Consider the following 71,485-nt stretch of genomic DNA (forward strand, 5'->3'; position numbering starts at 1 on the left):
CTTGACGTTTGGTTTCAGCGGCCAAGGAGGAAAAAAAAGGAGGCACAGAGCCGTCAGCCAAACCTGAACCGCGCGGCCCCGCCCCCTCCGCAGCCATTGGTGGCGGCGCGCAGAAGGCCCGCCCCTCCCGGGGAAGCCGCGGCCGCCGAGTGGCTTCCCGCGACGCCCATCGGACGCTGCCCCGCCCCGGGCCCGGGCGGGTTAGGTTGGCCGCCCCGGCGAGCGGCAGAGCCCTTCTGGACAGCTCCCGTTCGCGCAGACGGAGGACGGCGGCGCCGGAGCGGGCTCGGACATGGCGAGGCAGCGCGCCGGCCCGCGCGGCGGGGCCCGGTGACCCTCCCGCGCCTGCCCGCCTCCCGCACGCGCGCCTCCCCCGCCCCCGCCCCGGGCGCGCCCGCCCGCAGCCCGGGGCGCACACCCGCACGCGCACTCTCCCTGCTCTCACACACACACACACACACACACGCTCTCCCGCGCCCTCCGTCGCCGCCCGCAGCTGAGCTCCGCCACGCGCGCCTCGCCAGCCCGCCGGCCGCCCCCGCCGCCGCCGCCGCCGCTCCCGGGCCCCGATGGACTGAATGAAGGCTGCCTACACCGCCTATCGATGCCTCACCAAAGACCTAGAAGGCTGCGCCATGAACCCAGAGCTGACAATGGAAAGTCTGGGCACTTTGCACGGGCCGGCCGGCGGCGGCAGTGGCGGGGGCGGCGGCGGCGGGGGCGGCGGGGGCGGCGGCGGAGGCCCGGGCCATGAGCCGGAGCTGCTGGCCAGCCCCAGCCCCCACCACGCGGGCCGCGGCGCCGCCGGCTCGCTGCGGGGCCCGCCGCCGCCGCCCCCGCCGCCGCCGCCAACGGCGCACCAGGAGCTGGGCACGGCGGCCGCGGCCGCGGCGGCGGCAGCGTCGCGCTCGGCCATGGTCACTAGCATGGCCTCGATCCTGGACGGCGGCGACTACCGGCCCGAGCTGTCCATCCCGCTCCACCACGCCATGAGCATGTCCTGCGACTCGTCCCCGCCCGGCATGGGCATGAGCAACACCTACACCACGCTGACGCCGCTGCAGCCGCTGCCGCCCATCTCCACCGTGTCGGACAAGTTCCACCACCCGCACCCGCACCACCACCCGCACCACCACCACCACCATCACCACCACCAGCAGCGCCTCTCGGGCAACGTCAGCGGCAGCTTCACGCTCCTGCGCGACGAGCGCGGGCTCCCGACCATGAACAACCTCTACAGCCCCTACAAGGAGATGCCGGGCATGGGCCAGAGCCTGTCCCCGCTGGCCGCCACACCGCTGGGCAACGGGCTGGGCGGCCTCCACAACGCGCAGCAGAGCCTGCCCAACTACGGGCCCCCGGGCCCCGACAAGATGCTCAGCCCCAACTTCGACGCGCACCACACTGCCATGCTGACCCGCGGCGACCAGCACCTGTCCCGCGGCCTGGGCACCCCGCCCGCGGCCATGATGTCGCACCTCAACGGCCTGCACCACCCGGGCCACGCTCAGTCCCACGGGCCGGTGCTGGCGCCCAGCCGCGAGAGGCCACCCTCGTCGTCTTCGGGGTCGCAGGTGGCCACCTCCGGCCAACTGGAGGAGATCAACACCAAAGAGGTGGCCCAGCGCATCACCGCCGAGCTGAAGCGCTACAGCATCCCACAGGCGATCTTCGCGCAGAGGGTGTTGTGCCGGTCTCAGGGGACTCTCTCCGACCTGCTCCGGAACCCCAAACCGTGGAGTAAACTCAAATCTGGCAGGGAGACCTTCCGCAGGATGTGGAAGTGGCTGCAGGAGCCCGAGTTCCAGCGCATGTCCGCCTTACGCCTGGCAGGTAAGCCCAGAGGGTCGTCTGGAGTCGGGCTGCCGGCTGCCCTGGCCCCGGGTGCGGGCACTGAGCCTCCCCTCCGGGTCCCCTGCCCCTCTTCCTCCACGCTTGCCATTTGTTCTCTACTTCAGTCCTTCTCCTTTTACTCTTTCTCTGCTCTTTTCTCTGTTCTCCCTTGCTCTTTCTCTCCCTTCTCACCTCCCTGTCTCCCGAGCTTCTTGAGCGACCCGCGTCCCAGTTTTGTTCGCACTCTGCTCACCGTGCCAACAACTCTGCCCTCTCTTTCGGACCTTCTCCAGTTGTGGGAGGCACGAGGAGGGTGTGCGGTGTCCACTAGGAGCCCTGTCTTTCCCAGACTCCCGGGGACGGCGGGGTTGCCTTTATTCAGAACCCTGTGCACTTGAACTCTTGTTCAGACAATACATTTCACTTCTCCCAGCTGCCCGGTCTCCCTATATAGAGGCAATTGGTGGCGAGAGGTAGTGGGCTTTAGAGGGGGAAGAGCTCTCTCTGCTGTCTTTCTCCCCACCGTGTTGGGCAAACTTATTCGGTCACTGACAGGAAGCACAGCCTTGCCTACGCGGAGAACCGGGGGGGCCGGGATACAACCACGCTTCCGGAGCCGGTCTCCGGCCTTGACATTGGCGCGGGGACTTTGTGATGGAAAGAGCGGGCTGGGGCCAGCGCCGTGTCCCTGCGCACAGTGAGGTTGGGGCTGCCACATTCACCGCTCAGGGAGGATAGGAGAGAGGAAACTCGGAGCGGGAAGCGTCCTGCCTTACTGGCCGGCCGCCCTTTGCCCGGCTCCCAGCGTTGGCCGCGATGTGCCGAGGTGTGGCTGGACCCCGGGGACGAGGCTGGGAGCTCGCGGAAGAGGATGCTGAGAAATTAAGATGCAGGTTAGTTAACGCCTCTTGGGCGCTGGGCTCCTGGCTTCGCCTTTGCATTAAGCGGACGCGGATGGAGCGCCGGGCTCGGCGACGGGGAGGGCCGGCGGCAGGCAGGAGGGGACGGGTCGGCGCGCCGGTTACATTGTTCTGGAGCCGGCTTGGGCTCTTTGTGCCTCCTCTAGCGGCCGAGCCGCGAGGTACAGCCCTCTATTGTTCTAGGAGCGCAGAAACCTCCCGTGTGGGCGGCGGGAGCCAAGAGAAAGGCGCAGCCCGGGCTGCGGCTGGCACCCGGGTGCGCGCTTTTGTGCCCCGGCGCGGTATGCGTGGCGGGTGCGCTGCGCCCCCGGGGACCCTGCCACAGGTCAGGAGGGGCGAAGTGTCCAGGCGCCCCTCCGGGGAGGACGCACGGCTCCCGACTGCAGGCCGGGATTGGGCGGCTTCTTTTGGACTGAGACACCTCTCCCGATAGTCAGATTGTCTGGGGGACAATTCGCGGTGGCGGTGATTTACATACAGGAGCGGGGAGCCCGAAGTTCCGGGCTTCCGGAGCTAGAGCACAAGCTTCCTCTCCGGCTCCCTGGGGCTTTCCTCGCACCAATGAGTCTGGCTTATGGGGTGCACTCTACCGACGCTGGACAGGGTTGGGGGATGTGACAGGCGGTGGGGAGGGGGCGTTTCCACTCTGACAGCCGCCGTCCGCCTTCGCTTGTTGGAGAATTCCAGTCTTTAGTCCGTAACCGCCCTCAGTGTCGATCTGAAAAGGTCATGAAAACTAGGTCCGCCACCCCCAGAGCTTCCCCAAGTCGGTGAACTCCAAATAGTTCTGCATGGAACTCGAAATCTACTTTATCTTTCCCCTAGCTTACTCTTCATCCTCTCCTACCGTTTTCTCTGATTGCTCTTGGCCCCTTGAAAAGATTAAGCAGGAAATAAAGAGTATCCGTGAAAAATGGACTGGAAGCCTACTGACAATTCCAAACGGTGTGGTCCCCCTTTGTCTTAGGCCCCCGAACATGCCTTTAGTCCCTCTCTGAGAGTTCTAGCGAGGACGGGCTTCCTGGGCACAGGCAGCAGAAGAAACTTGGTGGTGGGTCTCGGGGAAGGGAGGCCAGGGTAGGGTGAAGACGGGGTGACAGCGATCTACTCCGGCTCATTTCAGAGCACTGCCGCCCCCTCATGCCTGTCCCGAAAAGGACAGAGCTTTTTTTTTTTTTTTTTAAAAAGCAAGCCTTCCGCCCACATCTGTCTGAAAGTGAGGTAGAAAGAAACACTTTGCTGGTCAGCCGGTTTCAAGCCTTTTTGCAACAGCATCAGGGGGTTAGGGAGAGTGTGGCATCTGTGGGAGACAGCAGTCCCATCACCCAACGCCAAAGAGTCCTGGGGCCAGTCCTGGGGGCTTTTCTGAGCAGGAGCCAGAAAGCCCCCTCAGTGGGAGACCAAGAGCCTCCTTCGGCAAGTGGAAATCTCCTGCCAGGGACCCCACTTTGCTCAAGCATTCAAATGCGTGTCTGTTTTATTACCCCGAGTTGAAAAGGGACAAGAGCTTTAGCCTTTTTATCTGGCCATTTTATCAGCAACTACAAGTGTGTCGAGTGGTTATTATTACACAGGAGTCTTTTCAGCTTGGGGTCAGTAGATCAGTCTCTTCAGACACTGACGCAGAAGCTGGGCCTGGTAAGTAGGTATTATGTGCTTAGGAGCGCTAGCGAATGGGAGCGAATGGAAAAGAAACTCCGAGGCCTTCTCTACCAGGAGTATCGATCCCACTCTTGCAGTGGACTCACAGGGCGGCGGAGGGCTCCGGGGGGCTTTCAGCAAACCGGGTGACTCCACAGGGCAACTCTGCAGACCCCGGTGCTGGAATCTGGCAGAGAGCGCCCGGCCCCCATCTCACAAAGACCAAGTCTCTCTCAGTCTCGTCTTAATTTCTCTATGTCCTCTTAACTTCTCTGTCTCTTCTTAATTTCCCTTTCTCGTTCTCATTTTGGGTCTTGCCAGAGGCCTAAGCAGACAGGGGTTTGAGGGAACCCTGAATTAAGAATTAAGATGTCTGGTTCGGGCCAGCGCTGGCCCCCTCTTCCGGAGGTGGAGTGCACCCCATCACAGCAGAAGGGGGCCTGGCTCTCCTCCTTTCCCACCACTGGGGTATTGGATCCACAGCCCCAGGTAGTATTTTAAAGGGGAAGGGAGAAGATGTCGGGGAAACTCAGGTTAGATTTCAGAGAAAGGGGTTCCAAGTGCAGGACTCCTTTCATAAAGGGTGGCCACAGTGGAAACTGTTTGGGACCACACCAGGTTGGGCCTCCTCGGCTGTGTCCAGGGTTGACTCCTGCAGGGCAGTTTTTATTAACCGGGGAAGAGATTTAAGAACGCGGGGACCAACTCCCCAGGGGCTTCCAGCACAAACTCTCTCTGGCTTTGAGCCTAAGAGGCCTCTGAACCAAGCACAAACACGAACCAGGAGATACGGAGAGAACGCAGGCAAGACAGTGGAGGGGCACCTCCTGGAGGAAAATCGAGGTCCCCATGGCGGGAGTTGGTTTCCTCCGACAGCTGGAAGACAGAGCGAGAGACACAGCAGAGCCCCCAGACGACTCTCCCAGCCGGTTGGCCTCCTGTGAGCTGGACTCCCAAGGCGGCCGGCAGGAATCCTGTCTCCCATCCCCACGTCAGACAGGCACCTAGCCCGCTCCAGGCGGCCGATCTGGAGCCAACTCTGTTCCAGTGGAGAGCCCTCACCCAACCCACCGGAATGTCTCCCGCAGCGGGCCAGTGGGCCGACCGAGGGGTCTTCCTGAGGCCACGCTGAGCCTAGGGGTGAGCTTCGGGGTGGGGACAGGGACCCATTCGCAGAGACCTTCCCCCTCCCTCGCTGACTCCCAGTCGGTCCCAGCGCGTTTTTCCTGACGGTTTTGCCTCCCTTGTCGGTACGCCACATACGGTGTTTCTCTTGTGCCGGCTGGTCGGGTGAATAATTGGAAAGCTCGCTGCCATCCTATCTTGGTCAAGTCCCCGGTGGCCTCGAGAACACCTTCCTAATTTGCTTTGGGGTGGGCGGGAGCGGCGGAGAGCAGTGAACCCACGCGCGCCGCCGCCGCGCGCCCTGGATGCCAGAGGCGGCGCCTTTATTTTCCTTCCAGGCTTTGCGCCGTGCGGGTATGTCACTTTTCTCAAACAAATGTGTATATGGAGGGAGATCGATGCTGATAATGTTTAGAAGATTAAAAGAGCATTAATGCTGGCAACGAGAACGTAAACGTGTGGACCCAGATTTCATTGATCCGGAATCCGATCCGGCGCGTTTCCAGTAAACCCGACGGGCGCCCTCTTCCCAGCAGAGCGCACACCAGCGGCCTGGCTCCCCGGCGCTCCCGCCGCGCCGCCTCGCCAGCTCCATTCGGGCTCTCGGGTCTGGCGGCTGCCCCAGCCAGCGCTTCCTACCCTTGGTCTCGTCTGTCGCCGGGCTGCCGGCCTCTGGCCCCGTCCCCGCGCTCCCCGGGCTGCGGGTGTCCCGGAAGGGCTCGCACGGGACGCGAGGCCTCCCCGTCCCGCGCTTCGGGGGCCTTCGCCTCCGCCCCGCGCAGCCCGCATCGGATCCAGCAGGGCCCAGGCAACTTCTCTCCTCCGTCGAAACCACCCGGGAAATCTGGTCACCCCTCATTACACGGGATACTCCGAGCTGAACGTTAGAAACGAGGTCTCTAAAGCTGCCTGCCAACCTCGCAGCTTCCTGATCCGCCCCCATCCTGATTTGTCTTCCTTAGGGAAGAACGTTCGAGTTAAATGTTCCCAGTCGCACACTTTCCCACCGACGCATTATTTGGACAATTAAACGAGGCCGCAGTGACAGTGGCCTAGGCGTCAGCCCTCGGTATTGTCTGCTCTGCTCTGGGCTAATTGGGTCACCGAGGGAAGAATCTTGTTTCTTCCCTGGCTGGGGGCAGGATGATGAGAAAAAACAGCCCCGGGGGACTGCCAGTCTCCCGGAGACTGGGGCGAGCTTTCCTTCTGGGACCCCGGACTCAGGCCTGGCCCCCTGGTAGGAAAGTTTTCTCTGAGCCATCTACCTTGATGGGGAAACAGAAAGAACTTCAAAGCTGTTCCTCAGGGAGACTTCCACTCTGCCAACCTTTCCCGTCTTGGCCCAGTGGTTGACTTTTCCAGAAGGAACACCAAGGTGGGTGAAGGAAAGAAAGAGAAAGTTGGGGCAGTGGTGCAGGTGAGATCAGAACTAAATCGCTCAGATTTTTTTTTTAATTGTAAGTTCTCCAATTTGAGAAAAACGAAAGCTTTCCCTTCAAGAGAAAGTTTCAGCCTGGAAGAAAGGAGTGTTTTCCTTCCTTCTCCAAGAACGAGATGAGAAGAAGGAGCAAGGAAAGGAGAGAGGACAAAAACAAATCTGGTATTTTTCTGCCTTGAGGGGCGGCCAAGGGGAAGCAGTTCTTTCTTTCTGTTCTCCCCAGAGACGGGGTCATCTTCCCACCAATGGATTTCCTTAAAGAAGAGGGCTTTCAAACGGTTCCTTGATGCCTAGCCCCTCTTCTGAAAATGGATGTGAATCACTTCAGGTGATTGGACACAGAAACCGAAAAGGGTTAGGGTTAGTGGTTCCGCCTGGTGAGGCTGGCCGCTGGCCCCTCCCCATAAGCCCCAGGGGAAGGGCCCTCGGTTTGGAGAGGTGAGCAGGCTTTTGGAGAGTGGACTCTTCATCTCTCGTCACCCCCATCCTAGAATCTTCAATCCACTCCTAGAATCCTCAAACAGGGCTGGATTCCTGGGGAATGGTGAGGGTGGAGCGAAGGGACACGGTGCTCCGTGTCTCCAGGAGGAGAGTGGGCCCACTTCTCCCTAGAGACACGGGTCTGCCCAGACATCACAGGGGGCCCAGGGCAGGGTTTACCTCCTGGAGCTCCAGGCCGGAACCTAGAGGGGAAAATGAGGCTGCCTCTGCCTCCATTCCACAACCTCGCTTTAGGGTGAGCCTTAGTTTTCTGGGCTTTAGAACCTGTTCTTCTAAGGAAAGATCGGGGGAAGGGGGTTGCAGGGTTCTCACTGTTGCGGAGGCTGGTGTTGGCAGAAACTGCCTGGAGGAGAAGTGGCGTCGTGTCGGGCGTCCCTGGAGGAATGGAAACCTCAGAGGAAAAGCAGAGAGATTCCATTTCTGGGTTCCTGCCAGAGGAAGGGAACCGAGGAGGGAATAAATAGCGATTACCGTCTGGATAAAGGGCCCTGGGGAGAAGGGTGAATGGTGAGGAGCCTGGGGCCTGAACCTTCATCTACAGACCCTGGACTGTCCTCACCCCCGGCCTGCTCAGAGGCCCCAGCTTTTCCTGACCTGGGAAAATTGCTTTTCCTGGTTGGGGGAGGCTGTTATGAGGGATTCCAAGAAGGATCTTCATGCTGTCAGGTACGGAGCCTGTACACATGGGCTGGGGACCCCCCAGCACCCCGTCCGTCCCCCTAATGCACGTCAGTGCCTTTGGGGAAAGCTCTATGATCCCCAGATCTCCAGGCTAAGGCTCTGAGAAATGGATGCAGGCAGGGGAGGAGGGGCAGGGGCCCGATTGGGTGACTGAGCCCATCGGATGCACAGCAGGGCGTGGATGGGCCCAGCGTGGGCTGTGCAGACAGGGCTAGTCTCGGTGTGGGGAGGATTCCTCAGAGCTGTGGACATTTGTTAGGAAAGCCGTCCCACGCAAACTGTCCCAGAGGGAGGGGAGGCGCTGTGTTCCACCTTGGTGCCCCTCTCACCATCTGAAGATCCATTACTCTTCTGTAGAAAGCAGACTTTGTTTGGGTTGGAAGCACACCTCCAACGTAATTTAATCAGCATTGGACTTTGGCTCGCGTAATCAAATATACATATACTTTCTCCTGCAGGAAGAAAAATAATTTCTCTGTAACCGGCATTGACTTGAAGTCATGTCATCTCCGGAAAGCATCACATTTTTAAAGGGAAAGGTAAAATTGACGGGGAAGAGAACCCATAGTTTTTCGGTGGTTTGCCTTGTAATAGCTACGAGAGCCAGTTACCACCTGAGAAAGGATGGAAGGAACATTCTAGAAACTGAAATATATGGGCTGCTGCAATTGTAAGTATCCCACTCCAGCTTCTTCTGTGTAGTCAACCTGCCAGATCTGTATTGGTACGACCAGTTAATAGTAGGTTGATGGACTCCTAGGAATTTCGGCTTTGTGTTTGCGTTGAGGCATCTTTGGAAGAATCGGGTGCTCCATTGCTCCATTTCTGTCTGTTTTCTTTGGAGAGACCACGGGCAGTAGCCGCAGGATCCCAGTGAGCAGCAAGCCCACCCCGCCTCCAGGGCCTGGAGCATCCCCCAGAACAAGCCCGGATGCCCCACCCCCCAGAGCGAGGCTCTGGGCTGTACCCAAGTTGGGTCTGTTAGGGAATCTGTTGTAAACACAGATCCATTGATTTGCATTTGTCAGAGAGTAAAGTTAAACCAGTGAAAAGAGAAGCCCTTACCCTTTTATGCAGGGCCAGGGAAACCTTTCATATTGATCCTATTGATCCAACCTTTCCCTTTAAGGAAACCACATAGTTAAAGACCCTCGTTCAATAGATTTACCCTTCGCGCTTGTGATATTCCTTTAAGTGTCCTCATCTAGGCTAGCTGGGCATTAAGCCCACACTCCAAGCCAAACAGAAATGGAAAGGGGGTGGGAGGGGAGGAGTCACGAGGCAGAATGGTGGGAAGTGAAACTGAATCAAACTGAAACACATAATGACTCGGTTGGGGATGCTTTACTCATTCTTCTGAGATGACACGCAGGGATAAGAACAAAATAGATGCATTTAACGCGTCTCCTCTCCCTCTCCCTTCCCTTCCCTCCCCTCCCCTCCCCTCCCCTCCTCTCTCCCCCCAAAACAAAATCTGTTTAGGTGCTAGACTAACATCATGGGAACATCACTTTCTACTGTGAAATTATTTCAATCAAGAAGCTAGCTTGCTTCATTAAAACTGGTTCCCTTAAAGGCAGTAAAACTTTCACAGAAATTCTTTTGGTTCATTTGTAGCAGATTGGGAATAAAATTTGTCCCCAGATATGCAATGTTTTGGACTCTGTATCTGAGCATGAGCACTGAAGTCACTTTCGAAGAGAGGGCTTGGAGCCTTCTGATGGAAGGGGGTAGAAACCAGACCAGGAGTAAGGAACCACTTTTTCTTCTAGAGCAGTGTAGATGGAACAGGAATTGCTTAAGTATTGCTTGGTACCCCTCATGTTTACAGAGATGAAAATGAAAGTCCCCTTTGTTTCCAGAACTGTGGGCATGATCTGTTTTATTTCTTCCTTGACCCTTTTTGTTCTGTAAATAACATCCATTTGTGATTTTTTTTCCAACATGTTCTATGCGGTATACATAATTGGCTCTCTATTGGGTTGAGTTCAGACATTCATGTTTGTTTTATGTGATTGGAAAATATTAATGATTCCTTAGGTGAGCTAATGTATTTATCTGCTGAGTGAGTTCAAAGGGCAGAGTTCAGCTATGGTTCAGGTTAATTGAACAGGAAGCTGTGAGCTCTCCAGCCTGTGTTGAACAAGAGACCAGTTCCTTAAAATATCACACTCGGCAAACACACAGTTTCACTGTCTTCAACCTGGAGTCTGATGTAAGAGGCTCAGATCAACTTGGATTGCTTGTTTAAAAACCCAAAGCAAAAGCACAGCAATGGCAACAAAGCCCCCCCAAGTCCCCCTTAGGGAAGAAGAGTTTTCTCATTGGCTAATTGCTTTATTGGTAGCACTGACCTGCAGAGCAGCTGCAGCGGCCTGGATGAAGGCTCAGGCCTCAGAATAATGCGCTCCATTAGAACAGGGCAAGGCATTTTTTGTTTACTCAATTGGAGCTCCCTGCAAAGTGCCATTAACCCCGGCCCAGCCGCGTGTGTGTCGCAAAAGCCAAAGGTCACGCCAGTCAGGCTGTAGGCACAGCCAGCTCTGCCCTGGTGGGAGGGAGGAGGTGTCCTTGCTGGCATGGCCCTCTTCAAGCTCGGTCCAGCCCTGTGGGCTCCTCCAGGGCCCTGCCCAGAACAAGCACTTGCACAACTTGTTTGCATTTCCCAATTGCTGAATCATGTTACTGATGATTACACAGTTTTGATCTGAGACCCATCAAACACACACGGAAGGAAAAAAATCCTCCCTTGACCTCTTATTTATGTTCCCTTCCTCATTGTGTGTTACAGTAAATAGAATTGTGCAAACGGTGCTTTTTAGCAGGAATATAGTCTGGATAAGTGCTTGAATCAAGAAGACAGAGCTCCAAACCTGGGCGGGGGAGGGGGTTGTTAACAGAAAGAAGGTTTGAGGTGGAGCCAGGAGCACAGTCAAGGCTTCTACCAAGAGCACCTTGAGCTAGAGCGCCACCTGCCGGACGTCTCCTAACTGCAGTAAGCCTTGCGCCCCTAAGGGCCACACTCTTTGCTTCACTTTGTTCCTAGTATCTGTGTCTCCATTCCCCACCCTCCCGACCACTACCCATATTTTCCTAGGAATTTCTTAGAGGGCTTTTTCCTGGTCCCTTGGAACTCTAACCTCTGCCTGTTCTAATAAGTTGCTAAGGAGAAATCGTCAGTTTTGCTGTGATGGGTAAGATGATTCGCCCACCCTGCACATTGAAGTAACAGTCTCCTGCTTAGTTGGAAAGTGCTTGGGAGGAGAAGAGGGGCAGAGAAAGCAAATATATATATATATATATATATATATATATATATATCTGTGGGAGAGAAGAGGAATGTTATGTGTGTAAGAGAAATGGCTCAGTTGATGGTGCCAGTGAGCACTGTGCCAACTATAACGTGCTCTGCAAAGGCAAAATATTGTACCGGGGAGAGGTGGGTGAGAGAGAATCAGTGTGTGCAGAGAGGGCATCAGGAAAGACATGCCAGGTCAATGAGCCAGAAGGTGGGCTCTCGAAAATCCCCTGGGAAGAGAAGAAGTGAACCAGCCATTTTGCAGTTGCAAAGAAGTAAGCCACCGAGCTACACCTGGAACCAGATTGGGGTGCTGGCTGAGGCTCTGTGGGCAGCAGCTGTTTACAGGCTCGCCGCCCCTTGATCCGGCCCGCCGCCCCTGACAGTGGAGCGCCGGTGGGTGGGTTGCCGCCTGCCCGCCCCAGGCTCAGACTTCAGCACCACGAACAGCGCCACGGAGCGCCCCAAGAGCAGCGTGCGCCCACGCTGAGCAGAGCAAACTTACATCTCAGCCCAGAGAAGGGGCACGGGTCCTCTGCAGGGTTAGGTCCGGGTGAGGCCCTCCCTGATCAGCAGCTCCAGCTCTCTGATCTGGGAGCCCGAGTCTGAACAGGGCCTCCGATTGTCCTCTCTAGCCTGCGGCTTCGGTTCTCTGTGTGAGGTCAGGGTAATAAAGGGAGAGAGATGATGGCGTGAGGATCAGAGATGCTGAAGGATGCCTTCCTTTCGGAGAGGAAGAGCGTTACCTCTGTGTGTTGGGGGAGAATTGAACTGGCTTCTGCAGGCACTGACTGCTATTCTCAACATGGTATTTCAGATTTAGAGTTTCCTTTCAAGGCTTATCGTCTGGTTGCCCCAAACACAAGTGCACAAAAACGGATTTCCCCCACCACGTGATTTTTGCAAACACAGTTTTCATTATATTAACCAAGATTTTCACATCATGTCAGCAGTCATGTTGCCTGGCTGCCTCCAGTGAGGCAGGTTGGAGTTCTTGAGATTATTCCTTGATGGGGCAGTCTTTAAGAGGGACCTCTCCACCACTTCCGTCCTCATGGCCCTGGCCACGGTGAGAGCTGACGTTAGGCTTTGACCCCTGCCTCTGGCCGTTTTCAGTCAGTTGCTCCGCTTTATTTGCATCTTTTAGTCCAGAGAAAGGAGGCAGGTGGGTCCTTTTGGTCTGTGATTAGGCACGACCCCATCTCTTTAGAGTTCTAGTAAAATGGCCCTTGACTTCCCAAAGCTAATGAAAATGTAAAACTTTTGCTGCATATCAGGGAACTTGAGTTCAAGCCTAATATATTGCTAAAGTGGTTCTCAGGAAGGTGGTGCATAGGAACAGACAAGTGTATCCCCTTTAAAAGAAACTCAGGGGTATGATAAATGAGATTTTCTTCTCTGTGACAATTCATCTTTAAATTCCAAGTGACTTGGATGAAGGGAAGAAAATCCACCCCAAGCAAAACAAACCTGGTAGAGCATTCAGTCTCAGTGTTGGGAAAAAAATCATTTTCTGCATCTGAAATTTTGCTCTGTAAATGAGCAGGAACACATTTGAATTAGATCTAAGAGCTGGTTGTAAATCTATTTGATAAACAATGATTAAAGCAGTTTCTTCACGTCATGTGGTCCTCAAATCTGCAGACCTGCGTTTCCTAGTAGTTGCTGGGTTACACTACCCAAACCTTTTCCAGTAAAACGTGGATTTGACAGTAAGGAAAGTCATTTTTTTTAGTCTGTTTTATATGCATCACTGCATCTTATTAAAATAAGTCTGTCCACTCCACCCCGGCTTATACTAAATGCATTTCCTTTCTAGTGAACTCAGTGTGGTTTTTAAAAGATATTCTATTTTGATAAGACTGCAGTGTAAACAAGACCTCTCCTGTAGTCTTCTTTGACTCCAAATACTTTAAAAAAAAGTAAAAGAACTTTTTGCTTTTCTGAAAGAGTGATAGATACACAAATCTAAAGGATTTTTTTAAAAAATCTTGGATTCAGATGCCTCCTAACATATATCAGAGTTTATATCAGTTCATGTTCAAGGCATGAAAGTGAATTCTTTAGTCCACTCTTGATGTTTAACCCTTCTGATCCCCTTTTTATTTCCATTCTTCTGAAAAGGAAGAGACATTCTTCCTTTTGAAAGCCAATTTCTCACTGCTGCTGCTGCTGCTAAGTCACTTCAGTCGTGTCCGACTCTGTGCGACCCCATAGACGGCAGCCCACCAGGCTCCCCGTCCCTGGGATTCTCCAGGCAAGAATACTAGAGTGGGTTGCCATTTCCTTCTCCAATGCATGAAACTAAAAAGTGAAAGTGAAGTCGCTCAGTTGTATCCAACTTGTAGTGACCCCGTGGACTGCAGCCCACCAGGCTCCCCTGTCCCTGGGATTCTCCAGGCAGGAGCACTGGGGTGGGGTGCCATTTCCTTCTCCAATACATGAAACTAAAAAGTGAAAGTGAAGTCGCTCAGTCATGTCCGACTCTTAGCGACCCCGTGGACTGCAGCCCACCAGGCTCCTCCGTCCCTGGGATTCTCCAGGCAGGAGCACTGGGGTGGGTGCCATCGCCTTCTCTGGATTTCTCACTACTCAGCCATAAAAAGGAACACATGTGAGTCCACTGTAATGAGGTGGATGAACCTAGAGCCTATTACACAGACTGAAGTGAGTCAGAGAAAAATAAATAGCGTATACTAGCACATGTATATGGACTCTGGAAGGATGGTACTGATGGGTGTATTCACACGGCAGCTGTGGCGACATAGACATGGAGAAGAGACTTACGGACACGGAGGGGGAGGAAGAGGGAGGGTGAGACCCATGGCGAGAGCAGCGGGGATGCGTGTGCACCAGCCTGTGTAAACAGACACCAGTGGGAACGTGCTGTGTGACTCGGGGAGCTCACACAGGGCCTCTGGAGTAGCCTAGAAGGTGGGAATGGGCAGGAGGTGGGAGGTGGGAGGGAGGTTCAGCGGGGAGGGGACGTATGTACACCTGGGGTTAATTCATGTTGATGCATGATGGAAATCAAACCAATATTGTAAACCAATCATCAATCAATTAAAAATAAATATTTTTTAAAAAGACAAAAAAAAGGAAAAAAAAACACTTACTCTGATTCATAGTGCTTCTCAGGTATACAATATCCTTCTACTTCTCTGTATATTGATTCTATTAGTTTTTGAGAGTTTGATATTGAAACTTCCAACTAAAAATCTTAATATTATCTACTTAAAAAATAATTGGAACATATATTGGAACTATATGTAACTTTTTCCTGTCTCTTCTAAGTCTCCTGTGAATGTGTTGTCATAGTTTCATAATTTAAAAAGTGAAGAGGAAAACAAGAAAACCCATTCCTTCCCCTCATTCTGGGCCCCTGCCTCTCTTGCCTTCTCAGGACCCGATCCCTTCCTGTGCATAGAACCTCTTCCTCATTAACTTTATTTATTCACCTTTAATTGAAGGATAATTGGCACAGTATTGGTTTCTGCCACACATCAGCATGAATCAGCCACAGGCTCACCTGTGTCCGCTCCCTCTTGCCCCTCCCCCGCTTCCCTCCCCACCCGGCCCCTCTGGGCTGTTACAGAGCCCGTTGGAGCTCCCGAGTCAGCAGCAGCCTGTCTATTCTTCGTATGGTCCTATGGGTTTCCATGTTACTGTCTTCCTGCATCCCACCCTCTCCTTCCTCCCTGCACCCCACTTCATTAGCTTTTTCCCATCTGAATTTTTGTGCTCCAAACTTGCTTATCTTTTTTTTTAATGCTCCTCTGACCCCTGTTCTAACTCGGGCTCTTCCCTCCCTTCACTTCTGGGAAGAGCTGCTATAGCTCAGCGTGTGCTTCTGACTTGCCCTTCAGTCTGCCCTTCGCTGTCTTGTTCTGGCCACTCCTGTTTACTAAGCCCACTCTTACCGGCGTCGCTGTTGAGGTCTTTGTAGCTAAACCCAGTGTCTACTTCTCAGTTCTTCCCTTGGCCTCTCCGTGGCCTGTGACAGTCTCCTGACCACTCTGCCCTTGACTTCTGAAACACTATACTCTTTTACTTTCCTTTTTGGAGCTCTGGCTCCTCCTTCTCAGCCTCCTTTGTGGACTCTGCCCATCATTCAGGCCTAGGCTATTTTATTTTCACTCAACATACTCACCCCGGAAGAGGGCATCCATCAGGTTGTCTTCTCTCTTTGCTGAGGACTTCTAGGTCTCTTTCCAGCCCTGATATCTCCTCTGAGTTGCAGGTCTCTATTTCCTTTTGCATCTGGACATCTTTGCCTGAGTGTCCTCAAACTCAGTCTATCTCAAAGTAAACTCATTTTTCTTAACCCCTGCCCCTCATCACCAAATATGAGTCTCTCTCTCTCAGTAGCATCATCTTGTACACAGAATCTCAAGCCAGGAACCAGGAAGTTAACTCAAAATTCTTTCCTTTTCCCCCAAGTTAGCAATACTGGCCACGTGGATCATACCTCCTAATATCTGCCTCCATCCCCTCCACTACTGCCCTTGGTGGTGGTTATTCAGTCGCTGAGTTAGGTCTGACTCTTTGAGACCCGTGGACTGCAGCACGTCAGCCTTCCCTGTTCTTCACTATCTCCCAGAGTTTGTTCAGATTCATGTCCATTGAGTCAGTGATGCCATCTAAACATCTCATCCTCTGCCACCTGCTTCTCCTCCTGCCCTTATTCATTCCCAGCATCAGTGTCTTTTCCAACAAGGCGGCTCTTCACATCAGGTGGCTGAAATATTGGAGCTTCAGTGTCAGTCACTGTTGGAGGCATCACCGATTTCAACAACCTCTAAGCTGGTCTCTTCACCTCCAGACTTAACCTTATCCTGTCCATTTTCCAGCCTTAAGCCAGAGTGGTTTTTCTGGAACCCACATCTGACCACAGTACACCGCTGTTTAAGACTCTTTGTTAGCTCCCTTTGCCCATTGGTGAAGGTCCAGATTCCAGGACCAGATAGACTGGTCCTGATTCCAGATAGACTGATTCCAGACAGACTGACCCCTGCCCACCTCCAGTCTCATCTCCCTTCAACGCACCCATTCACTCTGTGCCCCAGACACGCCAGGCCATTCCTTTAGCCTAGAACACTTCTTCCCTCACTCAACTAACTCAACTCAACTTCACATCTTGGCGGCTTAAACGTCCTTGCCTCTAGGAAGTTTCCTCTGGTCTCCTAAATTGAGATCTTCTTGGACCACCCCTCCCGTTTCACATAGAACACAGATAGGTGTGACCTGCTTACTTGTCACTGGCCTCCCCCCCCCCGAGACTGTAAGTTCTACGAGACCGAAGATTGGATATAGCATATGACAGGCAGCTAGTAAACACCTGTGAATAAATTAATGAATGCCTTTATATGATGCTGTTTCTGCCCATTTTACCCTCCCAAGTTAGTAGATGGCATTTGAAAAAGAATCATCAGTATTGGTACATTGTTTGGAAGCAGTATTTCATGTTTCATGGTGTCAAGTTCTCATTAATGACATTTCCTCCTGAGCTCAGTTACTATAGGTGTGTATGAGTTTTAAAGGGAATCTTAAAGTGGGGTTAAATCCTATCGAAAGTTTCAGACTATCGCCACCGAGGGGAGGGATGTGCAGTACTGATCACTAAGCACTATACAGGGACCCGTGTTACGGTGGACGAGTCTGCCAAGGGAACCTGCTGAACAGGTGGTTCTTGCTGCCCTGCCCACACGCTGCCCTCTTCACCGCATCCGTGTCTCCGCACCCTCTCTTCCTCCTTCCTGGGGTGTCACATCTCATCTGTTCCTCTCCAGACCCTCCCCATCCTTCCTGGCCACCTCGGGTCCTCCAACTCCGAACGTTCACAACAAACTCCAGCCCATTGTTTTTTTTCCGTTTGCTCAACTCTGGTTGTAGTCATCTCTTCCAAACTATGAAGCAGCTTCTTAGCTGGAGTCTTACGACACTCTCTATATCTCTCTGTATCCCTTCCCTATGGCTCTGGAGGGGAGAAGCCATATGCCCGTGTCTCCCACAGGTGCTGGCCCATGGCGGAACACACAGTAGTCATTTCTTTTCAAATGAGTCATTTTGATGCATTCCTGCCTATTTTAATGGGTTCTCCTAATTTCGGTCACTCAGTTGGAGGGTGGGGGAAATTGGTTTTGTATCTCTGCTTATATCCGGCATTCTTTTCTAGCCTCTGCTCTTTGAAAAGGAGTATTCTTTTTTGTTAATATTTTAATCCTTGAAATACTTGCTTACATAATTAAAAATAGATTCCTGTGTAGAGGAAACAGTGCTCACGATGTCTTGTAAATAACAAAGGTGGTTCTGCTTCCACACAAAGCTGAAAATGTTACCCATTTGAGAATATTTGAGCCTGCAAACACATCAGCAAATCAGGAGGACTATTTTCCTCTTCCAAGTCATTTTGGTTATCTGTAGGCCAAGTTTGCGTTTAAATGGCCATTACTTAATATACTGTAAATTCTTAGATTGTTATTGACTTAAATTTACCTGTAAAGAAAAAAGCCAGGGACTTGCCCAGTGGTCCGGAGGCTGAGCAATCCCACGCTTCCCACGCAGGGAGCGGGATTCAGTCCCTGGTTGGGGAACTAGGTTCTACAAGCTGCACTGAGAGTTCCCACGTGGCCGCTAAAGGTCCTGCATGCCGCAACTGAGGCCTGGCACAGGCTAAGAAAGGTGGTGATTTTAAAAAGGAAAAAAAGCCAGGGATCAGCACTTTTATAAGTTTATCCTTTTTCTTTCTCATTTCCTGATCTTTGGCAGAGAAGTACATAAAGTTACCTGAGATCTTTGAAACCTAGTTGTTCAGAGGTATTCACGGATATATATAGTTCTACCATCACAATACTGAACTAAGTAATTATGCATGAGGGAAAAACTAGCTTTTTTTCACCTTGATTTTACTGGAATTTTAAGATTTGAGTGGATAAATCCTCACTTCTCTCTGTAATATCCCTACAGAATCGAGTGATTACATTGTGTCAACTTTGGTGATAAACTCAAACTAAGGTAATTTGCTGTGTATCTTCTGTGGAAACTATATGTTGCCTGGAGATATTTTTTTCCTTTTGCAGTTACATTTTGATGTTCATATTACACGAGTAACAAACTATGAAAACTATGCATATGTGAGCAGAAGCTTTAAAACATTCCCGACCTTTGTTTTATGCCTTTGATTGAATGCATTGCTGTGCTGCATGGTGATCCAATTCAGTTCAGTTCAGTCGCTCAGTCGTGTCCAACTCTTTGCGACCCCATGAATCGCAGCACGCCAGGCCTCCCTGTCCATCACCATATCCTGGAGTTCACTCAAACTTATGTCCATCAAGTCGGTGATGCCATCCAGTCATCTCATCCTCTGTCGTCCCCTTCTCCTCCTGCCCCCAATCCCTCCCAGCATCAGAGTCTTTTCCAGTGAGTCAACTCCTCGCATGAGGTGGCCAAAGTACTGGAATTTCAGCTTCAGCATCAGTTCTTCAAATGAACACCCAGGACTGATCTCCTTTAGAATGGACTAGTTGGATCTCCTTGCAGTCCAAGGGACTTGCAAGAGTCATCTCCAACACCACAGTTCAAAAGCATCAATTCTTTGGTGCTCAGCTTTCTTCACAGTCCAACTCTCACATCCATACATGACCACTGGAAAAACCATTGCCTTGACTAGATGGACCTTTGTTGGCAAAGTAATGTCTCTGCTTTTCAATATGCTATCTAGGTTGGTCATAACTTTCCTTCCAAGGAGTAAGCGTCTTTTAATTTCATGGCTGCAGTCACCATCTGCAGTGATTTTGGAGCCCAAAAAAATAAAGTCTGACACTGTTTCCACTGTTTCCCCATCTATTTCCCATGAAGTGATGGGACCAGATGCCATGAACTTCGTTTTCTGAATGTTGAGCTTTAAGCCAACTTTTTCACTCTCCTCTTTCACTTTCATCAAGAGGCTTTTGAGTTCCTCTTCACTTTCTGCCATAAGGGTGGTGTCATCTGCGTATCTGAGGTTATTGAGATTTCTCCCAGCAATCCTGATTCCAGCTTGTGCTTCTTCCAGCCCAGCATTTCTCATGATGTACTCTGCATATAAGTTAAATAAGCAGGTTGACAATATACAGCCTTGACATACTCCTTTTCCTATTTGGAACCAGTCTGTTGTTCCATGTCCAGTTCTAACTGTTGCTTCCTGACCTGCATACAAATTTCTCAAGAGGCAGGTCAGGTGGTCTGGTATTCCCATCTCTTTCAGAATTTTCCACAGTTTATTGTGATCCACACAGCCAAAGGCTTTGGCATAGTCAATAAAGCAGAAATAGATGTTTTTCTGGAACTCTCTTGCTTTTTCCATGATCCAGTGGGTGTTGGCAATTTGATCTCTGGTTCCTCTGCCTTTTCTAAAACCAGCTTGAACATCTGGAAGTTCACAGTTCACGTATTGCTGAAGCCTGGCTTGGAGAATTTTGAGCATAACTTTACTAGCATGTGAGATGAGTGAAATTGTGCGGTAGTTTGAGCATTCTTTGGCATTGCCTTTCTTTGGGATTGGAATGAAAACTGACCTTTTCCAGTCCTGTGGCCACTGATGAGTTTTCCAAATTTGCTGGCATATTGAGTGCAGCACTTTCACAGCATCATCTTTCAGGATTTGAAATAGCTCAACTGCAATTCCATCACCTCCACTAGCTTTGTTCGTAGTGATGCTTTCTAAGGCCCACTTGACTTCACATTCCAGGATGTCTGGCTCTAGGTGAGTGATCACAGCATCGTGATTATCTGGGTCATGAAGATCTTTTTTTGTACAGTTCTTCTGTGTATTCTTGCCACCTCTTCTTAATATCATCTGCTTCTGTTAGGTCCATATCATTTCTGTCCTTTATTGAGCCCATCTTTGCACGAAATGTTCCCTTGGAATCTCTAATTTTCTTGAAGAGATCTCTAGTCTTTCCCATTCTGTTGTTTTCCTCTATTTCTTTGCATTGATCACTGAGGAAGGCTTTCTTATCTCTCCTTGCTATTCTTTGGAACTCTGCATTCAGATGCTTATGTCTTTCCTTTTCTCCTTTGTTTTTCACTTCTCTTCTTTTCACAGCTATTTGTAAGGCCTCCCCAGACAGCCATTTTGCTTTTTTGCATTTCTTTTGTATGGGGATGGACTTGATCCCTGTCCCCTGTACAATGTCAAGAACCTCCATCCATAGTTCATCAGGCAATCTATCAGATCTAGTCCCTTAAATCTATTTCTCACTTCCACTGTATAATCATAAGGGATTTGATTTAGGTCATACCTGAATGGTCTAGTGGTTTTCCCTACTTTCTTCAATTTAAGTCTGAATTTGGCAATAAGGAGTTCATGGTCTGAGCCACAGTCAGTGGTGCGTGGTGATTAGATATGCTTGATAAGCAGTTGGCCTAAGTGACCGTCATTTGTGTGCTTTGGGTGGACAAACCAGCTTTCCACTGACACGGAGGCAGAGACAGGTGGGGTTGGGCAGAGCAGGAGGCAGCTCTGAGGCCTCTCTGAAGCACCTTGAGCCCCGAGTCAGAGGCTGTCCTCTCCTCTGGTTGGGGTACCACGGCCTGGACAACCACTTGTCAGGTAGCAGGCTGATCAGCTGTCTTCAGGACTTTCCACAGAAACCCTTGCCTAAAATGATGACCTAAGGGACAAGATGGCCTTGGATGTTGGGGCGAAGGAGAGAAAAGAAATAAAGTCCATATTTTATTGAACATCTATAATGTGCTACGTGTCAGTTACCCATTGCCATAATAGTAACTAACAAACCACCCCGAAACTCGCGGCGTTGAACAATAAACATTTTCCGTCCCTGCCTTTCCCCTGGGTAACCATGAGTTTGTTTTCTACACCTGTGACTCTATTGCGGTTTTGTATGTAGATTCATTTGTACCTTTTTTCTTTCAGATTCCATGTATAAGCAATATCGTATGATATTTGGGAGAGGAGGAGTAAATTGGAAGATTGAGATTAACATACACATTACTGCGTATAAAATAGATAACTAATAAGAATCTACAGTGTAGCACAGGGAACTCAGTACTCTGTAATGACCTACATGCGAAGAGAATCTAAAAAAGAGTGGATCTGTGTCTATGTATAACTGATCCACTTTGCTGCACAGCAGAAATAAACACATTATAGATCAACTGTACTCCAATAAAAAAATGAATTTAAAAAAAGCACTAAACATTTTTTTCCTCACATATCTGTAGGGCTCAGCTGACCTAGGCTGATCCCGGCTGGGTTTGCAGCTGTGGTTTGGCTGGCTTGATCATGTGTGTGTGTGACTGGCTCTGGTCCATGTTTCCCCTCCGGGGACCTCTGGTGTACCCTGGGTGGATCCTCCCAGCAATGGCGAAGAGGAAGGCACAGCAATGACACACCCCGTGACATTCCCTGGGGAAAAGCAGGTCACGTGACTGAGCCTACAGACAGAGCAGGGGACACTAGACGATGTCACAGCAGGGTGCCTGGGTTCAGGAAAGTGTGGGTTGGAGTTTGAGCGGTTTGGGGTGTGTGTGTGTGTGTGTGTGTGTGTGTGTGTTGCCATCTACCTCTTACCACATATTTTAGCTCACTACCATTCTTGGAGTATGCCATTTCCATGGTTGGGATAAGGACAACAAATGGAAAATAAATGTGGAAATATTTCAAAACCAGTTATTGGGCTTTGCTGGTGTTCCAGCAGTTACGGATCTGCCTTCTGGTGCAGGGGACACAGGTTCGATCCCTGGTCCGGGCAGTCCCGCATGCTGTGGGGCAGCTAGGTCTTGAGCCACATCTGCGGAGCCCAGGAGCACACCTAGATCCTGTGCTCCACAGGAGAAGCCACAGCGAGGAGAAGCCCGTGCCCCCAGGTGGAGTAGCCCCCTGTTCTCTGCACCTGGAGAAAGTCCGCTGGCAGTGGCAAAGACCCAGTGCGGCTGTTAAAGACATTAAAAAGTAGCAAACTTTCATACAAATAGCGAGCTATGCCTAGCTTGTTAGAAGCCATGTTCAAGTCTGTCTGTAGCTGTGCCTGACCTGCCTTCTGGATAGAAGCAGGCAGGACCCAAGCATCCCTCTCCTTCCTCTTCCCTTGAGTGTGGCACGGTGCCTAACACATAGTTGGCACTCAGCAAATCCTGGTGATCCCTAGGGTCACCTCTGCCGTCCTAGCAGGGCATCCCTTCCAGGCTCACTAGATGACCATATGTGGCTCTCCATGTATTTTATAAGATTTCATTTTAAATTTTTCTGTTTTTTTTCCCACTGAAATAATCACCAAACATCTGAGGAACCAAGTCCAAAGCTAATGCCTACAGAAGTTACGCCATCCAGTCAAGAGGTTCATTATTCTGAGTGGACAAAATCCAAAGAATGAAAGCCCTTGATTCATTTTGCCAATGAATATAGGGGCTGTTTGGAGGTGATATCAGAAAGATCGAGAGATTTACTCATTTGTGACTCTCACAATGTCTGAGGCTTGTTGACGGTTTTTTTTTGTTTGTTTGTTTTGTTTTGGGTTTTGTTTTTTTTTTAACCTGAGATTCTACCTCTGGTGTGCTTTTATTTTTTAAAATCAGAAGCAGTGTTAAAAATACTTGACGGGTTTTGCCTTGGTCCTTAATGAGGGTGTTAAGAGATGCCTTCCATTAGTGAGTATGCCTCAGATAATGTGTTTATTTGCATTTTCCTTCTTCCCTGCCTGTCCCCTAATGGTCTGGTGCACAGTGGGCTCCTTGAGCTGATTTATATGGGTCTCAGTTGCTCTCATTTGTGCATACGTAATTCAGAGAGGTGATCACATTGATTTCCCAGGCCCACTTTTCAAGACACGCTACTAACACAGATATCTCAGCAGCTCTAACTACATTGTCTGAAAAGGAAAACATTTTAAACCTTTGGAAGCAATTTTGATGGACATTTCATTGTGTTCTATATTACTCACCTAATTAAATTTCCTTCACATCGAGGTCTGTTTAAAATTCAATTGAGAAATATTTTCGAGTTCCATTGGGCAGATAACTTTGTTTAGCTGGATTTGTTCTGCGTGCATATGAAATGGCATCCTATGAATCAATACCCGGTGCTTCTACTTTCCGTGGAGGTGAAGAAATGACACCCTGTAGGCAAATGTAGTCTCCTGTTATTCATAACAGGCCGTCTCTGGTTACTGAACTTGCTCACCCTGTCATTCCAAAAAGTCCTTGTGTTTTCGTGTCTGTGGTTTTTGCTAGGCTGATTTATTCAGATTCTGAGCATTGTGAACAAAATCTGTAACTCCTTTCATGGATGAGCTGGAATTCTGGTACTCCTATTCACAAGCTCACAGTCCAGCCTAGGCTGCTTCCCTCCTTTAGGGCACGAGTGTGTGCTTCGTCGCTCAGTTGTGTCCAGCTCTTTAGACTGTAGCTCGCCGGGCTCCTCTGTCCATGGGGATTCTCCAGGCAAGAATACTGGACTGGCTTGTCATACCCTTCTCCAGGTATGAGGGGTCCCTCCTGGGATCCTCCTCGAACCCAGGTCTCCCACACTGCAGGCAGATTCTTTACTATCTGAGCCATCAGGGAAGCCCAAGAATCCTGGAGTGGGTAGTCTATCCCTTCTCCAAGGGATCTTCCCAACCCAGGGATTGAACTGGGGTCTTCTGCATTGCAGGTGGATTTTTTACCAGCTGAGCTACGAGGGAAGCCAGGGCATACAAAAGTCTTGTTTGCACAACAGAGGTGGATAGAATTCCAGATGGCGTTTGAAAACAAACAGGGTGAACTGTCTGAGGATGCGTCCAGTGGATGAGGCATGATTCCCAGTGTTTCATCTTTGGACGCAGAACCCAGGAGAAAGTCCTTACCTCTCAACTCCACCCTCTACCACCGAATACAAGAAAAACAGACCCTTGTCATCTTTTATCCTGGCTCTCCCTGACACGGCCATGCCGTTCACATTCCATAGGCACTGCTTTAGTATTAAAAAATAAAATAAAACAGCTCCAAAGATGTACTTTTTGTTGCATTGTTAATTAACCTTTAAACATTTCAGAATTCATTAGGATCGTCAAAGCTTTCAGAGTTTATCTTGTTTATCTCTTAGTCCACAGTACCAAAATACCACAGACTGCATAGCGTATCAGAAGTAGAAATGTATTGCTCATGGTTCTGGAGGCTGGAAGATCAGTATGCCAGCACGGTCTAGTGAGGGCTGTCTTCAAGCTTGCAGACTTAATGGTATCCTCACCTGGGGGAAGGGGTTAGGGAGCTCTGTGGAGCCTCTTTTAGAAGGGCATTAATTCTGACTCGACGGACGTGAGTCTGAGTGAACTCCGGGAGTTGGTGATGGACAGGGAGGCCTGGCGTGCCGCGATTCATGGGGTCGCAAAGAGTCGGACACGACTGAGCGACTGAACTGAACTGAATTCTGTTCATAAGGGCTCCACTCTCATGACGTAAGCACCTCCCAAAGACCCCGCCTACTGCTACCATCATCTTTGGAGGTTAGAATTTCAACAAATGAATTTGGGCAGTGGGGGTGGGGAACACAAGCATTCAGCCTATAGCAGTCTCTGTGCCTCAAATAATAGTGAGTATATCAGAAGATTATTGTGAGCCTTAAATTAGCTCAGGCATATAGATACTTAAAACTGCTGATCCATTGTGAATGCTTGCTAATATAGTTGCTATCATTATTATTATTATTAGTTGATTAATATTACCTTTGTAACTTCTCTGTACATTAGCAGGAGATTTGGCCTGAGTCACCAACTCTTCCATCATTTTTACATATCAGGAGTATTGCTTGGTGTCGTCACTGAGAGCATGAGCTTTGGGGCTAGACAGATCCAGTGCCAGCTATACCATTTAGCTAGCTGTGTGAGCTCACTCAAGTCATTAACCTTGAGGAACCTCAGTTGCTTTCCCTGTAGAATGGGGACAAGGTTGGTGCTGACTTGGTAGTTGGTGTGCTGGTTAAATGAGACGCTGTAGTATTTAGCACTGCCTGCATACCCAGGATCATCACCTGTTTCACAGGGGCAGAACTTACGTCAGTTTCACTGGTGGAACTGTGATGAGAGAGATGGCCAGACACCACACTGGTCTTTGGGTGCTCCCCTTGCAAGCTGGTCAGACACGCAGCAGTGTTACCCTGCCACACTCCCTCTCTCCCCCGCCCCCAGGTCCTTTTAAGACTCTTAACAATTATAAGCATTTTGCTAAGTGTGGGCTTAGAACCCAGGAATCTGCTATGCATGCAGTACGTTCTGATTGGCATCCTTACTGACTGATTTTGGGATAAGGTCCATTCTGTAAGTGTGGTACATGTTGAGCACAAACTCTGCATTTGCTAGAATTGTACAATGGTACGTATAAAAATTGCAGCTCCACCACTGAGGCTCGGCTTGTCTTCATGATCGCAGGTTTGGGAGTCATTTCAGAAAGCTGTTTTCTCCAACATCCAGGTAGTGCTGAGGCTAAAAGTGCCAGGTACTGTTTCTTCTTTTCTGGTTTCGGTATGGCCGAATCTTGCCTTTTTCTCTTGTTCCCCTGATCCTGAAGAGGTCCTCTTCATGGCATCATCTTTATTCCCAAAGCCAGGAGCCTTAACATGAAAAAAAGAAAGAAAGGAAGGAAGAAAACTCACAGACACTTTGCTTTTCCTGAGGTAACAAACTTACCTGCTAATAGAAGATTTTGAAGCCAGGGGCTTCCACTGAGTTCTCAACATGCAAGTCTATTTAAACAGTCTGTAGAATCCTTCCCTGACCCCAAATTACTCCGAAGCATTAATTGTCCTAGCGGTTTCATGGCCACATTATTTCATATTCATTAGTGTTTTCATGAAAAATTATAACACTAATTAGAGCGGCTTCCAGTTAATTCGCTGGGTGATTCATTACTCTCTCCCCTCTTGGTGTTCTGCATGTGGTCATCTTGGAGAAAGCATCCAAGGGGTAATTGCAGCTCTATTCCCTGAGTGATCGCCTAATGCCATTAGTTCTGATCCACAGGCGCGTCTCCGGCGGGCTCTGATGGGGTCTGGCTGCAGCTGCACCCTCGCCCCCGCCCTGTGGATGCACCGAGGTCGGGTCCTCTGGAAGGGATCCAGCGCAGCAGAGGGGCGGAGCTCCCGGTGGGAGGTGAGCATCTCTGTGAGCCTGTCCTGGAATCTGAGATAGGAGAGTGCTCAGAGAAATCTACCCAAAGAACTCGTAGTTGGGAAGTAATAACAAAAACAAGATTTTCCTCCGTTTTAACAGCTATGTGGCTGAGCATGGGCTAGACTCTGGGAGCCTGGTTCACTCTCAGACCTCTGCTGCTCACGTCTTTTCATTAAAAGTTTGCGTGTCCTCATGTCCCTTGGATGGCAGCCTCAAAAACCCAGCGGGGGGCAGGCCAGCCTGTGACAGCATCCGCAACAAGGTGGTCTCTCTAGGAGCAGAATTTCCACATCAGAGCACATGGGCAGATCCTGCCAGACAGTTTTCTAACCTGTTACATAAATTTACACTGCCACCAGCGGTCTGGGAGTGTTCCTATGTTCCTTGCCAGTAGTTGAGATTGAGAGGTTTTCATTTAAGCCATTTTGTAGATATATAAGGGTGTTTTATGTGTATAATTCCTGGATTGCTAGTCATTTTGAGTACATTTTTATATAATTGTTGGAAATCTGGATTTCTTCTTCTGTGAAGTGCTGGTTCAGGTCTCTGCCTGTTTTCCTATTGGGATGTCTGACTTTTTCTGGTTGATTTCCAAAAGACTTTATATCTATATATTCTGGATTCAGGCCTTTTGTCAGTCACATGCGCTGAAAATATCCATGGCTCTCCTTGCACGCTGTCTCCCTCCCTCCCTCTCTGTGTCTGTCTATTTCCTCTCTTATTTGTGGCGTTTATTATACAGAAGCTCTCAATTTTAATGTGCTGTAATACATCAGTCTTTTCCCTTTGTTATAGTATTTTTTAAGTCTTGTTTAAGAAATCTTTCTTGAGATTATTAAGATATTACCCTATATTATTTTATAAAACTTTATCGTTTTGCCATTTACACTGAGTTCTGTGATTCCTACAGAACTTTTTTGTGTGTGCATGACATAAAGCAGGGGATCAGGAATCAAGCCCTGCCCCCATGCCTGTCTAGTTACCCTAGCTTCATTATTAGAAAGACTACCTTTCCTCATGTTCTGCAGTGCCCGTCTTATTAAATCCCATGTCATGTGTATGTGGGGCTTCCCTGGTAGCTCAGCGGGTAAAGAATCTGCCTGCAATGCAGGAGATCCTGGTTCAATTCCCGGGTCAGGAACATCCCCTGGAGAAAGGATAGGCTACCCACTCTAGTATTCGTGGGCTTCCCTGGTGGCTTAGATAGTAATGAACCTGCCTGCAATGCAGGAGACCTGGGTTCAACCCCTGGGTTGGGAAGATCCCCTGGAGGAAGGCATGGCTACCCACTCCAGTATTGTTGCCTGGAGAATCCCCATGAACAGAAGAGCCTGGTGGGCTACAGTCCATGGGGTCGCAAAGAGTCAGATGTGACTGAGGGACTAAGCACAGCACAGCCGTACGGATGTGGATCTGTTTGTAGGCTTTCTGTGCTGTTACGCTGCTCTTGTTGTATATCCTTTCCCGCTATTGCACCATTAGAGTCTTATTAGAGGTCTTGATAGTTAATATAGCAAGTCCTCCCATCTATTCTTATTCATCATCAAGAATAGCTTGACTGTTCTTTGATTTTTTTGTATCCTCCCCTAGATTTTAGAATCAGCTTGTTAAATCCAAAAAGCTGAAAGGAAAGAAAGAAGACAGGAAGGGAACAAGAGAAATCTGCTAAGATTTTTACTAAAAATTTGGTTGGATCTATAGATCAATATGGAGAGAATTACATTTTTTACAGTATTGAGTCTTACAATTCATTTATAGTACGCTTTAATTTCTCTAACAGAGTATATCATTTTCTTTGCTAAACTCTTGCATACTTATTGTTAGATTTATTTCTATGTACTTGATGTTTTAATCCTACTGTAAATGGTGTCTTTTTCATTTTCTGTTTGTTGTGTTTTGTAGAAATACAGTTGATTTTTGTCTGTGGATATTGAGTCTAGGAGCCTTGCTAAATTCTCATATTAATTCTAGTAGTTTACCAGTGTATTATCTTGGATTTTTTATGGATGTATAATCCATATTGATGTTTGTATGTTCATCTGAAAATTGACCACCTTACTCAACTTTCTTATTGGTTCTAATAATTTGGGTGTTGAGGCTCTTATGTTTTGTAGGTTAAAAAAATCATATTAACTTATCATTATGAGTGTTCTCTTTCTGCCGAGAGAAGCAATATAGGGTAGCTGTTCGGGACAAGGAGTCTGGAATCTGACTACCCGAGTTTGAATCCCACCTCTATTACTTTTCTGTGTAACCTTAAATAATTTACCTAATCCTCTGTGACTCAGGATAATTAATTGTAAACCACCTCATAGGTTGATCTTAAAAATTGAGTTCGTGCAACTTCAAAAACACTTGTCAAGTCATGAGCACTCAGTTTATGCTGACTTCTGTTATTTTATCAATTATACTAGCGTCGTTCCTTTCTAAATTCCCCTTGTTTTTTTCTCATTTAATCGCACTGGCTACTTTTCCAGTGTTAATACTGAATCTTACTGGTGCTTTCAGACCTCACCTGAAACTTAACACTTTGAAATATTCCTTCTAGGTTTTTTTAAAGGCATGGTTATTTGGTTTTGGTTTTCATCATTTGACATATATTCAACCCCCTTTAACTGCACTTATGAATCTGCATTAAATTCTGCAAGAGGGAGATAACTTTTTAGAGGAAGGTAATTTTTTAGAGGAATTTCCTTTTGTCAAACTCTGCTATTTCCATAATGATGAAAACCATTAATAATGGAATTATTTCTTTTTAAATATCATTGAAATCTTTCTGTAAAAGGAGGTATTGACCCTTCTATGTTCCTAAAGATTCATTCATATAGTCTTTCCAAAAAGGTGCTGTTTGTTGACATAATGATACTCCTTTCGATGTTGGGGTTGCATGAAGGACTATTTATATTCACGCAGACCTGTTGGCCAGTCCTTTTTAGCAAAATGTCATGTTCTCGAGCTTTTAATTTTGATCATATTCCAAGTATGTCTTCAGTTTCCCTTCATAAAGAGTACACAGATGGAAGCTGTCGCAACATTGTTGATCGGCTGTGCCCAATACAAAATTAAAAGATTTTTAAAACTGTCAAAAAGTGTATACAGATACACGTTTTGAGTCATCATATAACTGAAAATGCTTCCCTGCAGGAAAGACCACCTGAACTGCATAAATTCTAACCTAACAAGTGTGGCATCTGTTTGGCTCTTCATTTCCTCCAATGCTATATATTTCTCATTTTCTTTCAAGAGTTTCTTTCTCACCTCTTTCCTTAACTTTTTTTTTTACATACTACTATTTATAGAGTTCTGTCTCATTTTCTTCTTAATTATTTTCTGATCCTGGTTCAGAGAATCCAGCCCTCTTTTGCATCATCTTGAGATACCAAATAATTCTCTAAAATGTTCTTTTAAGCTTCTATAAGATATTTTCAGATGAATTTTCTCTGATTCCAGGTAGCTTCTGTTTTTCTGTTTTCCAATATTTTCCATCTCTTTCCTTTTGTCCTATTTATTCATTCTCAAAGGAGGAAGACCCAGTCAGGCCTGATGGAATTAAGAAAGGGTGTGTGTTTTCCTCCCAGCCTCCTTCCTGGATGTTGGTGTGCTCAACCTTGTAGACCTACAGTAAATTGCCAATTAATACACCTAACGCAGCTCCTACCATTTAACTAGCTTTCTTGTAATCTGGCTCTGCTGGACTGACATAGATTCATCACCTGTGTCCATTCCTAGGCTGCTGACAAGCTGCTCAAATGATGTGTGTGCATCAGTTCCCCATATGTCATTGTTGTTGAGTCACTAAGTCGTGTCCAACCTTGTGTGACCCTATGGACTGTAGTCCACCAGACTCCTCTGTCCATGGAATTCTCCAAGCCAGAATACTGGAGTGGGTTACCATTTCCTTCTCCAGGGAATCTTCCTGACCCAGGGATCAAACCCACGTCTCCTGCATTGGCAGGCAGGTTCTTTGCCATCTGAGGAACCCCCAGACCCTGGTATGCCATGAGCCCGATCGTCCTCTCGTCCTTATTCTCACCTGGAGCACCCTTGGGAAACTGTACCTCCTGGGGTTTGCTCTGCCACCACTGATGTCCCTCTTCTACCCACCCACCCTCATTTTTTTTCCTGGGTGTTTTCTGAGAATTGCAGTTCTCAACTCTAGTAGGTATTAGTAAAAGGGAGTGGATAGCGCTCTGGCTGTTTCAAAAGGCATCACCCATCATGTTGAGTGATCGCTGCTTAATTTGAGTTTCTGAACAGCTGGAGGACTCAGGTGTTATTTTTCCTACCCAGTTCCATCAGCCTTGTGTTTAGGTGAAAATTCCTCATAAATGTCCCCCATGCAAGTTGATGGCAGTCTTGGTGTTCAGTTTGGTGAGTTCTATGTTTTATTCTATTAATCGGTCTTTAAGATGATTTTAGTGGGAAGTTAGGCGAGGCTGTACTGGATTCTTCTACCAACTTTTAGGGAAGCGTTCTGTCCAGAATTAAATATTTGTTTCAGCAACTCACGACGTCCTGGATAGCTTGCAGGAGCGCAGCCTGCAGCAGTTCTAAAGATCTCTCTTTGCCAGGCTTCTTCGTAGGCAGAATAGATGACCAGAAATCATGATTCCAAAAGCTGAGTGCCCCCTAAAGATTTATTCTAATAGCCAAGGAAAGAATAAAAAGCGCACTGAGGGGCTTCCCTGGTGGCTCAGGGGTGAAGAATCCACCTGCCAATGCAAGAGATGCAGGTTCAATCCCTGGTCTGGGAAGATCCCACAAGCCTCAGAGCAACTAAGCCCGTGCGTCACAACTACTGAGCCTGTGCTCTCAAGCCCAGAGCCCATGGTCTGCTGCAAGGAAGCCACGGCAGAGAGAAGCCCGTGTATCGCAACTGGAGAGCAGCCGCAGCTCGCCGCAACTAGAGAAAAGTCTGCACAGCAATAACCCCAGTACAGCAAAAGTCAGTTAAAAACTAAAAAACAAAAAACACCCCACTGAGTTAGTAGGGAGGTAATCTGGGTTTTCAGGTCTCAGTCATTGACTCCTGTGGTCAATGTTAGGCAAATCATGACACCTCTAAGAGCCCCGAGAGCCCCGGACTCCTTTGTAATTCAGTCACTCAGTCATGCCCGATCCTTTGCGACCCCATGGACTGCAGCACGCCAGGCTTCTCTGTCCTTCACCATCTCCCAGAGCTTGCTCAAACTCACGTCCATTGTGTCAGTGATGTCATCTAACCGTCTCATCTTCTGCTGCCCTCTTCTCCTTTTGCCTTCAGTCTTTCCCAGCATTAGGGTCTTTTCCGATGAATCAGCTCTTCGCATCAGGTGGCCAAAGAATTGGAGCTTCAGCATCAGTCCTTCCAATGAATATTGAGGATCGGTTTCCTTAGGATGGACTGGTTGGATCTCTCTAAAGTAAAGGAGAGGACCAAGTGATCTCTAACGCCCTGCCAGTCTAGGACTCAGTGGTCTTACCAGCTGACCCGGAACCTCTGCTGTTCGAAGCCTGTTCCTTGGGGCTCCCTGTTTTCCTCCAGAGTTTCTGCTGAAAGGGGAGCAGGGGAGGAGAAGGCACGTCCACGCTGGGCAGCTGAGCCACACCCTCGGGCAGAATGTACCTGGAGGGACCATGGGAAGAGCAGGCAGCACGATGCAGAGACGCGGCGCCCCCTCTGGAGACCCCCCCTCTGGGGACCCCCCTCTGAGACCCGCCCTCTGGGGACCTGCCCTCTGGAGACCCCCCTCTGGGGATCCGCCCTCTGGAGACCCCCCCTCTGGAGACCCGCCTCTGGGGCTTTGCGGGCCTCTCTCTGAGCAAGTGGTCAGGCAGCCCAGGACCCCACTGGCTGAGTCCCCTCCAGTGACTTTGTGTTGCAGGGCAAACAGGCAGAGGAGATCAAGCCTGTCGCCCTCCAAGGAGGCCTTCGAGGCGCGGGAGCTCCGGGTGGTGGCTGGCTTGTTGCCACTCATGCGACAGTGAATAGACCTGGGGGAGGTGCTCTGTTACTTGTCACCACCAACCGCTTATACCAGTTTCCTTGGTGAATGAGTTGGTAAAGAGTCTGCCTGCAATGCAGGAGACCCAGGTTCGATGCCTGGGTCGGGAAGATCCCCTGGAGGAGGAAACGGCATCCCACTCCAGTATTCTTGCCTGGAGAATCCCCATGGACAGAGGAGCCTGGCGAGCTAGAGTCCACATGGTCCAAGAGTTGGACACAACTGAGCGAGTAAACCTATCCACGTATCCCGCTTATCCCCCAGCCCGGGTAAAGGCAGGGGCGGGGTTAGGGGAAGCACAGCGAGTTCTCACTTATCACCCATGTTTTCCAGATGGGAGAAAGCAGGCACCGCGGGACTCCCAGGCAGGCAGAGATGTGCCCAGGTCATAGGTGAAGCCCCAGGTGGGGTTCAAACATTCCAGGCAATGGTAGGCTTCCCAGGGCTCCTGGTTTCTCTGCACTTGGGGGCCAGACCCCTTCCAGGGTCTTCAGAATGAAGGGTGCGTGTTCACACACACGTGGTTCCCCCCCCCCCCTTTCCCTCCCTCGTCTCTTTTCTCTCTCCTCTCTCCCTCCTGCTCCAGCATCTCCTGCCAGTAATATTTGCTCAGATAATAAGCCAGGCAGCAGCTTGCTCCCTGGCACGTGGTGTTTGGTTCAGAGTGCCTTGGCTGCTGAGGATGATGTGTCAAATGGTTTAGGAGTTTTTCTCACCAAGGAAGGCCAGTTAGAAGGGAGCAAAAGGAGGGATAAAACCCCAGCGACCAAGAATGACCCCAAGTCGGTTTGGGAAGCGCAACACCCCTTTCTCTGCCCTTGGCCACCGAAGTGGACACTGGCCTGGGTGCCCCTGGGTCTGCTGCCCATGTGGATGGGCAGCCAGTCTGTGAGGAAAGTCAGCTCCCAGCCCGGAGACAAAGCCGGGTTTAAGTTTCCCCCTGACTCTGGCCAGGGACGTTTGGAGAAATGAGAGAGGAGTTGGAATTTAGCTCTTGGGGGTCAAGTTTACCCTACTTGCTCTATGGTCATCTAGACCAAGGTGGCCTTTGATGATAAGGTTCGGAGTCACAGAGAAGCAGGGAAAACTGCAAAGCATTGAACTGCAAAGTATTTATAATTTCCAAATCTTAGCACAAGATAAATGATGAAGAGATCTTGTCCTTGGCAGTCCCTTCCCCTGCATCAAGCCCTCCCGCCTCCCCAGGGACTGATCAGCGCGCCGGGCCACCCTGAGCCCGGGCCTGGGCGTCACACCCCACCTCTGCTGATCCCTGTAGCCATGTGCCAGGACCTATCCCGTTGGCTGGAGGAGCCCGCATTGCTACGGTTTATCAGCATTACGACTTCCCGATCATTAAATATGTACTATCAGAGTGCGTAACTCTTCTATTCTTGCTTCCTTATTTGAATGCAAGGCATGCTGTTATTATTTCAAAAGCTCTTGAGCGTGCAGATTAACTCCTGAGGAACAGGGGCCTTCCTGGACAACCATCCCTCCTCCCATCCTGACAGCAACACAGAGAAGTAAGGGAGTTGATTTCCCTTGCTCTGACCTCAAAACCCCGTAGGTTTCTCGGAATGAGGCTGGAGGTACAGACATGACCTCCCTCTGTAATGGACTTCTGCATCACCCAGTCGATCACCTCGGTTGACAGCCCCTGTGTGTGTGCCCTCCCTGCTGGAGACAGTGAGGCCCCCTCTCTGCACGAGCCCTTGGAGGAGAGCGGCTTCAGGCTCTCCAGATGAAAGCTGGAGACATCTTCCTTGGGCACTATTTTCAAACCCGTATCCTGGGGGGTCAAGTGACTGCTCTGTCAAATGCACACCCTGATGGCTTCCAGCCCCACCCCCACCCAGTGCCCCAGCAAGATCACATTGAACTGTTCAGGGCAAGTATTTACTGAATGCGGGGAGAATAGAGCGCGACTGTGTTATTTATCAGGGGCTCACAATACCCATCACGTGTAGAATGTATTTGGACATAAGTTAGTGATGCTAGGAAACACCAGGGGTCCCAAAGCTATCAGGATCCTGGACACGTATGTAAAAACACGTCACAGTCTTACCTTTCCTAGGAGTCTGGGAGCTGGCTCTGAGGCAACTTCCACCAGGAAGACAAAACTCTTTAACTTTTTATTTGCCATAAGACCTCTGGACAGTTCATCTACAATTGATCAAGTCTTGGCAAATCATTTCAGCCTCTAAATTCTTAACTTCACTTTCTTACCCCGCCCCACCCTTTTTTCTTCTTTCTCTGTGAAGCAAGGAGAGAAGGCAATGGCAACCCACTCCAGTACTCTTACCTGGCAAATCCCATGGACGGAGGAGCCTGGTAGGCTGCAGTCCATGGAGTCGCTAGGAGTCAAACACGACTGAGTGACTTCACTTTCACTTTTCACTTTCACGCATTAGAGAAGGAAATGGCAACCCACTCCAGTATTCTTGCCTGGAGAATCCCAGGGATGGGGGAGCCTGGTGGGCTGCCATCTCTGGGGTCGCACAGAGTCGGACATGACTGAAGCGACTTAGCAGCAGCAGCAGCAGCAGCTGTGAAGCAAGGAAGGATATTTACGGACTGCCGACTGTGCACCAAGCATTGAACTACCCCTTGATGTCTGAAGGGTTTGCACTAGTATCCGTCCCCATTTTACAGATGAGGAAACGGAGGCTCCAGGTCATGCAGCTGATAAGTGGCCAACGTAAAATTGGCGACCAGGTCTTGGACTTCAGGCCGAGGTTTTTTTTCACCCTGCATTCACTCACAGCCTGGGCAGGAAGGCGACAGTTGTTCTTTGCTTCGTTATCAGCTCTGTGTAGCCACAGGGATGCCACCTGCCACAGAACCACAGAACCGGTGGCATACAGCCATGGACGTTTATTTCTGCTCAGGAGTCCATGGGTCAGCTGGGCAGTTCTGCTGTTCAAGGCCATGCTCGGGTGGTCTCTGCTGGGTCCGCTGCAGTCGGCGGCTGGGGTGGGCGGACCCAGGCTGGCCTGGGCTTGTCACGTGACATCCAGCGCTCTGGGAGCGTGAACAAGTCACCCGGCTTCTGGAGGTGTAGGCTGTCCCTTCTGCTGGCCAGAGCAAATCGCCAGACCAGCCCAGATCCAGAAAGAGCAGAGCCACTCCATCTCGTGCGGGGAGGCCCTGCAGAGTGGCGGCAGGAGGCCAGGATGGTGGCGGGGAAGAAGGGGAGCCAGTTTCGCAGTTTGCCTGCCTTGGTCCCGCTGCTGGGCTGCCTTGCTTCCCCCAGGGCCTGCCCCTGCTTCCTAGAAGCCGCAGTTGCCCTGCTCCCTCCTCGCCACACCTGCCCTCAGAGCTGTTTCTTGTTTGTACCGGGGCTGTTGCGCAGGATGACTTTGAAGCAGGATTTCAGTGGCCCTCTTCCCAGGGGGGATGCAGTCAGTCTGGCAGGGGTTAAGCCTTCCACTGACCTGATTAAGCTGAGGCAGGCCGCCTTCAGCATCAGCCAGCCGGGGGCAGAAACCACACCAAGAAGGAGTCTCCTCTGCCTGCATCTGAGGCCAGTGTGTCTTCTGGGTACTGTGCGGGGCAAGGGGTGGCTCTCCACTGACCATCCTTGAGCGTCTCCAGGCATCATGCTATGCCGGTGGGGCCACAGTTCCTCTGCTTTGTGGAGGCATGGCCCCCTCACCACCACCCCTGCCAGCCCAGGCCTCTGCAAGGACCTCTCTTTGTTTTGTGTGTTTGTGGTTTCCAGGGAAGAGGGTTGGAAGGAAAGGTCTACCTCCACAGGACTCCCAGGCCAGCTGGTTGACATGGGAGATGATGCTGGGCAGTGAGGGGAGAGGGGAGTGCAGCCTGGAGGAGGGGGCACGGGGCAGGAGGGGAGGCCGAGCTGGAAAGGGCTGCTGGGTTCCTGGAGGACTGGGATGGGCCAGAGAGCTCATGAGAAGAAGCCAGCATGCGGAGAGGAAGCAGGAAAGATGGGAGTTTAAAATGGGGAGTGGAGAATTGGGAGATTGGGATTGACATATCCACACTGTAGATACTACACATCAAACAGATAACTAATGAGAACAAGCCTTACAGCTCAGGGAACTCTACTCAGTCTCTGTGGTGACTGAATGGGAAGGAAGTCCAAAACAGGATTTTTTGGACACACACACACACACATATATATATACACACACGCATTGCAACCCTTGGACTATAGCCCACCAGCCTCCTCAGTCCATGGGATTTTTCAGACAAGAATACTGGAGTGGGTTGCCATTTCCTCCTCCAGGGGATCTTCCCAACTCAGGGATCAAACCTGCATCTCCTATGTCTCCTGCATTGCAGGTGGATTCTTAACCCACTGAGCCATCAGGGAAGCCCTTAGATGCTAGGTATAAAACAGATAACTAATGAGAACAAGCCTTACAGCTCAGGGAGCTCTGCTCAGTCTCTGTAATGACTGAATGGGGAGGAAGTCCAAAAGGGAGGGGATTTTTTGGACGTGTGCACGCACGCGCACACACACACATTCGTGTGTATATGTATATATATATATATATATGGTTGATTCACTTGGCTGTACAGCAGAAACACAACATTTAAAACAACTCTAATAAAAATTAATTTCAAAAAAAGAAAAAAATAAAAAATCTAAAAGATGTGAGCTAAGAGCACAAGCGTTGGGAGGCTGATGTTTCCGGACCCCAGAGACCGCATGGTACCCACAGTGACCCCACTAACTCCCGTGTGGTGCCTGCTCAGACCGCCTTCGCCAGCAGACAGTTCCTGACCCCTGCGAGGTGGTCCAAAGGGTTAACAAGACTGAAGCTTCTAGACTGGAAGGGAAGAGACATCCCGATTCCATTTCCCACTAGGGCAGGTAGGGTAAGTATCCCCCAAGAGGCACCTGCCCACCACGGGACTCGAGAGGAGGAAAGGGCTGTGTGTGGTAACAGCTTGGAGGGAATGGCTGACGACGTCCTTAATTCTTTGGACCCCTTGAGAAGTCAGGGAGAAAGACCGCGTTTGCATTTGGGAAGATAACGTAAGACAGCACCAGGCGGAGGGAGAGGCAGGCGGAAGGCACATCGTCAGGAGGATGGACAGACGGCAGTTGTTTCGGTCCAGTTCCCGGGAGGGGGAAGGAGGCGCAGTGGCCATGCCCCAGCCACCCGGCTGGGACCGGCAGAGCTCCGGACTCAGGCGGGGCAGGACCTGCCCTGACCGCAGCCGTTTCAGCCTTCTCCCCGTGTCCGTGGCCTCCAGAAAAGCAAACCTACAGCGTCTTTTTGTTTCAAGTCGTAGGCCTGTTATTCATTTCCGTGAAACACTTTCCTTTCTGCCAACGGGGGCAATTAGGCCGGAGTCCACGGGACCCTTCTGGTGCTCATGATTCTGCAGCGGATCGTGGGACGGGTTCCCCAGAAACAGACGGGAGGCTGTCCCGCACTTTTCTCAGCAGGGACCTGCATTCTTGGGGCAGAATCCCCGTGGCGTGGGGCGGGTTGGGGAGTGGGGTGGTCTCAGCTCCAAAGCGAGCAGAACTGGCAGAGCAGGGCCGCTGCTGGCCCCTCGGGACTCAGAGCCGCGGGAAAGGGGCTTCCAGGCCTACGTGTCAGCCCCGACGTTCATTTTGTCATTCAGGTGCTAGGTCATGTCCGACTCTTTGCGACCCCGTGGACTGCAGCCCACCAGGCTTCCCTGTCCATCACCATCTCCCGGAGCTTGCTCAAACCCATGTCTGTTGAGTCGGTGATGCCATCCAACCGCCTCACCCTCTGTCGTCCCCTTCTCCCGCCCTCAGTCTTTCCCGGCATCGGGTCTTTTCAAATGAGTCGGCTCCTCGCATCATGTGCCCTAAAGTCACTGAACTTTCTCACTCACGGCATGCAAATACCAGAGACCTCTGTCCCAGTAAGGAAGATCAGTGATGGGTGAGAATGAGCCTTTTCCGTCAGAGGAACGACATGGTCTCTGCCCTTTGTGGCCGGCGGGGTGGGGGTTAGGGGGAGTGCCCTACCCGGCTGTGCATGAAAGGCAAGCCCATGGCGATGAGTCTCACTTGTCGCGCCTCCTGCATGTTTTGTTGAGTCTCTGATGCTGTCCCTCACCCTATCCCGCCTCCCTTTGAATCCCCTCCTGATGGGAATGACTTCTGGCTGTACAGCCTTGCCACGTGCCTGGCTGCCCGTGTGCAAGTGTTGGACGGCGCTGTGGCCAGCTGCCCTGGCTGCCGGAGGACAGCTGAGCCCCTGAGGATACCCAGGAGTGGCCTGGCCCCGTTGGGGGGACACAGGGAGAAAGGGCCAGTGGTGGAAGTTCTCTCGCTCCTGGTGTAGGAAGATCCGCTCCAGGGAAGTGGCACGGGCTTGGAGATGAACTTTCTTTGTCAGGTTCTGCCCCTCTGAAGGGTGGCCACCAGCCAACAGGTGAATGGGCATCTCAGGGATCTTAGAGGGCTTCAGCCTCAAACCAGCGCTTCCCCTCTTCTTATTTCACCCTGTGAGCCCGGTAGTCTGAAACTTTTGTCCACTTGTCTTAGGCAGTAGCTGTCACCTCTGTTGTTGAACACAGATGCCTCCATCTCTGTAATCTGCTGGTCCCAGGTCGTGGGCCACAAAAGACAGGTAGTGTTATCCATCTGAGCTGATACTGTTCCTGCCCCAGAAGGGGAGGAAAAGCTCTGTAGCCCCAGTAGACAGCCTCGTTGCACGCAAATGACTTCTCCTGTCTTTGCCGTAGACGTGAGCTCTAACTTCCATGGCCCTCTTGGGGACCACTTCCCAAGAGGAAGGAAGATGGGGAATGGCTGGGGAATGACTCCCTCCTCCCATCCGGCAATACACACACACACAGACACAGACACACACACACACACACACACACACACGGCCCCATGGCACGCCCTCCCTTCTCTCCTGGAAGTGGGAGGAGAAGAAGCAGACCCCAGCGCCGGCAGGAGTCCGAGCTAACCTCCCATCCTCTGGGAGCAGAGCTTACCTCGAGTGGGAGGAGCTCAGCTCATCCACACGGCTGATGAGCACCGTCTGTTGGGTTTCCAGCACATGTTCCTGGGCTGTCGGGAGCTACTTGGCATTTCCCGAGCTGTTGTGAGATGGGTATTTGACTGTAGCATGCAATGTTCTCACACCAAAACCGTTGACACTCTTGACTGTGCCCCTGGGCATAGCTGACTGTACATCTTGTCTGAGAAATTCTAAGGTTCCTGCCTTCATGCGAACTCCCAGATGTCGTTTGATCTGTCTGCTTTTTCTTAGACTCGCATAGCAGATGTTTGCCCTCTTTTTGTACCTTCCTTCAGCTCCTGACCAACTGCTTTTGTAGGAATCATGGGGTGGCAGCTGCCAAGTGTCCGGACTTTGGGCATGTTACGTATTTGCTGCCTCATTCTTTTGGGCTTTTGGACTTGCCGTGCATTGTCAAACCACAAGCTGCAGCTTGGCATTCGTTGGTATCAGATCTGTTGGCTTTGGGAAGCTCTTGGGAAGGAATATACAGGATGTGTTGATCTGTTCTTTCTCTGCAGGCTGCTGAACGTTAAACTTTTAACATTTTGTCTCTTAACTCGTATATGGATATATCTTCAAATATAACCTGACAGGCCAACTTGGACCAGCATCAGCACTGCCTAAGTACCCTCTTAAAAGCACAAATACACCCCACACCAGTCAGAATGACCACCATTAGAAAGTCTGTTAATACAAGTAGTAAATGCTAGAGCGGGCGTGGGAAAAAGGGAACCCTACCACACTGTTGGTGGGGGTGTAAATTAGTGCATCTGTGATGGAGAACAGTATAGAGGTTCCTTAAAAAACTAAAAATAGAGTTACCATGTGACCGTGCAATCCCACGCCTGGGCATATACCCAGAGGAACTGTAATTTGAAAAGATAGATGCACCTCCAGTGCTCACAGCAACACTGCTCACCATAGCCGAGATGTGGAGACAATGCAAACGTCCATCAGCTGATTAATGGGTAAAGATGTGAGATGCACGTGTGTGTGTGTGTACATGTGCCACACATAATGTGCATTTACACACACAGTGGAATGCTACTCAGCCATAAAAAAGAACGAAACAGTGTCATTTGCAGCAACATGGGGTGGACCTAGAGATTATCATATTAAGTGAAGTCAGTCAGAGAAAGAGAAATATTTGATGTTACTTATATGTGGAATCTAAAAATCGATACAGGTGAACTTATTTACAAACAAAAATACATTCACAGACACAGAAAGCAAACTTATGGTTGCCAAAGGGGTTAACAGGGAAAGGGGAAGGAGAGTTAAGTTAGGAGTTTGGGATTAACATATACACACTGCTTTATATAAAATAAAGAACAGGGACCTACTGGACAGCATAGGGAACTAGATCCAATATCTTGTAATAGCCTATAATGGACAAATCTGAAAAAGAATGTGTGTGTGTGTGTGTGTGTGTGTGTAACTGAATCACTTTTCTGTATACCTAAAACTGGCACAACATTGTAAATTAACTACACTTCAGTTTCTTAATGGGTTTTTTTAAGGCACCAATAAAGCATTATCTGAAGAATAATCAATACTGGTATGAAGGCTGAGGACTGTGTGATTAACCCAAAGAGAATGAATTGACTGAGGGTCTCAGCCGATGTTGGCAGAATCTATGTGGCCAGATCTTATTATCAGGCGGTTTCCCCACATCACTGTTTACTCAGAATCTTCCAAATGTGGGCTTGGCACCTGTGTCCCGGGAGGCTGGGGTGAGAACAGCAATCTGGGAACCTGAATTGGCTGTGGGGTCAAGCACACAGGCTCTCATGTCTCAGAAGCACCCTCAGAGGTTTGTGAAAGCTCAGATTCCAGAACCCTACCCCACATAGTGAGAGTCAGGATTAATGGGGACAGACCCCCGGGGCTGCCCTGCAGATAGATTCTCTTTAAGGGGCCAGGGGCATGAGTGCCATCTCTGTAGAGGACGAAGATGGGGAGATCCAAGGGCTGGACGCCTGCCCTGGGCCTGCAGCCAGCCTGGAATGTGACCTTAGCTCAGTCACTTACACCCTCAGGTCTCCACTTATTTCATTTTAAAGTAAGAATAATTCTTCCACTTACCTACCTTGGGATTCCTGGGGTAATCCAGCCAGAGGGGAGGTGGCATGCGCACACTTTGCCTCATGGAAGCCTCTACAGAGGTGAGCATCTTCCTTCCATTATGCTGATGAGGAAGACAGGCACTGGGAGGTTATGTCATTTACCGAGATGCCAAGTCTTGGAGGTAAAGGAGCCCAGATTAGAATCCAGGTGTTGGGCTCCCGAACATTTCATTCCATCAGGGTGCTCCTCTGAGACTCTGGGAGCCAGACAGATCCTTGTTCCCCTTCATGGGTCACAGCCTTGTCCTGGTGAAGTGGTTTGTGTGACTCAGTGAAGCTATGAGCCATACCGTGTAGGGCCAGCCAACATGGACGGGTCACGGTGGGGAGTTCTGACAGAACGTGGTCCGCTGGAGGAGGGAATGCCAACCACTCCAGTATTCTTGCTGCGAGAACCCCATGAGCAGTGTGAAAAAGCAAAAAGACACGACACTGGAAAGCGAGCCCCTAGGGTTGGCAGGTGTCCAGTGTGCTGCTGGGGAAGAGCGGAGGGCAACTCCTCACAGCTCCAGAGAGAAGGAAGTGGCAGGGACAAAGCGGAAGTGACGTCGTGGAGGTGTGTCTGATGGTGAAAGTCAAGGCCGATGTAAAGAACAATATTGCACAGGAACCTGGAATGTTAGGTTCGTGAATCAAGACTGGACGTGGTCAAGCAGGAGCAGGATATGGACCAGCCACATCACCTGGGAGCTCATTAGAAATGTTGGGCCCCACCCAGGTTGACCGCCTCAGATCCTGCGTTTGAACAAGCTTTCCAGATAATCCCTGAGCAATTAAGCTTTGTTTTTTAGTATCTATGTATTTAGGCTGCGCTGGGTCTTCATTGCTGCAGGCAGGCTTTCTCTAGTTGCGACGTGCAGGCTTCTCACTGAGGCGGCGTCTCTTGGTGTGGAGCACAGGCTCTAGGGCGTGTGGGCTTCAGTAGCTGTGGCACACAGGCTTAGTTGACTTGTAGCATATGGAAACTTCTGGACCAGGGATCGAACCCACGTCCCCTGCATTGGCAGGTGGGTTCTTAACCACTGGACCACCAGGGAAGTCCCCACTCTGAACTTGAGAAGCACGGTTGTAGAGGATTGCACTAGAGAGAGTAAGTTTACCAACGCAGTTAAAGTAAATATCCAAAACCCAGCAAAAGTGTGACCTCCCAGGGATAATCAAAGAAGAAATCTTAACTGGGAAGTTCCTATGGGAGAAGAGTAACTGTAAGCTGTTTCAGCCCTTTCTGAGTTCCCATTGCAGGGCAAGTGCCCTGTATCTGAGAGAATCCAAGCTTTCCAAGAGATCGGGGTTTGGAATGAAACAAATTGTTTCTTATAGGTGTGTATATGTGGGCTTTCCTGGTGGCTCAGCTAGTAAAGAATCCGCCTGCAATGCAGGAGAGCTGAGTTCCATCTCTGGGTGGGGAACATCCTCTGGAGAAGGGAAAGGCTACCCACTCCAGGATTTTGGCCTGGAGAATTCCATGGACTGTGTATCCATGGAGTCACAAAGAGTCACAACTGAGCGCCTTTCACTTTCATATGTGTGTTATGTTTAATTCTCAAAGGTAACACGATTACTTGTGGAAGTAAGAGAAGGAAAAGTCAGGAGGAGAGGGTTTAGTAGAGCTGACGTCGCCCAGCAGTTTTACGGAAGGCTCTCCTGCCCCTGCCCTTTTTCACAGCTTCTTACTTGTTTTAGGAGTGATCCCTTTATGGCTGATGGCATCTGACAGGGAGGCTGGCCAGTTGGGTCGGGGGGAGTTCAGCTTCCAGAATATCTTTCCTGTGAGTGTTGGTCCTCAGGTTAAATCCTAAGACCCCGCCGTTTGAAGGATGTTCCCCTGATACTCACACCGCAGCAGCCCCACTACAGCTCATTCTCCTTGCAGAATGCAGAGAGAAGAATGGCCTGACCCAAAGCTCAGAAGCAAGACTCACAAATCAGGGCTTTGAGAAGTCTGAAAAGGCTTCCAGACAGTACTCCAGACAGCTCGCCTTGGGGGAACGTCAGAAGAGTACAAGGAGAGCTCAGCTGGGGCCAGAATGTCCAGTAGGAGTTGATTCAGGGAAGGATGCTCAAAGCTAGACTTCTGCTCCCTCCTTGCCTTTCCTGGATTAGCTGTGTCTGTTGTTGTTCAGACAGACTAAGTTCTGTCCGACTCTTTGCGACCCCATGGACTGCAGCACGCCAAGCTTCCCTGTTCTTCACTTTCTCCCAGAGTTTGCTCAGACTCACATCCGTTGAGTCGGTGATGCCGTCTAATCTAACCATCTCATCCTCTGCCACCCTCTTCAGCTTTTGCCGTCAATCTTTCCCAGCATCAGTCTTTTCCAATGAGTCGGCTCTTGAGGCTACACAAAAACCTTGGATGAGCTGAGGTTTCTGTTCAGTGATTTTAGCGCGTGTTCTCGTGTTTAAATCTGTGACTTGTATGCACTGTACTAGCCCTTAGAGGTTACTTTTCTGGGACCCACTCTGTCTGTGAAATGTGCACATTCCTGAAAGAGTCAAGACACCACTTGTCCTCAGTATCCCAGGCATTCAGTTATATCCGCGGTTCCAAAAAGAGCCAGTTGGGAGCATCACACAGACCTGATGCCCGCCTTCCAGGAACGTGTAGGGTAAGGCGAGGCAGCAACACATATTAAAGTGTGCTGGCAGCCCAGGTATGGAGACCTAGCTACTGAATCAGACACTCTCCATCTACTTATTCACATATCTAGGGCTCTAATCTGATCCTCTGTAAATGTGGGTTCTTCTGCCAACCTCAGCCCTGGTCTTCATGTACTGGCTTCACATCAGACCAGCCAAATTACAACTGGTTAAACCAACTTTTTCATGGACTTCCCCTCCCTGTTTGATTTTATGTTTTTTTTTTTTTTTTAATTTTTTCTAAAGTCTAGAGGAAGGGGATTTGGGGTTGGGATGATGCCATCACTCCTTTCATTCTGTTCACAACTTTTTGAGTCATGTGGGTTGAAGGTTTGATTTCGAGAAATGACACCACTTTTAAGTTTTGACTCCAGAAAGTCGCTGTGGCTCAGCTCTCAGCAGTTCTAGAGGGAGACTGTGAAAGAGGAACTGGGTAACCAGGCTTCCCCCCGGGGAAGGGGTCCTTTTCTTCAGAATACCTGATTTCACAGATGAAGAGTTTTAAGGGGGTGGGGGTGGGGGGTCAGGGGTGAAAGAGAAAGCAACAGGCGTTTGGTTCAAAAACCCGAGTGTGTAGAACAGCTCTGTTCTTTTCTCCTCTCTCCGTCCCCCCACTAACGGATGCCCTCCATCACGCAGAGATGAACTGGGAAGGCTGGTTACTGACAGCCAGGCAATTCGCAGAATAAAGTTTAACGGTCTACATCCCCTCTGCGAGTCTGCCCCTGTTCCTTGGTGCATCAGCTCAGGGGGAGGACCGGGTCTCAGCCTCACCCTGACTCTCTGCTCTTTCTCTCCCCCTTCCAGCGTGCAAACGCAAAGAGCAAGAGCCCAGCAAGGACAGGAACAATTCCCAGAAGAAATCCCGCCTGGTGTTCACCGACCTCCAACGCCGAACGCTCTTCGCCATCTTCAAGGAGAACAAGCGTCCGTCCAAAGAGATGCAGATCACCATTTCCCAGCAGCTGGGCCTGGAGCTCACGACCGTCAGCAACTTCTTCATGAACGCCCGGCGCCGCAGCCTGGAGAAGTGGCAGGACGACCTGAGCGCGGGCGGCGCCTCATCCACCTCCGGCACTTGCACCAAAGCGTGACGGAAGGACTCTCAGCTGGGCACAAGTCGCCTCCCGACGAGGACAACCGATACCCAAAGAAAACGCAGAGGAAAGAGACACCGGATTCTTAGCTGGGGCCCTTCACTGGTGATTTGAAAGCACAATTCTCTTGAAACTTTTCTATTCTAGCTGTAATCATAGGCCAGGTGTTCTTTTTTGTTCGTTTGTTTTTAATGGCTATGGAATCCACATGCAAGCTGAAAACTAATCTCTTTGAACCGGACATTGTCCTCTGAGCGAGCGTGCTAAGCACCCCAGGAACCCAAATGGGGCCGTCCTAGAGCAAGTCAATTCCAGCGTAGGGTCAGCCAATCAGGATTGCTTAGAATGTCAGCATCCCAGTTTGGGTTCTGTCAGCCTCTTGCAGTCAGCGTTCCCATGAGTTAATAGTAGGACTCTGGCTTGTATAAGGACTCTTGAGTTTGAGTTCCCAAGATGCTACAGTAAGAGAAGAATCTAGCAACAAGAATGACCTCATTTGCTTTCCAAGTGCTTAGCTTCATCAAACCGTAGTTCACCAACATTCACAGCCATAACATAAAAAACCATCCGAATGACAATTACTGAGCACAAGTTTTAAATATGGAAGTTTAAAAACAAAAACAAAAAAAAATCCAAGAACCTGTTTTTTCCCAACTCAGGCATCGTTTTCATTGAATGGTTTAGAAAGCTTTAAGTTGATCCAGTTTACAGGTTTCTTTTCCTTACCTCCTGGAAATCTCACATGGTCTTGGATCCATCAAAAAATAAAACAAACCAAGTCAGTTCACTTGAGCGCCAAGTATCAAGCACAACGAAGATAAATAGACAAGTGAGGAAGGTTCTGGATTCACTGCATCTGGATTTTCAAGACACCAATTGGGAAGTCAAGAGGGAATCATTGGGAATATGGCTTCAAGCACATTTTGCAGTTTGCTACAAATTCTGTTTGTACGTAATGAAAACGCACACTCAGGAGGCCAATTTAACTGTTATGGTATACGGAGCAAATGCAGCATTTTAAAAGATCTAGATTTTTTTAGATCATAAATGTATCCTTCTTGGTTATCCATCACCTGGTTCCTCCTATTGTGCATTATGACCACCACATAATACAGCCTCACGCTTTCAGAGTTGGGTTGTTCCCTTGTCCACCCCATCAACAGGGATGTTTTCAGTGTTTCCTAGCAAGGGGAAAAAAGAATTCAAACCACCGAACATGTTGCTCATAACATCATCTAGTCCTGAATCTCTTTCATTATTGAATCATCCTAGCAGAACAGCTGAATAAATCTGGAGAAAAACACAGCACACCAAAGAAGCAGAATACTGCGAACCAAAGACATTTATTACTTGCCATTTTCTAGCCTGAAAAAAATACTGTGATTACTTTTAGAAGTCAGAAAACCTGTGCAACTCCAAATGGCTTTCAGCGCTCGCATTTGGCTCATCCCTGGGCCAACTGGACCGGCTACGCCAAGGATGTTAGCCAAGCCACCGAGCAAGTGGCTTTCCGGTTCCTGGCTGTCACCTTCCCACAGCAAGTGGAGGAGGGCCCACAGGACCCCAGGAGATTGCGACAGTCACCATGTGCATATTTACCAGTGAATGGCCCCAGGTGGGCACCACAGGGGTGTTCAGAGCAAGCCAAACGCTGCAGTGATGCTTTACAGACACTTGAGACTGACTTTTTTTATGAATTACTTAATCGAAACCAAAGAAACTTTTTCTGCACCTACTTCTGCAACAAACAAAACTGTCCCATTGAAATGAATAAAGAAAAACGGACATCCATGAAAATCCACCACCACCAAGATGGAAGCACGCCAGAAAGGAAAAAAAAAAAACAGAAACAAAAAACATCGAGACACACTGTGTTCGAACGGACCTCTTGGGACATTTTTTGGAAGCAGATTTTTAAAAAGGGTTTGAGACAGGAAGAGAAATAAGGAAGAGCCTCCGTGGCTGCTGCTCCATCCGATGACTCACGCGGTAATCTTAAAGGTGAAGATTGTCTTTAATTTGTGCCTATGCAGTTTTTCAAAAGAACACGGAACAGAGCAACAGAAACCTCAACAGCTACAATACCAAAGATGAGGATTTCTCACACCTTTGCTTCAGTTCATTATCCCCTCTTGCCTGGCTTAAATACTAATAGCGCCATTGATCTGTGTGTAAAGGTAATCAATTTTGTTTCTGAGCAACGAGAGGAAAGGGTCATTTATTTGATTTTATTGTTTGCCTATCATTTTGTTTTATGGCTTTCTACCCAACATGGAATCTCTCAGAAGATTCCATGGAACTCCACTTTAAGATGTTGGGGGTACTGAGCAGTTCTCTCTGCTCAGCAGAGCGTGGGGAATCTTACTGTCACTTGAATGTTCTTTGCTTAACCCTCCCTTACTCTTGGTTCCTTCTGTGTTCAGAGTCTCATCATCAAGGGAGGGAAGGAGAGTGAGGGTCAGGAGTAGGGGTCTTGGGGACGCATCCTCTCCCGAGCCACAGAACCAAAGAATTTGTAGAGGAATTGACAAGCCTCATCTTCATGTGATTGCTACATCCTAACAGGGCTTCATTTGGGGGTGGGGGGAGACATGTAAAAATGATTGTCAGTTTCTACTTTTCTATTAGCTTTTTAAAAAATCAGCTGTAAAGTTGCATTTCTAAAGAAAGAGATATATATAATATATGAATACATATATAGATTCAACTTGACATTGGTGATAACCCAAAGTTATTGCTGTTCAAATTCACGTCTTGTTTTTGTCAAGTGCTTCATCACTTAAGTACTCAGTTCAGAGCTTTGCTCATTTCTCATGCCATCCCAGAGTGTGGATGATTTAGAGTATTCTGATTTCTGTGAAAATTCCTGGGAAAGGTTGAAAGTCAAGTTCAAGCATTTCAACGTTTTAACGTGTTGATAAATGGGTCCATGGGACAAATGAGTGTTATTTGTATTTCGAGTCATCTCTGTTCTCTGTCTCAGCCATGATCAGGGTGGTGAGTGACGTCCATCCACCACGGCCAGGGAGGTGGGTATTCGTCTTCTCTAACTGCTGGGGAAGCTCAGTGGTCCGTTCCCACCAGTTACAGAGATGAGGCCAGCCCAGACACGTCTTCTTCAGGAGCCCTGTCCCATCGGGGTGTTCGAGATGCCCCTCAATGAGTAGATCCACCGAAGGGACTTCTTGCAGAAGTCCAGCTCCTGCTGCAGTGGGTTCACCAGGTTTCCTCAGGGTGGTAATGACCGATTTGTTTAGACAAGCCCGTGTGCAGCCACGGCTGGCACTGGGGTGAGGCAGTGGTGTTGGGGGTAGGGGTGTCTCAGTCCTGGAGAGCAAACACAAGGCAAGGAGTAGGGAGGATCCCCGATTCTTGCTTGGAAGACCTGTTGTCTGTGGTGCCAGCCCCTTGCCCCCTCCACATCAGTCTCCCTTTGCAGAGGCAGCAGCCTGGAGCCACGAAAAGAAAGTAACTTTCCGTGGCTTTTATAATCATCCTACCCGGGGATGTTCCTTGACTTTGCCCTGTGTTGCTTTGTCTCTTGCTCATTCTCCATGTCTCCTTTGTCAAATGACCAAGAAAAGAGCATATTTCAACAGGGGAGTGCTCCTATTGGGTTGATAAAAGCAAATTTCAACTTGGGCATTTCTTAATGAATCTTTGTGACTCATGGCCAATGGAAATGCTTGTTCTTCCCGAGACTGGGCTGAGGAGCGAAGCCTGCTTGGTTTGGTTAGTGATTCTTTGGCATGCCAGTCTCAGCATTTGGGTCTCTGGTGTCCTCTGAAGATGTCTACACTGAAAGAGGCTGCCTTCGTGGCCTGAGATTTCAACCCTGGTCCAACCAAGTGTAGACACATATACCCTCAGTGTTCCTGGGGACCACAGGGAGATATCATAATGTAAAAAAAAGGCAAGAACTTCCCTCCGGGGTTTTGATAAATGTCTCATAGCAAATAATGCCATACCAGAGAGAAGTGCTTGCTTCTGAAAAATTATTTACGTACATATATAAATACATGTGTGTGTCTATATATTTGTGTATTGACAAGTTAAGTCCTACAGAATTTCAATTTGTTAAAAATGTGAAAGAAAGAAGAAAAAACCCTGCAAACTGAATTATAATGGAATTTGACCCACTATGTCTTTCCTCAAGCATTTAAAAACTTAGGTTACCAATTTTAGAAAAAAAAACTCTTTGGACTTAGTTATAGTTTAGGATCCATTTCCTCAATCCAAGAAAAATTCCAGGCATTAGCAATGAAAAGGGCAGGGCAGAGTGAAGGGACAGTTCCAAACCAAATTCACATTCTTGAGACAATGGAAATCCAAAAGCTATTGGCTGGAAAATTCTTTATTTCTTTGGGGAAATAGGTTTGCCTCCGTTTTTGTTTTCAATGTGATTTTTGTTCTGAGGATGTAGTTCTTTTATTCCAGGAAACTTTTATTTTAAAAAGAGCCAATATATTTCTTAAAAAAAAAAAAAAAGAAAACAGCAACAACAATAAAAACTCATCCACAATATTTAAAGGCCTTTCCAAAATGTAAAATAGCATGTAGGTTGTAACACTTAGCAGTACAGGTGGGAATAAGGCAGGTGCCCTGACACTTGGGAGAAATCACCTCTGCAGGGTCTCTTTTCCTGAGGGCTCTGGAAATTCAAGCTTATTTTCATCTCTAGCTAAAATAAAATCAAAATTAGGAGTAAATCTGATACACACACACGCACATTTTTGTTAAGTCAGACAATGTATTTCAGAGCCAAACATAAATGCCTTTTAGATGGTCAGCCATTTTTCTTTATGCTGGGTGTCCACCTATTCATGCTGATATATTAACGTTAAACGGCTTTTTGAAAGATATGACTGCCACCTGGGTGCAGGGGAATGCTTTCCCAGTTTTGAAAGTGCTGGTAGAATTATAGACATGTCCGTTGATTGCTGTTCCTGAAGCATCGTGACAATATACCTTTGTGGTGAACTCTGATTTTCAGGAGGTTGTATAGTAGAAGTAGGAATTTCTTAAAAATAGAAAAAGAGCAGGCTGGGTTCCAGTCTTATTGAAGAATAATGGAGTATATTAAAAAGTAGAGAAAAAGATGATCCATGTGGTCAAGCAAGGTTGACCCCAAAGCCCAAACCCAAGTACTGTGACAGTAACTGTCACGATTCCTAACCAATCAGAGCTGATTTTTTTTTTGTTGCTGCTGCCAATGCCTTTTGGTTCAGACTAGTTAGCCTACAGTAAGAGCAAGTGAAACGTGGTAGACAGAAAAGGGATACAGTTGGTTTGCCTATAACGTTCTGATGTTTACTTGTAAGATTGGAGAGCTTTTATACATTTAGCAAAGACCAAGTCGCCTCTACAGCAACAGCAGATTCTAGTTTTCAAATAAGGCCACAAAATCCTTACTAAAAGAAGCAAGTGTACCGAGTTCACTGTATAAATCTTACCTAGTTAATGACGTTGGCTTTAAATATGGCTGTCCCATTGCCTATTTTCTACCTATGATTTTTTTTTTCTTTCCAAGGGCCAAGGGGAGGGAGGGTTGGTTTATTTGTTTTAGAAAGTCTCAGAATTGGTTATAAAAATTTTTTAATGTATTAAAATGACATAGAGCCTCCCTTAGGTAGGCCCTGAACTTACAGTTGAGGCTGATGGGCTGTTCCGTGAACCCCACGGGGACCGGAAGTCTTCCTGTTCTCAGATACCAAAAAGGCTCTGACAGCCAGAGGCAAGTGAAAGCTGGAGCCTAAGCTTTCCTTACTGGTGTTGAGTTTAGTTGCCTGGAATTAACCAGTTCATTCCCTTTTAATGGAGGAAAAACACACATGGCTACAGATCTGTTCATTCCACAGAAGTCTTCCACTCTGCTCCAGCCTTAGCAGAGATATTTCCCACCGCATAAACCTTGGTAGACACATTTGCCTAATCCTTGTACCGTCTTCAGCTTGAGTGTATACAGATTTAGATGCCTCTTTCACCATGTATTCTCAAAGGCATCTTATAGCAACACCCATGGCCTGTGAGTGTCCACACTGCACAGACACCTCCGTACATCCAGACATACTGTCCCTGTCACAATAAATACGTTTTCAATGGTCGTTTGACATATATGTGGTACTTCCACAGTGTACACTGTTTTTATTATTTATTGTAACATTGAAAACCAAAATGCGGGGTGGGGGGGGAACATTCCAGCATCTTCATTCCCTACACTTGGAATTCCACTCATTTGGTCACATCCAAGGTAAACTCAGCTTTCAAGAAACCTTGCATTTTATTTAATCATCTGTGTAAGAATGACACACATGCTTGATGACTTCGGTTGAATAGCTTTATTCTGGATCTTTCATTAACTAAAGCTAAATCCAAAGACCTGAAAAAAGAACACACACCCCCAGAAAAAAGGAAAAGGAAGGAAAAAGTAGCAAAGTACGAACTAATAAAGAAAAAAGTGGGCTCTGGTTTCCAGGGTTGAGAAAATGGTGATGTGGTCGTGGGGGGGCTGTGTCAGCTAGAGGGAGGGACATGGTGATTTTTTTTTCATGCTTGTCACATTTAAATGGTCTTTTTGAATGTGAGAAAGTTCAGAGGTTATAATTTTCTGCTTTATTTTCATTTAGACTGTGGAACGAGGCTATACGTTTTGTCCATTGAAAAATGAAGACAAAGAAACCTTTTTTTTTTCCCGTTATCTCTTTGGGTTATAACCCAACAAGCTAAGTACCACTAATGTAATTAATTTATTTAAATTAGTTTTTAGCACACTGAATGTATAGGATTTTGATAATTACTTAATCTTTCCTTACTCTGATTTTACTCTTTGTGCTTATTTATCAGAACCTAAACCAACGGTGCATCAGAGATGCGCAATCCCTTTTAGAATCCCCTTGAAGGTCTGCTTTATAAAGCAGAGAAATTCTGTTACAGACAGGGAAGAAATACAGGTTACAAAAAAAACAATTGAGGTATTTTTCTTTCTTGAATTAACTTTGAAAATAGTTTAAGTAACAGTGATTAAATTATTTAAGTTCGCAGCCCCACCTGGTACCAAGCGAACTTCACCTTTTAATTATTGGGGCCCTCAGAGCCTTCATATTGTAACTTATTTATTTAACTTATTCAGCATCTGCAAAAGGTGCACGATATAGTTTATATTTTTTATTTAAAACAACAGAAAGCACTGCAGTTTGTTTGCTGTCAGACGGACAACAGAGCAAAGTTTGTGGACAAGCAATGACTATTCAACCCGAACCTGTGCATTCAGAAAACGCATGCTGAGACCCTGCTTCACCAGCCTGGATTTCGGGACTTCTGTACAGAAACTGGAATAATAAATTAAAAAAAAAAATCAGAACAGCAAAAAGAAACCCTTACACTAGCTGCTTCCAAGAATGAACTCTGTGTGTGTGTAAAACAACAAACAAAAAAGGAAAAAAAAAAAAGCAGAAAAAAGAAAAAAAAAAGGAAAAACTTTCTATTTCTAGTGAGAACCAAAGAAGGCTACCTCACTGACTTTTTCCATTTGTAATTTTAATCGTGTTGATGACACCAAAGATACCAAAGATTTCTTTCTCTGTGCGGTCTGCATTTTGCTTGTGCTCTTTTATAATTTTAACTCTTCTCTCTGACGTATGGCATGTATGGCCACAGCTCAGATACCCCAAAGAAATAGTTAATCTATGCGACAGTGGCTGCTGATCGGGAAAGGGATGTTTTCTGTGTTTTTCTTCATGCGTTCGCTGTCCCGCCCACGTGTTCAGGATGCGTGTTCAGATGTTGCCGTCACTGGGTCCTGAAATTCCAGATTGATGAAGAAGCCTGGTTGAAAGTGGCCTTCGGTCCCAGCCACGACCTCTGTGCCCTGCTTTGGAGCTGCCACAGTTGAGATTTCCAATAATAAGAATCCTAATCATTGGACGGTAGAGCTGGAAGGGACCTTAAGAAGTTTTTAGTCCAGCCCCTGGAGGCCCAGAGGAGTGAAATAGTTACCCGACGCAAGTAACTGACCCAGAGGCAAAGCCCAGTCAAGCCTCTGGGTCACTACTGTGTTCACGCCTCGAGCGCCTCTGCCTGAGACGGGCCACACGTTGGCAAGAGGAGGAGGGCTTGGAGCTTGTCATGGACATTTTTACCCGGTAGAAATAGGAACAGGTATTTTGGTATCTGTCTAGCTAGAATCTCAACATAAAGTCACATGAGATCAGTTGCTTGTAAATGTGGTTAGCCTTGATCTATTAGAGCTCACAGAGGGGTTTTTGCCCTGGAAGTACACGCTGTTCCATTGAGATCACTGTTGAACCTCCTGCCTCCAGAGTGTTGTAGAGACAAGCTTCTGATTCAGTGAGAAGAGAAAATTCATTCTTGGTCTGCTGAGTTGAATTGTTATGCATATTTTTATTTGCATAAAAATAAAAAATGCATAAAATTTGCATTTGTCAGTATTTGTCAGGGGAATTCGATCACCATTTATACGTGTGACATTTAAGCTGTTCAGCTTTTCCCTTTTCCTCTTGACACAATACATCGTTTCGAGGGCACCTCTGTACTTATGAGAGAAGTTTAAGCCATGTATCATCGGATGCTGAAACATTACTCATTAGGAAAAAAAGATGACCACAAAATTTCAGAGGAATCAATTTGCCAGTTTAGGAAACAAGTGCTTAAAGTTACTTCTCTTTTCCCTTCTTACTCATGAAGTGAATTGGTCTTAAGTTTCTTTTGAGTCAATTAACTGATTAATTCACCACTAAGATTCAGTCACCAGAGTGATTTGTACATGAGCAAGGTGAAATCATTCTCAACTGTTGACCAAATGAGTTTCAGACATATGTGAAGATCAGCCTCCAGTCTGGTTGTTTATTGGATACTAGTGTTTTGCATTTCAACTAACGTAGTTCTCTTTCAGCTTTTTAAATGACCATTTACACAAAGAAGCTAAGGAGGGAAAAGACCAGTCAATTCCTCCAATCCACGCATGGATGTGAGTATAGCTAGTAGAGGAAATTAGAAGCTAGACTGACAGACTTGAAGATAACACTCAGTTATCCCTTCCTGTAGTTTCCAAACAGCGTACTGACCCATGTGAATCTTCTTTCCGGTCCAAACAGGCTCCAAGCACCATCTGTCCCCCCATACCAGGCAAAGGTGTAAGGCCTGACTTTCAGATAGCAAATTGCTTTGGTTTTCTTCCCAAATTCCTATTGAAGTAGCATTCTCCGAATACCCGGGAGACAGGTGTTCTCCCAGACCAAGATGATCTGGTGGTTGAGCAGCGAAGTACTCTGTAAGCCAACACCGCCTTCCCCAGCCTTCTGACCACCAAGCCCCTAGAAGAGGGAGTGCAGGGAGACGGATGGCAGCCTGAACACAGAAAACAGCCCCGGTTGGCAGACCCTTCCTCAGCAATTCCCCCCTCAGCCTCATGCTTCACTTGCAAAGTGTGATGTAACCACGGGACGAGTGCCTTGCTTGAACCAAAGCAACGATTTAGCCAGTCTGGACTTCTCTGTGCTTTTTTTTAATCCTTCCTGTGAATACCTCAGCTTCCACTGGGCCTCCATACAGTAAATTGGTGGGCTTATTGTACTGTGGTGCTTTGCAATGCAACCCTGCAAACAACGAGATTTGTACTAATACCAAAGGTTCTTTCTCTGTCTCTCCTCTGCCTCCCCTGTTCTTCTCCCTTTTCTAGTTCTTCACGGTTCCAAAGCTTTAATATGAACCTGGGCATGTTGGCAATGCAGACCGCGCAATTCCTTACCGAATTTTCTCAGATATACCTCATAGATAATAGTGTTTAGAGTAATGTTATTATAGCGTATGTAATAAATTATTCACTGTTTCTTTTGGTAACTGTGATTTAAAAAAAGAAAAAAGAAAAAAAAAAAGCTTTATACGTTTTAGGTTGTGCTTTTGTAATAGACGAAAAGGTGAGCTTAAAAAAAAATGTATGGTTTTCACCGCCCCCCCCTTTGAATTTTATTTATTCTGGATTGGGGAAAGTTGCAGAATGAGCCCAAAGTTTACAGTTTCATATTTTGCTGAAGAAACAATCTGTGTTCATTTGCTCTGTTGAAAAAAAAATTTATTATTTTCTACATTTGTGCTACTTGGTCTGAACAATTAATTGTTCTGTGTTAACAGTGTAGTATTATAATTAGCAACTGCCAATCAGTGCTATAATTTTATGCATGAGGCTAAAAATTTAGCAGTGTGATGCATTGTGGTCTTAAATAGCAACGTTTTTCATTTTGAACTAGATCTTCCCCTTTGGTTCAATGGACTTTATGTATGCATGGGCGCCAAATTGTTCATTAGCGGTTGTGGAACGGTTGTGTATACATTAAACTGTGAAAATGTACACAGTTCAGCCTCAGACAGTGGTAATATTGGTTTTATTGGGAGCTGTCTCACCTCGAGAATACCTTGACCTCTGTTGGGATTTCAAACCGAGTCAGACTCAATCGAGTTCACGTGCGAGGAGAAGGGTCGTTCCGAGTCTGAGCTCGCCACCTCGCATCCCCCAGATTCTCATAACCCATTATCTCACGCCATGCGAGAGGAGCTTGGAAACGAGCACTGAAAAACAGCTCTGCATCTTAAGTTCCCACAAGAGAGTCCTTTTGACTTTCTGCTCCTGACCTCAGACATAACTGGCCACCTGTATGGAGATGCAGATCGACCCAGGACTCGCCTCTCCTGGGTCTTTGCTTGGGGATGGCCACTTCGTGCTCGATTTCCTAGAAGAAGACTGGAGTATTCTGTCAGGGCAGTTCAGATGGCGTCAGTATCATTCATTGTTCTCTGGGTTCTCTGTCCCTTTTCCTGGACAATGCCACCAGCTGTTCCAGTTTTTGGGGGGCAAAGATAGATGGCCATTCCTAAAAGCTTCACCTGTGCACCCATATCATGGATTTTCCTCCCTAGAGTGAGAGATGGTTCTAGCTTACTCTTTTCTGCCCAACAATGTTGCATCTATCCTAAAGCGGGTATAAGAAGTTTTGAAACCTAGTTTAGTAAAACCTTCTTTGTATAAACTCCCTAATTATCTGAGGCCCCTATATATCTCAAAAAGTATTTTCACTTGCAGTGGATTGGGCAAACTCGTTCTTTCTTATTTTGGGTCCCGAGGCCCATTCTCAAGTTTCATACCTATTCCTCCAGTCAACATGCTTGACATAAAACCAAATCAGTTGCCAAGCACACTTTGTTTTGCATAGGAGTGCAGCTTAGGAAACAGCAGTGGGAAGGCCGCAGCCCGCTCTGCAAAATGTTGGAAATCACCCACGGTAGCACATTGATATGACCATCCATGAGAATATACTGAAAATGCGCTTTCATTAATAATGCCAAGAAACATTTTATTTGGCCTTATAAAGTAGATCGTGATAATGAAAGCTTTGTAATAGATAGTCTTGATTTCTTCCCTTATTAATCTGCCAAAGACAGGAATGGATACAAGAATTTTAAGTCGATTTTTGTTGACCATTTATGATTGTAATCGTGTTTAATCTTCCAGAAAGCTTTCTATGTTCTTCCGCCGTAAAACCAAATGGATGTTTCAGTCAAGTTCTCCTCACCCTCACAAACCCATACACGAATCCTCTCAAAGCAGGTGTTGTAGAATCTACGAAATTCAAATGTATTTTAATCCGAAGTAAACAGAGGAGTGTCTGAGACATGAGTGTGCCCAACAGTTTTTATTATGAGAGACGCATGGGTCTGGCTTATTAACTAGGATTTGCCAAGAAGACTTGTCTTATGAAACTCGAGGTATATTTTGTTATGCCATTTTATGTCCTTTTTTTTAAAAAAAAAAAAAAACTTTGTGGAAAGTGATATGTTGAATCAAGTGTAAGCTGAGTTTTCCAGACAACTGAAGTAGCTACATCGTGAATGTTATTTTGTTATTAAAGGGTTTTTACTCAATGCTTGTGCCAGTGGATGTCCTTTTCCTTGAAGACACAGAACTATGGAAGTGCCTCACCTGGGCCTGGGTTTCCCTCCTGCTCTCTTGGGGACATGTGGGCCTGGCCTGGGAAAGGAAGGTCATGGGCTGGAAGGTAGAGTTTGGCTCTAGGGCACGTGAATGTGAGAGTGTTCGTTGCTCAGGCGTGTCCACCTCTTTGCAACCCTGTGGACTGCAGCCCACCAGGCTCCTCTGTCCATGGAATTCTCCAGGCCAGCGCACTGGAGTGGGTTGCCATTTCCTCAAGATCTGCTTAACTATCAGCTTTGAAGAGAGCTGGGTCCAAACTTTCTAACCTCACTCTCTGGACCCCAACAGTTCTCTGACATCCCTTGGCCTTAAGCACACGCCGGCATGAAGGCAGACCCCAGTTCTTACAGGAAAGGCCAGGACGTCAAAATAGCCATCCTGAATCCTCGGTCGCCCACCGGACACTCACCTGTCCTCAGGCGGGGCTCCGCCAGCCAGGGTTGTGGGTGGCCCATCTGGTTGGCTTGACCTGCGCCCTCACTGTGCTGCAGGGGTCCGGGTCCCACACTGCAGTGGGGCTCATTTAAGTCAGAGCCCCCCACGTCACCCTTCCTCTGCACCCTGGTTTAGTGAATCCATCTGTAGATTTTACAAACAATTATTTGGAGAACAAAGAGAGGTATGAATGGGTTTTCCTGTTGTTTTGTTTCCAGTTTATATTTTGGCTATCCCCAGTTCTTTGATCTGGAAAATAGACGAGGGGAAAGGAGATGTCGGTGCCTCTCTGCCTGGCCCCTCTCTCGGGGGACCATGCACGTTGCCCGTGTTACTGGTTTTTCTTAGAGGACAGGCTGAACCACAGCTATGGAGCCAACCAAAAACATGGCCCATTGATGCCTACTTTAATCTCTGTTTGAAAGTCCTCTTCAAAAGTCTATACAATGTGGGGGCTTCCCCCGTCTCCCTTGCACGCGTGCATGCAATGCGTGCTAAGTCGCTTCACTTGCATCCAACTCTGTGCGACCCTGTGGACTATAGCCCGCCAGGCTTCCCTGTCCATGGGATTCTCCAGGCAAGGATACTGGAGTGGGTTGCCATGCCCTCCTCCAGGGGATCTTCCCAGCCCAGGGATCAAACCCACATCTCTTAAGTCTCCTGCCTTGGCAGGCGGATTCTTTACCACTGGTGCCACCTGGGAAGCTTCCATCTCCCTTGCTTTGATCCAATTTGGCATTTAGCTAAAGAATCTGATTATTATATAGCAAAAATTTTTTCAGATTATGACAGGAAACCTGCTACCTGGACATCAGAGTTAACTCTTCAAAGACCATCCAGCTGTTGAACAGGTAGTCATACCATTATCAGATACTTCCTTGAAGCTAGAATATTATTTCCCTTCTTTACTATGTCTTTTTGTGTTACACAAGTCTAAATGGGGCCAGCAAACTTCATACCGTGAACGGTTATAATGTACATGTTAATTCACTTCAGTCATGTCCTACTCTTTGTGACCCTATGGACTGTAGCCCACCAGGCTTCTCAGTCCATGAGGTTCTCCAGGCAAGAACACTGGAGTGGGTTGCCATTTCCTTCTCCAGGGGATCTTCCCCACCCAGGGATCGAACCCACGTCTCTTACATCTCCTGCGTTGGCAGGCAGGTTCTTTACCACTGGTGCCACTTGGAAAACCCACAAGAGATTATAAGATACCTGGCAAATTGGAATTCCAGAAACAAGAAGATAACTTCCCACTGAGAAAATGATAAAGAACGTCTGCGTTTGGCAGGCAGGAACTGAGAGGATACAGACTTAATCTTGGTGTTGGCTCCTCTTCCAACCCACACCTCCAATCACCAACTCTTGTTTTCACTCACTCAGTCCGAGAGCCATTGAGTCTCCTCTGGTCTCAGATGCCAAAGAACTTCGTAAAGATGGTTTGGAATTGACGAGCATCCCCATTGGTTTCCTTCTTCATCCTTTGCTTTTCTTCAAGAAGGTGTTTCCCCGGACTGCAAAGAAAAAGCCTGGCCTTTTTTTCACCCTTCTTATTCTAATATTTCTACCCAAATTAATATTTTACTGGCACAGGTGCTGAAGATTCTTACTTGGTCCATGACTTCTTACTAGAGAAACTGTCCTTCCACCGAAGTGAGTGAGAACACGTTCCAATGTCTTCCATCGGTTTTTCTTCTCGGGATCAAATCAGTTAGGGCTCTTTTCTCCCTTTGGGCCCTGATGACCTCAGAGGTGTTAAATTTGGATATTAAAAATGCCTTTTAATTTCACAGGCTGGCCTGTGGGTCTTGAATCCTTCTTTCCAAGCTGTTGGTTGCTGTATGATTTTGAAAGTGACTAAAATGAGAGAAGGAAGGGGAAGGACAGAGAGAAGAATTTGTCCCAGCTCTATTTAAAGTTTTAAAAGGGGAAGAAAAGACTCATTAAGTCACAGACAAATGGCTTTACCATCAGAGCCCATGCTTAGTCATGGGGCTTCTTGGTCAGCTTTTCCAGAAACCCAGCCCTTTAGAAATCCAGGTACCTTTGCTAGGTCTCCACCCAGATTCTAAGAGAAGGGATCAGAGAGTCACATACATACCTCTTGCTCGGGTTCCTTGCTTTTACAGCTATTATCTCCAAGAAAATCATGGAGGAAAACTTTAAACTTTTACTTCCGGTCAAAGTAAAAGTGACCTCTTTTATTTTAGGTAGGAGACCTCACCTCTCCTACCTAAAATCAGGAAAACACACTCCTAAAATCTGCATTCCTTTCTGTTTTGAAAAAAAATTCACACACACTAGTTAATTCACATTATTTCCTTTTAACCCTCAGCTATACTGACAAAGCATACTATCATCCAGATTTTGCCCCATCTCGGACCTGTTAAGGCCGACGGTAGTGAAAGATTTTCCAGGGATGGTCAACAGGGTGGATGTTTGGTGGCTGCCCTGAAATGCTGGTGAGGACGAGAAGCACACCACGCTCCGGGCTGCTCACCCCTTGATAAGCTCCCAGTCCTTTGGAAGATTTGATTGAATGTTAATTGCATTTTCAGTTCTGCTCATTTCCCACCCTGGTGTTTTGTCTGCAACATTACTTACACTGGATTCTTTCTATTTTTATTCCTATCATTAAATGGTAGTGCTGTAAATTCTGCAATTAATGTCAAATAAACTGCTTTCACTCACTGACCATGTCTCAGCTGGCCTCTTTCTCTTTTCGTGGGAAGGTCTGAGTGTCCTTCTCCCTGCTGCCTCCCGTTGTGGTTTCAGAAAGAACAGTCAAGTTGTTCTGCTTCGTAAGACAGCAACTTCTTACCTCTTAAAGGATGCAAGGCAGGTTTTATCATCACCAGATCTGTCATCCCTGCCATCGGTTACAAAGGGTTAGGGATGCCCCTGTAAAGATGACCTTATTCTTAAGCCACAGAGATTAAAAAAAAAAAAAAACTTTAGCGGTAACTCATCCTAACTTTATCCTTATACAGATTCCATATGAGCATCAGATTCCATATGAGCCTCCTAAACCAGAAATGGAACATAGGTTCCTTTAGGAATCAGACCTCCCTTGCATTCCCCCAGGTTCCAAGTGAGAAATTTTGTGGATTCTTACATTCTGTGAAGGCAAGGGAAGACAGGAGGGGTTCTCCAACCTATCTATCTTAATACCTTTAATCTTACTAGTCACCAAAGTTCATTGGTCACATTTCTCACAATAGTTGATAGGCTACAATTTTCACCATTAAGATGTTACTTCCGGCATTCAGTGTGCTAATTAGCAGAGCCTGGCACGGACTGAGATATGGATGGCTGAAGCACAGATGTGAGCAGTGGCTGCCCGGGATTAAGACTCTTTAGGAAGCATGTTCCTGCACACCCTTGATGAGGGCAGCTTACTGCGCCCAGACTGAAGCTTGAGCACATGCACTACACCACATTCTCCGTGCTCAGCCGGCTACGGTAAGCCAGGGTCATTATGACAACAGTTCAGCCCTTATTCACATCCTATGTTAGGAAAGATTGGAGAGTATATGTTAATTTCCACATAAATAATGATACATACTTTACACTGGCATTTAAAAACTACTTCTGGGGACTTGGTCCAGTGGTTAAATATCCATGCTTCTTAACTGCAAGGGGTACAGGTTCAATCCCTAATCAGAGAACTAAGATCCCACATGCCATACAGTGCAGCCAAAAAGGTAAACAAAATAAAAATTACTTTTCTATTCCTTTATTTATTCATCTTATTTTTCCTGCAACCGGTAGTACAGGTATTATTCTTCTCATGGAATAATTAAGTGCAAACAGTTTCATACTCACCTAATAATAACAACTCACACAGATGGATAGTTATCATGTATGAGATATTGTGCAAAACATTTGACACCATTTTTCTCATCTTGTTCTCCCAACTGCCTTATAAGGCAGGTACTATAATTATCTCCACGTTACAGATGAAGGAACAGGTATTGAGAGATTAGGTAACTTGCTGTGGGTCACTCACGAGGCAGCCTGACTCCAGGGCTGAGCTCTTATACCTGCAGAGCTTCCTTGGGTTAACTGCAGAGTTGAGTAATCACAGCCTGGGGCTCCTACGCCTGGGTTCTTTCAATAGGAAGTCCTGTTCATTAAGCAGCAGAGATGGGTGGAAGTGAAGACCAGCAGTTCAAAGGTCCTTCTAGCATCTCCACCAGGTGTGTTCACAGCTGAACATTCGTTTTGTTATGACTGAGAAGTTGCTCACAGCTCCAAGTCTCCATTCTGCTCTTGGGAACTCCATCTAGGACATTCGTGTGGAACTCCATGGAGATGACAAGAAATGATTTGGGACTTCCCAGACCACAGAGAAGCCTACGGAAGTGCAGGTAAGATCTCACTGTTGGCTGTGGGTACTCAAAGTGCCCACAAAAATGAATTTTTAAAGGACACTAAGAGCTGCAGAACTGAAACCACAAAGAAAGTAGCAGGTTGTTGGTACAAACCAGTGGCTACAAACACATCTCCTAACAGGATTATTTTTGAGTAACCTCATTTGAGACTTACGTGGTCCTTGATATCATCATCACTCTTATTGTCATTATTACCTTCATCTTCAGCATCTTCAGGAGACTAATAAATAACTCTCTTGCCTTCTCCTTCAAGCTTAGAACTAATTACGAAATAAGACACAAAAATTAAACATGAACATTTTTAATCTGTGTTTTGGGTAGAGCCGAGTTGGAGAACATGAACTGGCTTGGATTGTGACCAAAGGGGCTTCCTAATATAATCCTGCTGGGTTGAACTTATCCCCCAGACTGCCCACCAGCGTTACTCTCTGTTCAGTCCTGGTTTCCTCCGCATTCACAGGGGTTGCTCCCAAAAGCAAGTCCCAATAAACCTGCATGTAGATCTTGGTGTCCGAGTCTGCCTCCCAGGGGACCGAACCTACAACGACGACTTATTTGTATTTATTTTGCTCTTGTTGGAGCATAACTGCTTACAGCGTTGTGTTACTCTCTGCCACACCACAGCGTGAATCAGCTATGTGTACACACGTGTCCCCTCCCGCTGGAGCCCCCTCCTGCTCCTCAAGGTCACCCCCGCCCATGGAGCCGAGCTCCCTGTGTGTCCCGCGGCTCCCCACTAGCTCCTTGACGGCTGGCAGTGTCTGTGTGTCCACACTACCCTCTCACTTCTGCCCACCCTCTCTCCCCTCACCCCACCAGGACACCTACTTATGGGCCCCGTTACTCTCTCTACCCATAAAAATGCCAGACACTCACCTGGGGGAGGAGGAAGGAAAGGAGGGCGTCTCCAAGACCCAGCTGTTGTCTAAAACAGGTGTTTTTTTTACAAGAGACTGAGCTATTGTGACCTGGTAAGACTTGCTCGGCTACTACAGGTCCAGCAGAGAGAAAAGGAGGTGAGGAATGCGGTCCCACTCAGACTTTGGCTCGGCTTGGGTGGGTGGCCCGCCTCCACCCACAGGGCGGGGCAGGGTGGAAGGCAAGAGGCCCCAGGTCCTTGTCCTCACTGGGCTGAGGAAGGCCGGCCCAAGCCCGCCGGACCAAAGTTGCAGCTTGTCTCCCCGCCCCCAGAGAAGCAGCTGCCCCTTCCAGACCAACCTAGCCACACTGCTCAGGGTGAAGCCACACTTGGCCACTTCCTTGCCTTTCTAGCGTGTGATACGGAAAATGTGAGCTGTTCTCACACACATGTGCCTGAAGCCCAAAAGTGCACGATGGGTTTGGGTTAAGTACGGCCCTGGGTAGGTACCAGGCTCTGGGACAGATGTACCCCAAACAGGGAGTCCCCGACCTCTGGGCCGGTGCCTGCAGCCCTGGGATGAGGGTGTTGCTCTTCCTGAACCACTTGCATCGGGGAGGTGGGTCTGGAGACAGTGAGAGACAGTGTGGCCTCCTGCTCAGCCACGGGGCCCAGTGCACCCTTGCTTTTCCTGGGTGACAGCATCCTCCTCTTGCTGGGCTGGGTTTTGCTGTCATGTCTAAGGAACCATTCCCTCGTTCAAGGTTATGAAGATTGGACGCTTAGGTTTTCTGCGAAATGTTTAATGATTTTCACTCTTCTGTGTGGGTTTTTGATCTACTCTAAGTTTTGGATATGGTGGAAGGTAGACCAGCTTCCTTCTTCACGTATTCTATGTTTTCTCAGCACCATCTGTTGAAAAGACTGTCCTTTCCCCATGAATTTTCTTGACCGCTGCCTCATTTGATACTTTCTACCAATACTGTGAAAGGGTTCCAATTTCTCTCTATCCTCATCAACACTCACTATTTTTTTTTTTTTATTTTAGCCATGCTAGTGAGTATGAAGGCAGATCTCATCCTGGTTTTGATCTGCATTTCCCTAATGACTAACAAACAGATGATTAATGATGTTGAGCACCTTTTCATGTAGACATTCATTTTTTTAATAAATTTTAATTTTTAGAAGTTTTAGATTTACAGAAAAATTGTGAAGATAGTACTGAGAAGTTCCTGTATACCCAGTAGCCAGTTTCCACCACTATCAACATTTTACATTAGTATGAATCATTTTTACAATTAATGAACCAATAACGGCACATTATTAAAGTCCGTATTTCATTCAGATTTCCTTAGTTTTTACCTAATATCCTTGCCCTGCTTCAGAATTCCATGTTACATTTAGGCCTCATGTCTTCTGAGGCCCCTTAATTTCTCAGAGTTTCCTTATTTTTTATGAACTTGACCATTTTTCCATTTTTAAAAAAATTGAGGCATCATTGACATATGACATTAAATTAGTTTCAGGTACACAATATAATGATTCGATATTTGTGTATGTTGCACAGTAACCACCACACTAAATCCAGATAACTTCCATTGCCTACAAAGTTACAGAATTATTTTTCTTGTGAGCAGAATTTTTAAGATTTACTCTCAGCAACTTTCAAATATGCAATGCTGTGTTATTACCTATAGTCACCTTGCTGTATATTATATCCCCGTGATTTATTCACTTTATAGGTGAAAGTTTTTTGACTCCTTTCACCCATTTGGCACCCCCCCTCCCAGTGCTACCAGCCCCTTGCCTCTGGTAACCACCAGTTTCTTCTCTGTATCTATGAGCTCAGTTTGTTTGTTTACTTTTTTTTAGCTTCTACATACAAGTGAGACCATGTGGTATTTGTCTTTCTCTGTTTGACTTATTTCACTTAGAATAATGCCATCAAGCTCCATCCATGTGGTGAATGGCTAGTTTCCCTTCTTCTTCATAGCTGAATAATATTCCATTTTATATATTATTTATATGGGGCTTCCCTGGTGGCTCAGAGGTTAAAATATCTGCCTGCAATGCGGGAGACCCAGGTTGGATCCCTGGGTCGGAAAGATCCCCTGGAGAAGGAAATGGCAACCCACTCCAGTATTCTTGCCTGAAGAATCCCATGGACAGAGGAACCTGGTGGGCTAGAGTCCATGGGGTCACAAAGAGTGGGACATGACTAAGCGACTTCACTTTCTTTCTTTCTTTCTATACACACACACATACATTTTCTTGATTCATTCATCCATTAGTGGACACTTAGGTTTTTCCATAGCTTGGCTATTACAGATAGTGCTGCAATGAACACGGGAGTGCAGATGTCTTTTCAAATTAAAGTCTTTCTTTGTTTCAGATAAATATCCACAAGCAGAATTGCTGGATCTGATCTGGACCGTTTTGAGGACTGATCAGGTGTTTTGTAGACTACCCCTCTACTGGGTTTCATCTGACATTTTTCTAATGATTAGACTGACGTCATGGGTTTAGGGGAGGAAGACCGCAAAGGTAAAGTGCCGTTCTCATCACACCCGATCAAGGGCTTACAGCATCAACGTGACTTACTGTGGTTGAGGCTGACCTTGACCACCCGGCTGAGGTCATGTTGGTCAGCTTTCTCCACTAAAAAAGTACTCTTTTTCCTCCTTTCCATGCCATCCGCTTTAGAAGGCAATCACTGCATGCAGCCCACACGTAAGGAGTGGGCTCCCTTTCCTATTCCCTACTCCCTGCCTCCAGTTCCCCATCTTTTCAGAATCTCCAGCTCAGCGCAGCTCTAGACTGAGCGCCTAGAGGCCACCCGCAGTGGCGCAGAGCTGCAAACCTGCCTCCCTTCTCCCCTCAGGCCTTCCCACGTTCAGTCTCGGGAGGAGCAGCCCTATCTTCGTGAAAAGTTATCTATTAACAGAGACGACAATCCCAGAATTGCCAGGAAAGTTCCAGTCTCAGCAATTCCATACAGCATTCCCTAAATATGCTTTAATCCTCAACACGATAGGAAAAAAAAAAAGGCAGTCATCAGATCGATAGCGCACACGTGTGCACAGTGAGTGTGCAGAGCAGGCTTCAGCAGAGCTCGGGAGCAGATGAGGTTTTCCTTTGATGCCCTTCCTCTTGTGGTTTCAGGCTCCCCCCAGACTCCCCCCCATGCCTCCATGCTGAACGCCCCCCACCCTGGCCTGCTCTCCACGAGCCCTAGATTTCTGCCTCTCCTACTTCCTAGGCCAGATACCAACATAAGCTCATTAGCACTTGGGCTTGCAAAACTGTATCCAGAACAGGAAAGGGTGGGTTGGCAAAAGCAATGATTTTCAATCCATTTACTTGTCATTTCTCAAGAATGTTGAAAGCAAGCTACCTCTCTGCTTTCAACCTATAGAAAAGGCAGTCGTCCTCCAACAGTAAAATTGATTCGGCCTCTAGGTGTTTCTACCCAGCCTGGGCTTTAAATTTGCATTTCTATCGCTCCCTCCAAGCCCCAGGAAGGTAACCCGCGCTTCCCACTTGCCTCATTAACTTTCTACCACTTTGGTTTCTCACATTCCTAATCAAACCCGATTTTGGAAATACTAGTCATTTCTCAGAAGCTTGAGAAACTTTTTGCTTTCTCCTTGTGTGAAGTTTTAGGGGAAAAAAAAGTTTATTTTCCCCTCTAGCCTTATTTTGACTTGGCTGAAGTCACTGGAGACAGCACAAACTTTGCATTTTGATGAGGCCTCTTTCGAATGTGCCAGCACTGCAGCTGAATTTCAATGATTCTCAACAGCTGAGTATCAGAGAAGCCCACTCCCAGGGCTTCTATGTCGGTAAGAGTCCAGACCATCCAGCCTTTGCTGTCTATTCTGAAGACAATACGTTTCCTTCGAATTCCTTTCGCAATTAGGAGCACTTTCTTTGGGGTCCAGCATCTACATTAAGCAACCAAAAGCACACAAAAAATATAGAATAATCCACATTCCTTCAGGAGCTCATAATCCAGTTGAGGGTCAAGGTGCATACCTAACATGCTTAAATAACAGTGTAAAGTAACGTGAGTGTGTTTAAACAACTACTCTAGATGTGTGAATGGGGTTCTACACCTAAATTCTGATGTGGGTGTTCCCCACATATCCAAGGAGCAAGCAGTCGTCAGGCACCAGCTGTTCATCCTTCAGTGAACACAAGGCGGACACTACGTCCACTCCGGGCATCGGATTCCACAGGTGAAGGGCTCAGCCCTATAAGACTGCCCCTCACCCCCACTTCAGACGCCTCTGCTTATCAACCGGATATTGATTTCAGGTTTCCAAGACCCCCTCCTTAGGTTTGATTAATTTGCCAGAGGGGCTCACAGAACTCAGAGAAACGGTTTCCTTACTGGACTCAGAAACAGGCAGATGGACGAGATGCACAGGGCAAGGGATGGGAAAGGGGTGCAGAGCTCCCATGCCGTCTCTAAGCCACCCCTCTCCCAGAATCTCCACGTGTTCACCAGCCAGGAAGCTCTCAGAACACTTTCCTTTGGGGTGATAAAGGAGGCTTCATCACATGAGTGTGATTGATTATGTCACTGACCATTGGTGACTGAACTCAGTCTCCAGCCTCTGTCCTCTCCCAGAAGGTCTGGCAGTGGGGCTGGAAGCTCCAGTTCTCTGGTCACAGGGTTGGTTCTCAGGACTTTGCTGTGCTCAAGGCACTCAGTCGCGTGGTTCTCCTGACTACTAACCCCTGATCTCAGGAGCCTTCCAAAAGTCACCTAATTAACCTAAGAGACACCTTCAAGCTCTCATCACTTAGGACATTTCAAAGGATTTAGGAGCTTTGCTAGAAACGGGATGAAGACAAATATATTTATTCTAAATCGCAATAGCGCATGTACATATCTAACTTGAGGGACAAGCCTCCCATACCAAAAGCACTCCCGTGGCTCATGTATGTTTGGAGCTTCTGTAGGGCTCATTCCAATGCCAGTTTAATTATCACAAAAGAAAACCCAGCTTCTCTACTTCCACATGCGAGCTTGGTTTTTATGGTTGTTTTTAATCTTACAGCTTCCTATTTGATCACACACCTTCAGCAGATTTGACTAGGAATGACTTGAAACCATTATCACAAATAATATCTATTATATCTATTCTCAGAGGAGATTTTCTCAACCTGCTCTGTTCTGTCAGTTAATTAGGCTCTTGCCATCTTGATTTCCTTTCTTATCCAGTCTAGAGCGCTGAACAAGCTCTAGCGATGCTGTTGCCAAGCCCTTCAATTCCTTCACCTCTGCTGGCTTGCATTCCACATACCATGAAACAGCCCAGCCTGAGAGTTACCCTACTCTGCTGCCTCGACTCCACACTTCAGCCGAAGGAGAAAATCCCAGTGAATCTGGTACCACCACACATACAGGGTTTCCAAAATCAGTAGCCCTCTCCTCCTCTATCTTTGGGTCGGCTCCACGGCCTACACTGTGGCCCAGGTTTTACAAATGGTTTTCACTCCTCTCCAGCTTGCTGTACTCCCCCACCTACCCTCACTCTCAGTTTCACCCATAGCTCTAAGAACTCTCTCAACCAGTTGCCAGCCTCCCTTCTCACATTCTACTAATTCATCTCAGGAAAGAGCTACCCATCCTGTCTAAGCCTAAACCACCCCCTTGAGGTTTGGACATCACTCCTTCCTTGTCTGGCTCCTGCCTCTATCAACTGGCCCCTGTTTTTTGCTTTGTTCTCGACATGTCTCCCTCTAATCTCCTTTCCTACCAACTAAATGAAAAATTTTAAATCCAACTGTCTACCCTGTATCTCCTTCTAATGATCACCCTCTTCCTCTCCTTCTCTACACAGCAAGACATTGAAACAATACTTGACTCTCACCATCACCGTTGCTTCAAGACGCATTCAGTCCTTAACCCTTTGTGATCTGATGTCCATCTGGGCCACCCTCCTGAAGAAACGATTCGTCAAGAAATCTAAGGCCTTCCTGCTTTGTAAGCCCAGTGGACCCTTTCAATTTGCATCTGACAGTTCCTTTATGCAACACGTAGCACCGCTAACCACTCCTTCCTTTTGGAAACACTCTTCTTTGGCTCCCCAAACACCATCGTCCTGCCCCTCTGACCACTCCGGCTCAGTCTCTTTCCCAGTGCTCCTCTTCCTCAGACCAACCATGAAAAGCCCCTGGTGCTCTATCTTCTCTAAAGCGTCTTCCTGACTGATCTCACCCATATGCTGATGAAAACTTTATTTACAGCCCCAACTTTTTCCTGGGCTTTGTAGAAATATATCTAATTACATATCATGGCCACAGTTACTGACTTCACTGCCCTGATTCAGTGCCTCACATCCCTCATTTCATTACTGGATCTTTAAAGAGGGTCTTGACTAATCTTGCCTCCAAGATTGTCTTCCCTCCAGCTCATCCTCTACACCACAGCCAGCTCACTGTTTCTAAACCGTGAATCTGATTTTGTCCCTTCCTTAAACAATTTCAGTGGTCTTCTCCAGTGTTCTAGGATAAAATCCAAAATCTTTAGCGTGACTCTCATGGCTTTTCTCCATGTGAAACTGGCCCACATCTCCAGCCTCACCTGTTAATGTGTATATCGATGTCATCTGCCTTCACTAATCAAGGTCATTTTAAGACTTGCATATCCTCCAAGACACATATAGCCTTAACAAATAAGAGTTATTTTCTGGCACTTGGAGTCAGCTGTGTCTAGTTGGAGCTAGGCTGGTAGAGATAGGTTAGGACCACTGATCCTTCAACTGGACATGCGCGGGTGTCCCCTTGGTGACCTTCCGAAAGTGCGGAGGTCTGTAGCTTCGTTACACCTGGCAGAACAATAATTATCACCCCTTTTCCCAATCGCCTTTCTCCACCTTCCCCATGCCTCAGACCCCTCTGTTGCTTTATTCATTTTCCTGTAAATAACCCCAGCCCCTTGCCCTGGGGAGGCAGACTTAAGGCTTGTTTTTCCATCTCTTTGCTCAGCTATCTTGCGAGTTAAGCCTTCTCTTTGCTGCAAACCTCAGCGTTTGGGCTTGTTGTGCATCAGGCCAAAAGACCCTGGTCAGGTAGCATTACCATCCAGCCTCCCACTTTAAAGCCTAACCCTAAATTGCTAGTCACAAGTACTAATACCTAAAAGCTCTGTCTACTTTTTTCCCCCGTTGCTCTCTCTTCCCTCTTTCTGGAACATCCTTTTTTTGTCTGATGGACTCCTGCTTACCTTTAAAGACTCGTGTCTGGATTAGAGGTCCCTGTGTTTCTACCAGCCTGAGACCCACCCACCTTGGATTCTCTGTTTCCCCCACTGCCCAGTGAGTTGCTTAGAAGCAGGGCTGAGTCTTACTCATTTTTGCATCACCGGCCTCTTGTCTTCACAAAGTGGGATACAATGAAAATGGAGAGGGTCCAGCCCGAGGGAAGAGGAGTCAGGAGCCACTCGACAAGGCAAGAGAAGTAAGGTCAGGAGCTAGCCACATGCTAGCCCATGCCTCAGCAGAGAATTGACAAGCAGAGAGCCGGGGTGAGCAGAGCTCCGTTGGGAAGAGGAGCCCTGAGCCCAGGTTGGAGCTAAGGAAAGCTGGCTTCTGGTGGAGGAAACATTCCCAGGCGAGGGCAAGTCCTGGAGTCAGCTGGAGGGGAGGGCGGGGGCTTTACTTCCTGTGGGAAGGCTCTGAGAAGCACCCGGACACTGTGGTCTCTGGGTGACCACTTGGCTGAGAACGTACTGGGGCTGCAAACCAAATGAAAGAAACAGATTAAGACAGGTTTACCTGGGGTCAGGAGATGAGCCCTGAGCAGTCCAGAAAGCCCTTGACTTTTCTCCTATTCCCAAGGAAATGTTTAAGTTCACTACATTTCTCATCCAGTTTTGGAAGTCTCAGTGCAAATGTGTTTCCTATTTGTGTGTATCTCTGACAGATAAATGCACAGTGGCCCTGATGAGAAAAATCCCCGTCTGACAAGCTCCCATCTCTCTTCATACCATCTCCTGCCAATGTTGATACAATATTTATTAAGGCTTAAATAGCACCGTTAAGTGCACACGTTGATTTAGAATGATGGAGTGTGTCAACACAGAGAACAGGAACTCAGCCGCAGAGTAGCGACCCCCCAAAGGACAAGGAGATGCATCATTAGCTAAAGACCGAAGCTAGCAAATGTCACCAGCAGGGAAGAATGACTCTGTAATTAGGGCTTCCTATATGCCTATTAACATCAATTTTTATAAGTATATTTTCAAAAACATTTTAAAATGTATGCACAGTTTCAGAATTCAAACAGGCTATTTACTGTGCTGTTATTAAATAAAAACTACATATCACCTCCCCTACCCAATACATCAGAGGAAACCCCTTTT

At 47.8% G+C, this 71,485-nt stretch overlaps 1 protein-coding gene across 2 annotated transcripts; it reads left to right on the plus strand.

Moving 5' to 3' along the window:
• The first annotated feature begins 262 nt into the window (after nt 1-262).
• Nucleotides 263-57,353, plus strand: ONECUT2 (one cut homeobox 2). 2 transcript variants are annotated; one of them, XR_009733338.1, is made up of 3 exons: nt 263-1,833; nt 45,130-47,596; nt 52,600-57,353. XR_009733338.1 is itself a non-coding variant. In XM_061400302.1 (2 exons), exons 1-2 carry the CDS (start codon nt 579-581, stop codon nt 45,414-45,416), a joined length of 1,542 nt encoding a protein of 513 aa, XP_061256286.1. In that variant the 5' UTR covers nt 263-578; the 3' UTR covers nt 45,417-57,353. The 2 variants fall into 2 exon arrangements, 1 of the variants encoding a protein (XP_061256286.1); XM_061400302.1 differs by having other exon boundaries at nt 45,130-57,353.
• Nucleotides 57,354-71,485: the final 14,132 nt, after the last annotated feature.

The sequence above is a fragment of the Bos javanicus genome, chromosome 24, assembly GCF_032452875.1.
Source record: "Bos javanicus breed banteng chromosome 24, ARS-OSU_banteng_1.0, whole genome shotgun sequence".
NCBI lineage: Eukaryota > Metazoa > Chordata > Mammalia > Artiodactyla > Bovidae > Bos > Bos javanicus.

Excerpts from the sequence above, each read along its gene's own strand:
- ONECUT2 (XM_061400302.1), top strand. The coding sequence starts at position 579 with ATGAAGGCTGCCTACACCGCCTATCGATGCCTCACCAAAGACCTAGAA. Across the intron at positions 1,834-45,129 it reads GTCCGCCTTACGCCTGGCAG|CGTGCAAACGCAAAGAGCAA; the intron begins GTAAGCCCAGAG and ends TCCCCCTTCCAG.